The sequence below is a fragment of the Diadema antillarum genome, unplaced genomic scaffold, assembly GCF_040938485.1.
Source record: "Diadema antillarum isolate AM-2024a unplaced genomic scaffold, OU_Dant_1.0 scf00000148, whole genome shotgun sequence".
Lineage (NCBI taxonomy): Eukaryota > Metazoa > Echinodermata > Echinoidea > Diadematoida > Diadematidae > Diadema > Diadema antillarum.
Window position 1 is genome coordinate 813,109 of NW_027271037.1, and position 60,948 is coordinate 874,056.

A 60,948-nucleotide genomic window follows, 5' to 3' on the forward strand; every position below is an offset into this window, starting at 1 on the left:
CATGTCTACCTGAAGTTATGTATGTCATGACTTGATGCTAAAATTAAAATTTGTGAATTCATTTTCATTCAGGGGTTTCGGATTGGTGACAACGAATCTAAATAACATGCTCTTCAATGAAATACATTTTCAATTCAATTCCATTCAATTCAATTCAATTTAATTCAATTCAATTCAATTCAATTCAAATCTGCAACAGAATATCAAAAAGACTATGAGAAACCAGAACATTATAGCACACATGCTTTTTCATTCATGAGTACTGTACGACAAGCACCTAGACTTTTGATATTTTAATGGACCTTGAAAACTTCCCCTTTTGATGCACATTGATAGTGTTTAAATATTCATATATGGATTATGTTGTATTGTATTTCATACGTTCTTCACATTTTCTTTAATACTACGAGGAAACGTTTCACATGAATTTTTTATATGGAATATCATTACTAACGATTACCAGTTACATTTACCGTCCAACCTTGTTCTCGTCCAACTTATGGGGCCGCTTACCTATACATACACACACACACACACCTATACACACACGCATATTAAATAAATAAATAAATAAATATATATATATATATATATATACATAATATATATATATATATATACACATAATATATATATAATATTATACAAACATAATTATGAAGTCTAATGTAATATAGATGTTATTCATGTAAGAAATAAAATATCATGTGAATTCATACCCCTATGCGTTACGATGTATGTATATATGTATATATGTGTGTGTGTGTGTGTGTCTGTTTGTGTTTGCGTATGTTGTTGTTGTTGTTGTTGTTGTTGTTGTTGTTGTTGTTGTTCATTTTCCATCTGTGAAGATGGCTGGATAGCCCATATTCAGCTACACTAAGCTGGTCTTCCATGGGGTCCAGTTGTATGTGGGGTGGGACCACTTCACCGGGTTAGACACCCTGCTCTTTGCGATGAATGAATGAAGCGGGATCTTTTACGTGCATGAGCTGTGACTCTCTCATACACGGGACCTCCATTTTATGTCCTATCCGAGGGACAGAGTGTTTTGCCTCTTGCTAGAGGGAACGGTATGTTTACACACAACATTGCTCAGTCAAGACTCGGGTTCGAACCCGGGCCGCGTGATCGTGAGGCAGACGCGCTACCGACTGAGCCAACTCACCGCCCTCACTCACTTTCGTGTGCCTGAGAATTTGCGGTGCATTAGAGATTCGTGATTATCATCGAAATATTTAATGTAGGCTATTTGAAATGAATGAATCATCATCAGTGGATCGACCACATGAAAACAAAATATGAAAGTGATCAACTCTGCTAAATATTGACACTTCTCACACGAAATATCTTTGGGGTAATTTGCTTTAATTGTCAACAGTCGTGAGTAACATTTGCACAGCGGTGGTGGACATTTCCCTTACTTCAAACAGATCTCAGAGCCTATACATCTTTGTAAGTTATAAACCTTGAGACCATTGTATAGCACCATGATGGGGAAATTAAGTGGATCTGCATAATTACCGTCTCCTATTAGTATTCCCTCGAACTGCGCAAGACATTTCATGCATTGCGGATTTACATAAAGACGATTGAAATGGGGAAAACGCTCATAGGGTTAAGATCTGAATTGATTTATAGCGTTTGTTTGAGGGTTTTGGCAACATTCAAGCGAAAAACTATGAGACGGAATATTCTTAAGTGAAATAAGATTGGAGAATATAATGACACAACAGTTGGCGCAACTACTAACGCAACATCTGACGCAATAAAAGATACACTATGACGTCACAGGTTACTGCAGATCAAAAGGTCAATTTGCAGATGTAGTCTTCGCGAACTCCACATCCGCCATCATCCCAGTCTCTGGCAGTATCCGAGCCAGCCCCGGTATACCATACTTTGCCGCAGTCTTGGCTCCCTCGATAGTTGTCCGGCTGACCTTGGCGCCAATTGGTATACGGAGCGCTCGAAAAAGAATTATCGCTCCAGACCCACCTACCTTCAGTCCTGATGTCGTTGTAACCAATCCAGAACCCCTATATGAAAAGTGTGTTCACAAACAAATTCTGTATAGTTGACTGGCAAACGAATGCTCAGCAAGGTCGAAACAATGTGTTGGATGCAACACATTAGGTACTATAAACAAGTGAAACAATACCTAGTAACCTCACTATACGATTTACGCTTGTCAAGACAGGGTATTTAAAGCCAGTGTTTGAAAACTCGACTCGGATGTTCGCCGAGAGTTCTCTGAAAACCAAGCACAGAGTAACATTCCGCAACAATTAGATTTACACAGAACCAGCTTAACTTTAACCTGTATAATGATGGAGTACTGTATAATCTTCCCCGAAAAATCTCGGGAGATTACCCTGAGTTCTATGGTCTGTCGTATTAAATCGTTCGCGTGCTCAGTGAAATCAACCCTTTCAACCACAGAACTCGGGGTATCCTCTAGAAGAGGTAAATCCTTTAAAATATCAAACTTGATGTTCTTTTGATGCTACCCGGAAGATGATTGTCTACCGTGTTGTGTCTAACAGATTTATGACCTAACCAAACTTCATTCATTTCCTGGAATTCCCTTTAGACAGCAAGAGTTGAGATGTGTGTCAGCTCTAAATATAATAAGAACGCAAAATGTTATAATCGAGTAAACCCTATACTGTTAATGTAATACATTTTAACCCTAAATGTTGATACCGGAGACAACCTTTAATGTAATACACTTTAAACCTTAATGTGATATCCACCTTGCTAATCAAATCACTTATATTTAGGGGTGATATAGAAGACGATTAGGTCGGAAGAACTCAAGAAAAGTCTATTTCACTTGTACACTAAAGAACACCTGACATGCATAGCTCCTCCAGAAGGCATGGAAAATTGTACTTTATTGTATTACAGAACAGAACAAAGAAGGTGCACTTGCTACTAGGATTAAGATAAGGGTTTGTGAAGTTCCTTTTATCTTCATCTAAGGATCTAAGGATCGTTGAATTTTAATCTAAAAAATCCTCAAGCCCCCTCAAGTAGGAGAGGGTATATCTCATCCTTGTGCTCATCCCAGTAGTCTTATTGCAAAGTAACGATTAACTGAAGATCGAGGTAAAAAGGAAAAGAGGAAAAGAGGTGATAGATACGTGTACCACAATTTAGAGATCCATACTCCCTGAATATTCACTTTTCTTCCTCAGATTCACGATTTTCCATTCATTCCAATAAAAATAAGCACCAGATCACTGAATTTCAATTCTAAAAATGTAAGCGCTCCGCATCATTCCCCGTTGGTCCAGCACCATAGACTTTTAGTACACTATAATGGAGAGACAGACGCGGAGAAAAATTATGACAGATACCATAATTAGGCATTCGCAATGTCTTTTAATATTGAGCTTTCTGACTTTCGATTGAAAAATTGTCACATATCCCCCCCCCCCCCCGATTGCGCATCAGTTTTCTAACTTTTGGTTCTACAATTGCGAAATCTCCTATATAGTGTTGAGAGGGGCAAACGCCTTCCCACCATTTCCCACCTTTAACACAAGCTACTGCTTACCTGTGCAGGAGTTGAAACAGTATTTCGCCAGTAATTGTAGAGGAAAGTATTTTCCGCTTCACTCAGCACCGATGTCAAATGACCACCAAGACGGACGCAGTGGTTCTCCGCTTCCTGCCAGTTTTTCCTCGCTAAGAAGAGCCGATAGCAGGAGCCTTGGAACCCAGTCCAGTACTCCGGACAGCAGCAACACGCCTGGCCGCCAACGGCCATGTAGGACGCCAGGACCACGAGAAAAGCAATTGTCAGCTTCATGGTTTCAGGATTCGAGAAGCTAATTAGCTTTTTTCTGTGCGATCAACGATAAAAAAAAAGGAAAATTTGAAACAATTATCAACCTCTAATTTTATTGAAGACAGGTTTATAGGATATTGCCTATGTGTTCCGGCATGTGGTTGGCGAAACTCTTCTCCTAGAAGAAACAAAAAAGACGATTAATATACAGCCAGAGCTCCACTTGTCAACCAATGACACCTCTGAGGGTATGACAAAAGCAATTAGGTAATAATGAAGGGAGCAACACTTTTTTTTTCTTTCATCTCTTTGTCTTACAATACTTTTACTGGTCAATAATGACAGGATCACGGAATAGTTCATGATATAAGGCGCCTTGGCAGATTACATTGTGCAGGAAAACAGCGGCGCCGCCGTTCAGCGGTCCTTTGAGCGGCGCTTTGAAAAGCCCGTTAATACGCCGGGGTACTCAAGCGTATTCCCGCAGTGGCCCGCTCTCCGGCTTTTCCTTTCAAAACGCCGCTAGGGTTTTGCAAACCCTTTTATGAATAACAAACTCCTTGTTGTGACGAACAACTTTTTTAGAACAACGCCCTCTCGTGGCAGCGTCTAATAGTGTCTTTGAACAGTATGCTGGAGCACAGAACTCTACACACAGTGTTTAGTAGTGAAGTTTAGAGTTCTGAACCCTGTAGGTAGCACAAAACAGAAAATGATAAAACGCTGTCACCTCATAGGTTCGTCTCACCTCTGCAATTTGCATACTGAATGCAGGTTCAAATGGCCCATATCAGGAAGATGAAACATGCATGTGATTTAACAATATGCTTTCAATGTTTGTATAGTGTATCTTATCTTCTAAATAATAACGATGTATATTTTCGATCTTTATTTCTACAAACATGGAATATATTTCAATCAGGGCTTTTTATGATGGTTTGACAGTCGAAATTTTAATCAATTTGTCGTAACATGTGTGTATGTGTGTGTGTTGGTTTGTCACTTTATTTTTATTTTTATTCCTTTTGCTGTTATCGGTGATTTATGTATTACAACACATGCAACCAGTAGTGACAGTAATGACGCATAGAAGTCAGGGAGTTTGGGCCAGCACGGGTAAGAGTGTTGTTGTTGTTGTTGTTGTTGTTGTTGTTGTGTTTTTGGTTTTTTTTTTTTTTTTTTTTGCTATTAGGCACATTCATGGTGTACAATAACACGTCAATTAATGAAACTAAAGTTTCCAAACTACACGAATGTCTATTTTCCATGTTCATTAAATCTGTTTAAAATGTATTAAATACAGATTTTGATTTGTGTCAAAATAATTATAATTTTGTTACTGGACCCCATCAAAATAAGCCCTGCTTACACGTGTCCATGACCTTTCATTGCTATACTGTTTTCGATATAATTGCGTGCATATTTTTGTTTGCTTGTCTAAACGGACGTTTCTTTTTTGATGAACGGATGCATACAATTGAATTGAATGTGCATTGCAAATGCATGCAGGCCTGTGGATATGTTGTGTGTGTATTGTGTTCACTTGTCTGTCATTTTTTGCTATTTAAGACAAATCAGTTGAATGTCCTTCTATAATTGTTCTCCAGCATAGCGATGCTGAGGAGGCTCGGCAGTTGATGTGCATACTGCTATCTTGATGACGTCTAGCTGTTTTTGTAACATTATATATATATATATGTGTGTGTGTGTGTGTGTGTGTGTGTGTGTGTGTGTGTGTGTGTGTATTTACTCGCGGTTTGTCTCTCATTAGGTATGCCGGTATTGTTGCCCTGTGTATAGTTTTGTATGATCTTAGATTCCACGATTTATTTTTTTCCTCCATGATCGCGCTATGACTTTTTATAATCAGTATCTCTCGAAATCCTCCCAATCTGTCTAACTCCTTTTTTTTCACCATCGTAATTCTATTATCATAAACTCTTAAGACTCCAAACTACAAGTATCATATCGCGGAAATTATTTCAATCAATATTTCCTTTGAACATTAAAACGTCAATCTTGTGCTGTTAAAACACCCAATGTCAGAAGATAATTTCAAATCCATACCAGCTGTCGAACTATCATTCGACTTTGAATATCAACACGGCAGTTTAATATCAAACATCCAGATCCTCGTCACGCACGTGTGTATGGATACACACTATAGAATGGCGTTACCAGTCGTTTTCTTTTTATCGTTTTTATGGCAAAGCGGTTGTATTTTGTGTACTTAATGTATGTACGAAATTATTACAAGAGGATGAAAATATACTGCGGATGTAGAAAATGAACAACAACATCAAACATACCTGCACTGGACGTGACGGATGCAGGCACTAACTTCGCCTTGCAAACATTTAGACATTTAAACCAGCATGTCTCAGCGAAGTCATAATACCGGTATACAGTTTGTACATTTTATGCTGCATGCTTAGCATCTACCGACATTTGAATCCGACTCTCTCGGTCAGCTAACGAACAGATGTATATAGCGTGACTATTATAGAATGTTAAAATGTACATGTCAAGTATCTGTCAATTCATGAATCTATGTGCTTATTTATTTATTTGTTTGTTTATCTATTTGTTCATCTATTTATTTATCTATTTATCTATTCATTTAGTTATTCATTCAAACGCTAATCCAGGAAGAAAGAAAATATTAGCAGTTGCTTTCATCGAAGTCCTATGTGAACATGATATTTCGGGCAGTCAGAGGCTGCAGCCAAAAGATAGTGATAGAGAAGGCTGCAACTAAACGATTGGGAAAGCATGATCTAAAGAGAGCAAAGGGCTGCTGCAAAATGATCAAAAGGGCTGCGAGATTATGACTGAAAAGGCCGCAGCCAAACCCACCAAAGGGCCGCGGGAAGAGCGTAATAGGGTATAGAATGTAATGCCAACCAAATGCCTATAGAATTCGGCATATACAAAATAGGTGGTACAGGTACAATAGATTTCAGACACCCCGACCTGTCCATAGTGAGATCTCCGATCCCATTGTTATGTCCGGAGAAGATGGACACTTCCGCGATGGGCACCGTGAGTCGATCATTGCTCATTGTCTTTCCAAAAACAAACTTTTGTTGTGATAGCAACGGAGGCTGAAACTGCGTGATTGATGGTCAGCTCCGTGTTGCATTTCCAGCAATATGCAGATTAGTTCACAACCTCTATAGAGAAGTAAGTTCAATAAATGAGTTAAAGTTTCATACACTGATATTGTATTTGGATCGATTCCCTGTCCTTTATCGTTGCGGAAGGTGACGTTGTATTTTTTGTTTGGGGGAGGGGGGGGGGGGGCTTCGGTTTGTAATCTATTATTGATACTGCCGCCATCCAAACGACTGAAAGAATTAACGCTGGATGAGCTTTAATAGGTTGCCTTTAAATAGTATCATACTGTACTTGTTATTAACATAACATAACATAACATAACATAACATGTTTTTCATTATAACTTGTTACAATGCGTGCGTGTGTGTGTGTGTGTGTGTGTGTGTGTGTGTGTTTGGGGCACATGGGGCTATATCCCTGAAAACCTCACACAAAATAATGAAACCAAAAAGATTTATCAATTTGCAGTTACCCAAGCGCGCGGGCACACACACAAACACACACACACACACACATACACACATCTAAAGTAATAAAGTATCTTGTTGTAAAGTATCTAGAGTGCAAAAGTCTAACCGGATACTTTATCAGTCGACACAATCGCAATTCCTTCAGTCTTCAATAGATTACCACGCCCTCTACACAAGAGTGTCTTTAACTATTATTAAACTAATACAACACTAACATTCTTCCGGTGAAAACGCAGAGTCATCTCACTGATGACTTCATCCCCCTTCCAAGCCGGCCACACATCCCACAAAAGGCCGAAGCAATTCATTGCTCTCCTCTACACCCTCTCTAGCTCGTCCAGAACAAAGGCAAAAACGCAATTATTTTCGTATCCCAATAGCCAATTCTAATTTGTTGTCCTAGATCTCGAGAGATTTGTAGCTTTCTTTGTAACTGTCCTGAATAACTCAACGAAATAGAAATGTGACCACCTCAAACTGGTAGAAAAGCAGACAAGTAATAACTTTAATTCTTATACTCTAAACAGAAAATGACGTTCTGTAAATTCATGTTGCTGCCTTCAATGCAGTCATAAATATCCAACTTCATCCATTCTGCAGCTGTTGATTTGGTGACCTGCTAAATTGCATTAAATTTTTGTTTTTTATATGGTCCCATGGAATGTCAATCCGTCAGTTCATTCCAGCCGTTCCTCCAAAATTTGTACTCCAGCTATTACAGACACCATGGTTACCTATGACTGCAGTGACTGCAGAAAAGCAGACCATTTTTAAAGCTTGAGAAAAAGCGAACAATTCGTTCAAAAGTTATCCATTTTCAACAGAAAATAATGGTTGACATAAAGATAAATGTGCTGATCAAGAATATTGTTTTGACTCAATAGGGGAAAGATGTCACGAACACGAAAAGGCAGAGGATTGAGGGAACGTCACTATTTGTTACTCTGCTAACAAAACGAAAAAGAGCATATGCACTCACACACACACGCACACACGCACAAACAAACACACACACACACACAAACAAACATAAGCAAACAAGAAATAGAATCGCCTCTTCCTGGAAAGAGGTCGACACAACGTAGGTCAGTTACAAAGGAATGGACGAATGAATATTTTGAAGAAAATCATTGGAATCTTGTGAATTACACTTTTATCATAATTCCCTTCCCCAGGCCAAATACAACCTCGTCTGCACTTGTCAGATTGTGTGATTATGTGGGGAGTATTTAAGTGACCAGATAATCGTTAAGACGTGTTTATTGCTTGTGATTCTTTGATATATCGTTACACTCTCGAAGTATAATTTGTTTCATGTTTACTTGCATTTGTTAAAGTTTCTGTATTGTCCTGACATTCCTTCATTTCATTTTTTATCCTGTAAATACTTAGGATAAATTTTGCTACAAATCCACATTGACTTGTACATTGTACTTTCTTTGTGACATATTTCTCAACGGTTAAAAAGTGATGACGCATTAGAAGATACTGCCCATGGAATGCATATTATTTTTCATTTGTTTTGAACTCAACTGAAAACCAACCATTATATTGACATCCAGCTTTCGTAATTTCTCTTGTTTGGCGAAGTTGTGTAGTTCATTATGGGCACGTCGTTGATCTCAGAGAAACATGTCCGCAATACAGACAATTTTTTCCTTGAAGCCCTTTCTCCTGGCTTTGAAAATGGCGTACCCTTCAGCTCATTATCTGCTACTGATTTCAAACTATGCTATTAAACTTTGCAAAGATACATCCGCCTATTCAACAGGGAGTTTTCGCAAGCACGACGCGGCCGGGATTTGAGCATACCATGTGCAAATTTGCATCTGCGCATGATCAAATCAGAGAAACGTCCCGTGGGGAACACTGGTGCGCGAGATTCAGCCAAAATAGCGTTCGGTCCCGACGCTGGGCATGAGTGAGCCAGTCAGCCAGCCAGCCAATCAGCGATCTTGTCCCCACGCCTCGTCCTGTACAGGAAAGCGAAACTGCTATGGTGACGGGAGTCCGAGTACGGGTACTTTCACAGTTGATTGCTTCCGCGTACCCTCGGTCTGTCCTTCGTGTAGCGAAAACTTGATCAACGCCTTTCAAATCAGCAACAACACGTAATCTTCCATCAATACCTTTTGTCTCGATACGGAACAATACGCCATGGCAAGCGATTGGGTACATAAGTGTCAATGTATTGAAAGCACCAAGATTACCACTCACGCAACCTCTTGGTAGACCTCGTCATTACATCATTACAGTGACGAGAGGGAGAGAAAAAAAAATCGATTTTGGTAGAACTGAATATATCACATCTCGTCATTTAGATCCATGGTGGTGGAAATTAGCGTAACAATTAAGGTGATAAAATGCTACTTTAAATCTGTTTTCAATATAAAACAGCAGAGAAGTGGTTCACGCATGATGGCGTGAACAAAACGGCTTAGGAACAGCATGTCACACTGCACGGCTTCTAATACAATCTTTTCATACTAATTTTAATAGCTGTACGTCGTGTCAATCATGACTTCGTGAAAATGAATTATGGCTATTACAAATGAAGACAGTATGTAATCATACGGTGCTTCAGCAATTCAGGAGAAGTAACAATTAAGATGAAAGATTGTAATACCTTTATATGTAATACATAATACCACTCGAAGGCCTACTTCAATTTGTACCATCATTTACAAGTGCTACCTCTACATGCATGTTTTAGTACTTATCGTCTTTCAGTGTACAGAACAAGGCAGATTTTTCTTTTGTTTTCAATTACAGGCAGGATTTTGTCTCTGTGTGTGTTCTCGTCAGTGTATGTTTGTTTGTTTGTTTGTTTGGACGAGGTTAGAGTGGACATCATTAGCTTATTCGACCCCTGTTGAGTCTCGCATAAACTATAGTTAGCTATTCTTTCTCAATTAAAATTCATGCGCATTGGTGGGAACTATAATTGTATGCATGTAATTCTTACTTTCAAAGAAAATCAATGGAAAGGAACCGCGTAAAAGATATTCCTCATAGCTGCGATTCACCTTTCTCTGTGTCATTTACACCTACAAATTGCAATACATGTTCTCATCTCTTCTTCACGACTACTTTGTACTTTAAGTTTCCTGGTGTATCCTGTCGCTGCTACGCAGATGACACACATATGTATTTGTCGTTCACACCTGACGCACATGCTCAGCAGCAAAGCGTCACTCACATGGAAATATGTGTCAATTATGTACGTGAATGGATGCTGCTAAACAAACTCACGCTAAATGACAGTAAGACTGAACTGTCATTGATTTGCACATCAAAGCAAATATCCAAACTTTCTTTTGATGGGATATGGGTTAGAAGTTCTGTCATAAAGTCATCTTCCATTGTTAGGAATCTTGGAGTGTGTTTTGACACGCATCTGAACAGGGAAGCACACGTCACAAATGTGTGTAAATCATCATACCATATGATTTATAACCTTAGACGTATCAGGAAATATTTTGATGAGAACAGTATGAAAATGATTGTCCAAGCATGTATTGTTAGTAAAATGGATTATTGTAATGGGTTATTATAATGGACTCCCTGATTCTCAAGTTGGGAGCCTGCAGCGAGTCCAAAACTCCTGTGCAAGGCTTATCTGTGACAAACCTAGGTTTTCAAGGATTACTCCTCTTCTGAAAGATTTACACTGGATTCCGATTCGTAAACGAATATTGTTTAAAATCTTGTTGATTGTGTATAAGCCACTTATCGGTCAAGCCCCCAGTTACATATCCGAATTATTAGTGTTTAAATCTCATCGACATACTCATGATTTGCGCAGTTCTAAGGACACTCTCCTTTTACAGATTCCAACATGTAAAACAAAAGTAACATTGGGAGACAGAGCATTTGCCTGTGCAGCTCCCAAACTCTGGAATGATCTACCATTAGAAGTCCGGAAATCCCCAACAGTAGCAGTCTTTAAATCACGACTCAAAACACATCTTTTCATTTAACTGCTCTTTATTATCAAGCACATCAGAAGCTTTTGCAGCGCAGAAGAATATATGTCTATAGGTTTTGCGCTTTCTAAATTGATATAATTTTATTATTATTATCATCATTATTATGCAACACATACTGCTTTGGCCTATACTGTTATAACAACTACTACCACTATCTATCACTACTTTTTTTTTTATTACTATCTTTTCCATACCGTAATTGCTATATATGAAACAACAAATAACAAACGTCTCGTGAATGAGTAAACAAAGTAAGACCGATTGATAAATTGATATATTATAGTTATATAGAAAGTAGAGACATAGCTAGACAGCTTGATATATATACATGATGACCACAGTTTTTAGAGATGAGATCGCTGAAAGGGATTAATGTTGATCATCGAAGTGGATCTTAAGAGCCTTTGATACCAACAAAGTTATATGAGTATTCGTAATCAGAATTTAATGAATATACATTGAACTCAGATGCAGAATACAGTGCACACTTGTATACCACTTCTCACTCTCTCTCACTATTAAGACTCTGTTATCTTTTTTTATGTGATGTGCTGTTTGTTTTAGTATGTGCTGTTTTTTAGTTGCGTGTTGCATGTTTACATACTATGTACTATATGTATATACACATACATATGGAATCAATATATGTTTTTGCGTGGGGGTGCGTCTATATATACATAACATGTGTGAGAGCGTTCTATGTGCATTCTATTTGCACTTGTTACATATAGGACTATTATTCTTTCTTGATCATATGATGGCTCTGAAAAGAGCCGTTTGGGTTCGATAGAGAAGGGCGAATTCACGCCGTTGAAATCCTCCTCTTTCGACGGATTTTACGACATTTGCCGTTCACCGTGTCTCGCAAAATGCGGATTTCGTGAGGACCGTCATATCTGGGATATGACTTTGCCACTTGGCTGCTGATAGCCTTGAAACGCTGGTCATCGATGAGGGCAGAAAGCGGTGGGTCAACAGTGCGATCACCGTTGAAGCTGAAACCGGCCAACTCATCGCCTTCGTAGACCAAGCTCATTGTCTTCAACAGAAGAGATTGACCGCACTTTACTCTTGCAAGCACATGCAGGAATCTCTTTCTGTTGACCACAATGCCGTGCTCATCATCACCGATCCTCACGCTCGTGTTGTTGCCCTGCAATTCTTCTACGACGTTTCTCTGCGCCGTTCGGGACTTTGCGATGACTACAGCGTGAAGTTCTTTGAGGAGTCGTTGCTGTGAGTCCACTTGTTGACGGAGTGCTTTGATTTCAGCAGCCAGGGAAGACACCGTCGCTCGATGACCATCTTCTTCGTCTTCAACTTGATATCGGCTTCGATCTTCTGTAAAACTGTCAGCCTCACTGGAAAGGTCTTCTTCTGCACAGAATCCAGAGTCATGCCGTTCCCGACCTTGAACGAGTCCCGACTGCTCGTCATCCGATGATGCTTCAGAATCGCTTAGATGCAGATGAAAACTATCGCTGTCGCTTGAAGTATTGCTATCCATGATGATATGTTAAACTACAGAGGAGAAGAAAATTTTTCGGGTATTTATTGAGCTTTAATACTTCTAAATAGAGGTTGTGAACTAATCTGCATGTTGCTGGAAATGCACCACGGAGCTGACCAATCACGCAGTGCTTCAGCCTCCGTTGCTATCACAACAAAGGTTTGTTTTGAGAAAGACAATGGCTAATGATCGATTCACGGTGCCCATCGCGGAAGTGTCCATCTGCTCCGGACATAACAATGGGATCGGAGATCTCACTATGGACAGGTCAGGGTGTCTGAAATCTATTGTACCTGTACCACCTATTTTGCATATGCCGAATTCTATAGGCATTTGGTTGGCATTACATTCTATACCCCATTGCGCTCTTCCCGCGGTCCTTTGGTGGGTTTGGCTGCGGCCTTTTCAGTCATAATCTCGCAGCCCTTTTGATCATTTTGCAGCAGCCCTGTCCACTCTTTGATCGAGCTTTCCCAATCGTTTGGCTCTAGCCTTCTCGATCACTATCTTTTGGCTGCAGTCTCTGGCTGCCCAAACTTCATACAGGACTTCGATGAAAACAGCTGCTAATATATTCGTTCTTCCTGGATTTAAAGAAAATACAGATTGAAATCATTTCCGCGACATTACACATGTAGTTTGGAAACCTGGGAGTTTATCACATCGAAGCATGACGGTGAATAAAAAACTTAGACAGTGGGAAAGATTTCGAGAGATACTTATTATAAAAAGTCATAGAGCGATCATGGAGGAGAAAAAATAATCACGGAATCGTAGATCATACAAAACTATACACGGGGCTACAATGCATACCTAATGAGAGACAAACCGCCAGTAAACACACATACACACACACACACACACACACACATGATATATATATATATATATATATATATATATATATATATATGTATATATATATATATATATACATATTATATATTTAACAAAAACAGCTTGATGTCATTGAGATTGCAGTATGCATATCAATATCAATACATATGGACGTTCAACTAATTACTTTTTAATAGTATAAATGACAAACAAGTCAACTCTTACACAAACACACACACAACACGCACACACACACACACACACACACAAACAAACAAACACACACATGCAACATATCCACAGACGAAAGATATTTTGGAAAGTTTGTATTCTTCTCCCATCATTCTTTCCGCGACCATTTTGGTGTTTGTGTTCTTCACATGCAATGCATGCGTGTTTATTCTGTCTTTTTTCTTTTTAATATATCAGAAACGTCATATCTTCCGGCATTTCGTAGGACTGTAATTATCAAATATACCTGCGAAGAATTTGATCTTCGGGACTACCTAGAGTTTATACCTGTCATTCGGAGGTTTAATTTCTATGTATCCTCTATATAATTGTTTATAGTAATTAATCCCATACTGATACATCAAACGAGATTTAAAAAAAATACGAGCAACAAAGGGAGTCAGTGGCGAAATACAAACGGATGCGTGTGATGATTTTACAAGTCCAGTGCTCTTGAACGAAATCGAGACGTGTTTTTGTTTTAATACATGAGGAGTACGTGATGTAGTACTACCCCCTCCCCGTAGGGTTATGTTCGTATAATACGGGATTGTTTTATAGGGGATAAAAAGGTTTAAAGACAGGAAGGGGGACGTAGGGAGAGACAGACAGAAATGCACAGACAGACAGAAAGAGAAATGTAGTATCTGTTTTATCGTAAATACAATGTGGATCAAAACGACATTTACCGTTGAAATGGAGATGATTTCTTTAAAACTTTTTTTTTTCAAAGTCTAATGATAATTATCACAGATCGAGAAAGATATGAATGATCGCCGTATCAATGAATTAAATTTTCTTAAAGGAGAAAGTTTTGTTCTGTCGAAAAAAAGAAACAAAAATGAATTTTGTATGCGTAATCGAAGAAAAAAAGTATGTTATTGTGCTATTCTTTTCGTCTAAAAGCAATGAAAGAATTTCACGATCAAATATTGATTTGGAATGACAATTTCATGTTTAGATAATGTTTCATGCTTGTTATTTTACATACCGTTATCATCATGTGTCATTCTTAACTCTCTTTGCTATAAAAGCGGATTGGAAAGACAGCTGCCCGTATAGAGGTGAACCACTACAAAAATAAATGATAAAACAGGTAACGATAATGATACTGCAAGTGTAAAGTAGATATTAAAAACCTATAGCTACACCTCTACCGACAGCAACGTCATGCACTTTTCCCTGTGTGTCTAACGTGAATGTTGAAAAGCAGACCAGTTTATGGAGCTTGAGAAAAAGCGAACAATTCATTGAAAAGTTATCCATTTGTAATAGAAAATGATGGTTGTTAAAAATCAACATCCTGATGAAGACCATTGTTTTGACTATTAAAATTGGGGAAAGATGTCACGAACACGAAAATGCAGAGGACTGAGGAAACTTCACTTAAAAAATTGTTACTCAGCTAGCAAAACTACAAAGAACACACGCACTCACACACACACACACACATACACACACACACACACACACACACACACACACACAAGAAGTAGAATCGCCTCTTCCTGGAAAGAGGTCGATATAATGTCAGTTATTAAGGAATGAACGAATGAATACCTTGAAGAAAAAAGTTGGAATCTTGTGGAATACACTTCTATCATACACACCCTTCCCGATCCAGGGCAAATACAACCTCGTATGCCCTTGTCAGGTTTTGTGATAATTTGGGGTGTGTAAAACTGACAAGATAATCGTTAAGACATGTTCAATGCTTGTGATTCTTTGATATATCATTACACTCTCGAAGTATAATTTGTTTCATGTTTACTTGCCTTCGATAAGGTTTCTGTATTGTCCTGACATTCCTTCATTTCATTTTGATTTTCTTTATCCTTTCTATCGCCGCAAATACTTTGGATAAATTTTGCTACAAATTCACATTTTCGTCTTGACTTCGCGGTATATTGTACTTTCTTTGTGACATAGTTCTCAAAGAATAAACAGTGATGACGCATATTTCACACATAAGAAGTTACTGCCCAAGTTATGCATATTATCTTTCATTTGTTTGGAATTCAGCTGAAAACCAAGCATAATTATATTGACACCCAGCTTTTGTAATTTTTCCTTTCTTGACGAAGTTGTGTAGTTCATTATGGGCACGTCGTTGATCCCAGAGAAACAGTCCCATATACAGGCATTTTTTTCCTTGAAGCCTTTCCTCCTATCTTTACGAAAGGCGTAGCCTCAGTTTATTATCTGCTACTGATTTCTAAGTATGCTATTAAACTTTGCAAAAGACGCGTGCAGCCTATTCAATAGCTGATTCATGCCTTGCAAATCAGCAACAGCACCTGATCATCCATCACTACCTTTTGTCTCGATACGGAACAGTACGGGATGGCAAGCAATTGGGTACAAACGTGTCAATGTATTGAAAGCACCGAGATTACCACTCACCCAACTTTTTGGTAGAACTCGTCATTACATCATTACAGTGACGAGAAAGAGAGAGAGAGAGAGAGAGAGAGAGAGAGAGAGGGAGGGAGGGGGGACTGAAATTGATTTTTGGTAGACCTGAATATATTACATGTTGTCATTTTAGATCCAAGGTGGTGGATAGCGTATTAAGTTGATAAAATGCTACTTTCAATCTGTTTTCAATAGAAACAGCAGAGAAGGCGTTCACGCGTGATGGCGTGAGCAAGTATTCAAAACGGCCTTTACAGCATGTCACACCGCACGTCGACTAAACACATACAATCTTTTCCTACTATAGCTACATTGTGCAAATCATGACTTCGTGAAATGAATTAGGGCTATTACAAATGATGACGGTATGTAATTATACGGCGCTTCAGCACTTCAGGAGAAATAACAATTGAGCTGAAAGATTGTAATAGTTTTACATGCAATACATAATACAGTACAGATGTACCACTCGAAGGCCTACTTCAATTTGTACCATGATTAACAAGTGCTAACTGTACATGCATGTTTTATTATCGTTCGTCTTTCAATGTACAGAACAAGGCAGATTTTTCTTTTTTTTTCAATTACAGGCAGAATTTTGTCTGTGTGTGTGTTCTCGTCAGTGTATATGTCTGTTTGCTTGTTTGTTTGGACGAGGTTAGAGTGGATAGCATTAGCTTATTCGACCCCTGTTGAATCTCGCATAACTATAGTTAGCTTTTCTTTCTCAATTAAAATTCATGCGCAATGGTGCGAACTATAATTGTTTACATGTTCTTACTTTCAAACATTCACCTTTCTCTGTGTCATTTACACCTACACACACACACACACACACACACACACACACACACACACACACACACACACACATATATATATATATATATATATATATATATATATATATATATACAATATATATATATATATATATATATATATATATATATATACGTGTATTTATATATAGAACTATTGGAACAAGTTCACTCGGTTGACAGCAGGTTCATCCGTATAAGTATGTCTAAAGCTCTTCCTTTCAGGATATCGAGCACTCTTCATAGAAGGATAGAATCACCAAGTATATATATATATATATATATATATATATATATATATATATACGCATGTGACATAGATAACTTTTAGCATACTCAATTGGAAACGAACCAGTGGTCTTAATTACTGTATTCATTGAGAGATCACAACCATTCATTGCGTCATTCATTGACTTCACTGTATTATTACAGGTAATGTATTACCTCAATAATTCTTTCAGTCGTTTGCAAAAACATGCTGTCTCAATGCATACAGGCAAGTACGAACAATGACACGAAAAGAAATAAAGTACTTCGGCTTATATGTCTCACTGTGAAGTGCGAAGGAATCGATGGACAGTGACAAACGGTTCTAATGTAAATATTATTAATATTCACATTTGTAAGACAAATTGAAACTTGCACTTTCAGTCGTCTGACAATCAGTCCGTGGATTACATGTGGCTTGTACTGATAATGCGATTATCAGTGGGAAACATGAATTAAGGTGTCATTCCTTTTAAACGTTTAATTCTTGCATTAAGCCTGAATGAGCACAGAAAAAGTAATAGAAAGGGTAAGAATTATAGGGTAAGATATTCTAATATAGCACATGCACCTGGTTATCGCATATAAATCTATGCTTGAATATGTGTGCATGTGTATGATCTCCATTTATGCATCGGTGCAGAGAGGTGACTCCTCCCTGATTTGTGCGAGTTCTCTGCAGTGTCTGTGCAATGCGTAGTTTGTTTGTTTGTTTGTTTGTGTGTGTTTTTTTTGGCATTCCACTGGAGCAACTTCTTGTATGGCATGGTGTATGCAAGTCTCATTACGCCATGTCATCGCCAATTTCAGAGTTACAGGCTGCTGTGCTACCACTTGGTACAGCCTGTCTTTTTCGTGGACTTTCAAATCCATGCCGTTGTTAAATACAAAGCTAAAATCTCACGAGACTGGACGACTTGCTTCTAATTATTTCCAAAAGCGTGCGTAGGACCCTCGTCGGCACTGCACCACTCATTCACTCATAGGGAGATATGGATGCGTACAGTTCTTTTTTTTTACCATCCCCGTACAATACAATACACATAATCATGAGAAATAAATCGAAGCGGAGAAATGCTCGCAATCACATGAAGACGAACTTATCCAAGCAAATTCAGCAAATACGCACACTGTGCAGCACTTGCATTTTTGCTTATTACAGCAAAATAGACAAAACTGGACCAATGAGACTCATACATGTACATTGATTATTGATTATAGCCATTATAAAATCTACCATGAACACTTCTCAACTGTTGTTCTCCCCCCCCCCCCCACCCATGTTGTCTGCCGATGAAACCTATCAATTGATAGAGAGCAATTCGGCATTTGCTTATAAATGGACAAGGCTGTAGCTCGATATGGAAGTGGTATTGAATACGTTGAGTCATGCGAAAAAGATAAACAAAATAGAGCAACCTTCGGCGCTCTGCTGTCAGAGTCTAGGAAGTCTTCATGGTATGATAAGGGTGGTTTTTCCCTGAACTGTTATGATACTATCAGACGATGGTCAGTTACCCTCAAGAATAGCCATCAAAATATCATTTTACCTGAGATCAACAAAGTTCGACCGTATGTCTCCCCCCAGAAAAAGAAATACAATCGAACCTTCCGCAATAATTGTGTAAAAGTAGTGAATCAATCCAAAACCAATTTTAAGGAACAAAACTATAACTATTACCCCCATCTTTATACACGATACAGGAAATATCATCCAATTGGACTTTGTGGTAATGAAGAGAAAGGGGATCTTTGTATGAGAGCATGTCAGGAATACCTTCCTTCCAAGTTGTATGCAATGACTGTGTTCATAATTCCAAGATCAGCCATCTTCTCCGGACATAACAATGGGATCGGAGATCTCACTATGGACAGGTTGGGTGTCTGAAATCTATTGTACCTGTACCACCCACTTTGTATTATGCCGAATTCTATAGGCGTTTGGTTGGGATTACATTCTATACCCCATGGCGCTCTTCCCGTGGCCTTTTGGTGGGTTTGGCTGCGGCCTTCTCAGTCATAATCTCGCAGCCCTTTTGATCATTTTGCAGCAGCCCTTTCCACTCTTGGATCGAGCTTTCCCAATCGTTTGGCTCTAGCCTTCTCGATCACTATCTATTTGCTACAGTCTCTGACTGTCCAAAATTCATACAGAACTTCAATGAAAACAGCTGCTAATATTCTTTCTTCCTGGATTTAAAGAAAACACTGATTGAAATCATTTCCGCGACATTACACCTGTCGTTTGGAAACTTGGGAGTTTATCACATCGAAGCATGACGGGGAATAAAAAACTTAGACAGTGGGAAAGATTTCGAGAGATACTAATTATAAAAAGTCATAGAGCGATCATGGAGGAGAAAAAAAATAATCATGGAATCTTAGATCATACAAAACTATACACAGGGCTACAATGCATACCTAATGAGAGACAAACCGCCAGTAAATACACACACACACACACACACACACACACACACACACACACACACATGGTACATATATGTATGTATATATATATATATATATATATATATATATATATATATGTATATATTTAACAAAAACAGCTTGATCTCATTGAGATTGCAGTATGCATATCAATATCAATGCATATGGACGTTCAACTAATTACTTTTTAATAATATAAATGACAAACAAGTCAGCTCTGACACAAACAAACACACACACGCAACATATCCACAGACCTGTCCCTCAAGAAGAAAGATGTTTTGGAAAGTTTGTATTCTATTCCCGTCATTCTTTCCGCGACCATTTTGGTGTATGTGTTCTTCACATGCAATGCATGCGTGTTTGTTCTGTTGTTTTGTTTTGTTTTTTGTTTTTTTTTGTTTTTTTTTTGTTTTACATTTTAATACATCAGCGACGTAATATTTTCCGGCCTTTCGCAGGCCTGTGATTATCAAATATACCTGCAACAAATTTGATTTTCGGGACTATCTAGAGTTTATGCCTGTCATTCGTCATTCCGAGGAGAAGAAACTTTTTTCGGGTATTTATTGAGCTTACTTCTATAATAAATAGTGGTTGTGAACTAATATGCATGTTGCTGGAAATGCACCACGGAGCTGACCAATCACGCAGTTTCAGCCTCCGTTGCTATCACAACAAAGGTTTGCTTTGGGAAAGATAATGGGTGATGATCGATTCACGGTGCCCATCGCGGAAATGTCCATCTTCTCCGGACATAACAATGGGATCGGAGATCTCACTATGGACAGGTCGGGGTGTCTGAAATCTATTCCCTGTACCACCAACTTTGTATACGCCGAATTCTATAGGCGTTTGGTTGGCATTACATTCTCTTCCCCTTGGCGCTCTTCCCGTGGCCCTTTGGTGGGTTTGGCTGCGGCCTTTTCAGTCATAATCTCGCAGCCCTTTTGATCATTTTGCAGCAGCCCTTTGTACTCTTGGATCGAGCTTTCCCAATCGTTTGGCGGCAGACTTCTCTATCACTATCTTTTGGCTGTAGTCTCTGACTGCCCAAAATATGTTCACATAGGACTTCGATGAAAACAGCTGCTAATATATTCTTTCTTCCTAGATAAACGTTTGAATGACTAACTAACTAAATGAATATGTTAATGAATAGTTTAATAAATAAGCAGATAAATGAATGAATAAATGAATAAATATATAAGTACATTGAATAAATGAGTGAATAAATAAAGAGATTAATAAATTATTTAATACTTGACATGTCCAATTTAACAGTCTTTAATAGTCACACAATATACATCAGTTCGCTAGCTGACCGAAAGAGTCGGATTCAAATTTTAGGAGATACCATGCATGCAGCAGCAGCAAAAACAAACAAACAAACAAACAAACAAAACAATATATATATATATATATATATATATATATATATATATATATATATATATATATACTATATACTATATACCGGTAGTATAACCTGGTTTCCATGTGTAAATGTTTACAAGGTGAAATTTGCGCTTCATCCATCACGTCCCATGCATGTATGTTGTTGTTGTTGTTCATTTTCTACACCAGTAGTATATCTTTATACTTTTGTAATGATTTCGTACATAATTTTACACAAAGTACAGCCGCTTTGCCATATAACAGTATAAAAGAGCGATAAAAAGAAAACGACAGGTAACCGCGTTCTATGGTGTGTATCAATACATGCGTGCGTGATGTGGCTGTGGATGTTTAAACTGCCGTGTTGATATTCAAAGTCGAATGATAGTTCGACAGCTGGTATGGACTTGAAATTGCTTTTTGACATTGGGTGTTTTAAAACGCGTATGATTGACTTTGGTGTTGTTCAAAGGAAATACTGATTGAAATAATTTCAGCGTCATGATACTGTAGCTTGGAGTCTTGAGAATTATTGATGTAGAAGCATGACGGTGGGAAAAATACGATGTGGATCAAGACGACATTTATTTCACTATTCATAGTCTATATAGATTCACTGCAAGGTTGCAGGAGAAGAGGAGAGATTTTTGTTTTTGGAATGACTCACTCCAAAGAGAAAAAGGCACACACACACACACACACAAAACACACAAAAAAACTTGCAACTCCATAGATCAAGATGATGGGGAAGAATGTACAAACCTGTATATGACACAACACAGTAACTAAAAGTCACGAAAATGTTGGATAGAATGCGTATGTTTTGTGTATATTTTGCTTTTATAAAGTTGTTGAGTTTCCCGGTTGTCAGAGTGGACTGAAGTCGTAGAATAGGTGGACACCATGAGATTATTAAACAGGTTTTCTGTTCCGAGGTGTTATTCATATTCTAACGGAGAGGGCGCTATATTGCTAAAACGAAACGTACGCACTCTGACGCTCAGATTTTGTGAATGGTCGGCTCCTTAAAAAAAGCGCCGCACGGGCCAAGTGCTAAAAGCGCCGCGCAGCGGGCTTTTGAATGGGAGGATTTAAAAGAACGCGGCGAAACAATAGAAGACCGCTGAGCGGGAGCGCCGCTGTTTTCCTGGAGCGTGTAATCTGCCAAGGCGCCTTATGTGAGGCAGCCGCGCGAGGTAGCTGCCATTTCCCGTTGTGGGAGCCGCCATTGCACGGATCCTGGCAGCGCACTGTTTAATGCGCTCGACTTGAATATTCGGCGCAGTGACCTTGCGTTATTTTATTGTGACGTCACAATGGTCATGTTTAAGCGTCATAATGGTGCTGAGGTTGTTTGATTTTATGGCTTGAGTGGGAATGTACGCGAAACAAACGTCATAATGCTCAAGTACTGTTTAGTCTACACCCAAGTTCCCACTCTTTATTTTGCGAACAACAAAAAGGTCTGGACTCTACCAAATGGTTCAAATGATATGATACCATCGTAGAAACTAATATTCAAACAATTAACCACATTGTGATTCTGAAAATGAAAAGTGTAATGAAGAATAACATATCATTCCAGATATGATATGAGAAGATATGACTTGAACGTAGACTTAGATCCAGTGCCAGGAGCTGAGTGTGCGCTCCCTCTTCAATTTTGGACGCACTATTTGTACGCACGCGTATGGCGACTACTTACTCTATAGGTATAATCTCTTTGTCCTATACCGGCTCGTCAGAAGAAACGCCCGGGGTCTCTCCAGTGTGAACAGCGAAAAAACATGGGATTGTGCTAGCTTGAAGCTGCCTAAAACTATGCTAAATTGCCATGAAATTATGTCACATCATATCAGCCAATTGTGGTGCCTCATCAGCTGACAAGAAAAAACAAAAGACACACAAATAACAGGTCCTCACATTTCTTTTTTGCTACGCCAATTTATGGTGCGCCCGCGATCAGCTGACAAGAGAAGAACCATGCAATTAAAAAGAAACTTTAATTAATGGTCCAATCGCATTATGGTTCCCAATCGCATTGTGGTACCCATACATTACCAACAAAATCACGTCTTTTCAACCTTTTATTGTCAATTTCATCCAAAATTCAGCTCACAAATTAACAACCCAACCAAAAAGATGTTCCACCCGCCAGTACGGTACACATGGCTGGAGATTTCCTTTCTGTAGGCCTAGCAATTTATATGCTAGAATATATGCTATATTTGAAAAACAGCCCAAATCAATGCCTGTACTGCTTGCGAAACCTCGTAAAATTATGCCAGAAAGTGGTACTAGATATGTATTATGCCAAGTCTGGCAACATAGAGTCTCTCCGTGAATCGGAAGGCATGCTTCATGACGTACTAGATTATAGGTGTTACAGAAAACATTTCCCACTTTTGATCCTTAATAGTTCAAAAACTATACATTAGATAACACTGACATTGATATGAGCATGCAATAGCTGAATAGTGTAATCAATTGGTGGAGGCAATAATGTTTATAGACAACATAATTCAGTTTTATAGAATTAGGCTTAAACATTAATTTTTCAGTTAGGTTTCTGATTTCATTAAGTTTCAGATTTTGCTCTATTTTCAACCCTCTGTACAAAACTTTAACTTTGCACAAAAGTCAATTAGTGTGTATATCCACATAGGAGTGTGTAGTTGACACCCAGACAATGGTCCTGGCCAGGATTGGAATGTGCCATTATTCATTCATGAGAAATTCCACTGTCACAGCTAGTCATATAGGCGTTTTCACATCAGCCCGATAAAAAATCCAAGCTCGAGATATTTTTAACTTACCAAGTCAGAAAATAGCGCGCTATTTCGAAACATCGGGCTGATGTGAAAACGCCTATTAGGCGTTTTCACATCAGCCCGATAAAAATCCAAGCTCGAGATATTTTTTAATTTCCCCAGTCAGAAAATAGCGCACTATTTCGAAACATCGGGCTGATGTGAAAACGCCTTTTATTCATTCTGAAATGTAGTGTATGCAAGCACATGGAAACATGCGCTTACTTTTTCATGTGCATGCATTTCACCCTTTGCCACGAATTCAGACATAGCAGTGCCCAGGGCAATCCATCATGAATAAAATTAATAAAGCATCCATATGCCCTTGGTGCAGAGCTCTGAACAGGTGGTATCCAGGTCCATTGTTCAGGGTCATTGTCTGTACGACACACTCACATACACGTCATCAGGGATCAGGCCTATAGTTCCTGTGTAAAGTTCAGGTTTTGTACAGAGGATTAAAATTTGACCAAAATCTGGAACCTAACTTTGAAATTAATCATAGATTTCATGAACTTATAAAGCTTTTCATATTTAAATCACCTCCAACTAAATTGTACACTTTTCAGCTGTTACTCATATCAATTACAGTTCTATCTGATATAATTATTTAGTTTTCGAACTATATATCAAAAGTGGGAAATGTTTTTTGTAACACCTATATGTAGGTACAGAACCGCGTACTGTATTTTGTCAGATATATTTTTCTGATCATCTGTCGTAATAAGCTACTGAAATTCATGCATCTGATTGGCTGAGAGCAAATTTGTCGGAATAAAATATCCCTTCGAATGAAAATTACCCTAATGCCCCCAGCTCTCCAAAGTGTTATGAAAGACTTTTCGCTCATGAGACACACTTAAGACTTCATGAAATAGATTTCATTTCTCTCTGATAGTCTCTCGGATATGTGAGCGACTTTGGCATACTTCATGAAAAGGACCCCTGTTTCATTTCATTGTGTATCATAATTATAAATATTGCATGTTTAGTTACTATACGACTATTCTGGGACCTATAGTTTACATTTCTGGTGCCAGATCCGGGTTTCTCTCTATAACATAGGACGTCCAAAAAACAAAAAAAAAAAGGCCTTTGAACAGCGTAATTTTTAGGTGTCGCTAAAGAGCAATTAATGATAATTGCTTAATGATGACAATAATAATAACGATAATGATGATGATAATAATAATGATAATCATAATAATAATCATAATAATAATAGTAATAACAATAATAATCATAATAATGATAATCATAATAATGATAATGATAAAAGGTATTCCCGCACTTCTATCAGCTTTCATTGGCTAATAAGAAAAAAAAAAAAAACCTCTGGCACAACTTCAACAAGCAAAACAAAAAAGCTCAACCACATGTTTGTTTCTGGTGACTGTCACTTCCGGACCCCATGTGGTTAAGTTTAGACCCCATACATACATTCCGGTTGCGCCGGCGTGGACACTGATTCCACGAGCCCAGTAAATCACAGTATTAGATGCTCTGCTGTATGATACACATTGCTTAATTTTAGTTGATTCCGTCGATTTTATAGGATGGATAGGTCTACACGAATGCCGTTCCGCACTGAGATAGTAACCCCCTCCCCCCCCCCCCCCCCCCACACACACACACACCTCAGGTGGTCATCGGTTGTACCGCATGCGCGCTCCCGAGAGTTTCGGAAAACTGAGGGGTATATTATTTTGGAGCTCAGTTCGGGAATAAAATCCCGAAAACTAATTGAAATATTCTTTATTGTATTTTTTCCCAAGGTATATTTTTTCAGATAGGGTTTTCGTTTTCAAATCTTTTTTAACACTCCTGAAATATATAGGGTCCCAAATAAGATTAATTTCAACCCCCCCCCCTTCCCTTCAGATTAAAAACAAAAATAAAAACAACAACAACAGAGTGCTTGATCGCGGGTGAATCGCCTATTACACTGAAAAAAAACCCAACAAAATAGAACAAAACAAATACAAATACAAAAGCAACGGACTGGACAAACCCAAATTGGTACCATTTGAACTTTCTTAAACCGGCGCAAAAATCGCCACTAAAATGCCCGGTCCGATCAAAATTAGATACAGGGGTGGCGCAGCCGTGGGGGCCGTGGGGGCTCGGGCCCCACACTTTTTGTGCACCAAAAGGAATACATAAGGTGTCATCACTTTGGGCCCCCACACTTTTTTCAACCCGGAAGTACGTAAGTGGCACTAAAATAGGAGGGGAGAGAGTGAGCTGAGGACCTTTTTTTTTTTTTTTTTTTTTTTTTTTTTTCAAACCCGAGAGTGGGCCCCCACACTTTTGGAAACACTGCGCCGGCCCTGAAATATACCGCAGTTATAATGATCTGTGATGAAAAGGATGAAATCACAGTTTCATCCTCTGCAGACCAGGTAAATGATGAGACAAACAGCAAACATTGCTATACCTATCAACCATCATTCATTGTCTTGTTGAATCGCCAGAGATAGGCCAGATAAAGTGGGCCCCGTTTACAGTTTAGAATATTATGTGCTCGACTGTCGCCAATCACTGCAGGACCAACCTGCACACCGCCGTAGATGGCGTCTACTCAAATGCACCTCTATGGTCTTCGCCGAGAACATCATTGCATACAGTAAAGTTATAGTACTTATGGAGGTGAGCGCGCTGGTGGCTTGATCGCATCGTTGTTGTCATGGAAACTCGCACAAGGAACACTGACCGACCATCATGTATTATCGAGGAGGTTCAAGAGAATGGAGTCACAACTGTCGTATTTCAAGCTATTCGCGTGCCCTCGAAAACGAACACCGAATACCCGAATAGTATACTTCTATGTGAAAAAGAAAAAAAAAATACAGAGATTCTAAATGATATATCAAAATGGATTATAATCACACATTAAGTTGTAGCGCTAAGAAGAATGAGATTTACTAATTGATGTTGAAAATAAAGGGGAAGCTAAAAGCCAATGTTTGCAACTCTACATCTCGACGCCATTTGCAACTCTACATCTCGACGCCATTTGCAACACTTGGAATTTACATACGAGACTTATTGACATCCCTTACATAATCAATTGTACCTTCCCGACATATCATTTATACTACACATAAAGCATTGTGAGTAAAGATTCCAGCAAACGTTTCGTTTGGGTTTAATACGGGCTATAGATATTAAGTGTCCTGAAAGTGAAGGAGGTCAAAGAAATTATTGGTATTATGACTGTTACATCACGTGACATTTTCTCTACCCCCTCCCTTGCCGAAATTCTGTCATTAATTCAAACATACTTAAAAAAGACACATTATATTGCTCCCCTGAGTACAAGTTGTAATGCTAGCAGAAGAAAAAAATGTTGAATGAAAGGAGAATGGAATCCTCTACACACACCGATTAAGTGAATGCGACATCGTATTAAAGTAGAACACAGTATAGGAAAATCGGACCAAAAAGAAGTGGTAGGTGAATTTCACAAAATGTACTTTCTATCAAAATACACATTCCCCGCATTAAATAACAAAGGGAAGGGTGATGATTAATCCTCATGCTTCCTGAAAGAGGTACTTACGTGCTTTTTCACTATGCTAAAAGTGAAAATGTGTTGAATTTTCTTTATATTTTCTTTATTCCGTTGTCCATATTATAACGTCACAAAGCGTTTTACTCTTTTAAATTCAAAGAAGCCTGTACCAAACTTTACCAATTCATAATTTTTGAACGAATTATCATATTTTCCTCAAACGTCGCTGATGTGTTCAACTAATATTGCTGCATTTCCTCAGTTGACATACATGAACGTATTATGTAATTACGCATAAAGTTTTTGGTTTCATTTTCATTTAAAGCTACACCACATAATTGTGGAATTAAGTCCCGGAAAAACAACAACAACAATAACAACAAACTGGGTATTATGATGTATCATACCAGTATAAGATTCACTTCACCTTTTCCTCTTTCCCATCTCCGAAGTCTTGTCTCCACAAAATCAAACCTTCCTTTCGTGAGGAACTACGTTCGGATTCCCGAAGATACATTGTACATGTATGTCATTTTAAAGCTATTGAAGACTTAGTCTCCTAAAGCTTACATCCGTAAATCAAAATAATTTTTTGCGACTTGTGATTTATCATGGCATTGATAACCATATACGCAAAGTGATTCTGTGAAGTATTTAATGCGAAAATCAGGTCTAAGTAAAAAGATCACATATCCATATGAGAAATGTTGTCTTCACTTCTCTCCATTGCCGAATGTTCTCTAGGAACAAACAAAAACATAGGCTAGTATCATTGAGTGGTCGATCAGTGATGTGGGGTGGGGCGAAGTAGTTGTTATGTTAATAAGCTGATGCCATACTTTGGGGCATCCGAAGATCGAGAGAAGAAAATTAAATTTCTAGATGTACTAATAGGTCCCTAATAAAATCTCAGTCTCCTGATCATTTGCTCATGATTTAAAGCATCAGAAAGCTTGTCAAAATACATCTAGGGACCTACGTGGCATTGGATGAACGGTGGCCTTTTATGAACAATGCCTCAAACAACAAACGACCTCTTCCATATTATATACAGTGCGTATGAAAAAAAGCAACAAAATTTGATTTCAAATTTGTGAAGATTGTGTTAACTTTACACCAAAGTGAGTAGCAACATCTTAAAACCACATATCTTCTCTTTCCAATGATATCTTATTTATTCATACACGGTCATGGACGGCTGGGTAATCATTCTTTTTGGACAATGGGTCAAAGCTTGACTTGGGACCAAGTTTAGACACTGCAAGAATCAATGAACCTTTTTAGAAATTAACTTAACAAATGGAATAATCAAATTAATAATCGCAACTTACCATTGTCTTCTTTCGTATATCTCTTTTTAACATTACATCCCATGCCCCTCAACATTGCCACCATTCCTTTCCACACAGAGGTTAGCTCTTTTCTTCATCTCACGCACAGCCCTGCGAATCATTGGGGCTTGGTGGCGTAGAGATTCAAACTCATCAGTGATTCTTCGTCTCAGAGTTGCAATGTCAGGTGGAGGGGTAATGAACACTTTACTCTTGAAATAACCCCAAAGAAAAAAGTCACAAGAAGTCAGATCAGGAGATCGTGGTGGCCACTCCACATCATGATACGTACAAGGCAATCACCCGATTTCCAAATACCTTAGCCAATCTGTTTCTTACTGCAACTACAGTCGATGGGCTGGTGCGCTATCCTGTGCCCACCATAGGCGTCTGAACACACCCCTTTGCTGCACAGGAAAATTTTCCATCAATTCAGGAATCACAATCATGTTCATTTGAAATTTGTAAGAATCCATTTCCGTTCATTTTTCTCACCTGTCTGAACATTCCCCCCTCCAAAAAAAATTTTAAAAAATGGACCATCCAGATATTATGGTATGTCTCACCTGTCTGAACATTTGAAAAAAAGGAGAATTGAAAAGGATTTATGCTGGTCTTACTAACTGAATATATATATATATATATTATACTGAAAGAAATTAGACTGATTTCTTTCAGTATATGCTACCCACAATTAGGCACCGCGCACGTTTGGGAAGGGAACTATCTCTCGCACTATATGAATATATATATATATATATATACATGTATATATATATATATATATATATATATATATATATATATATATATATTATATATATATATGAATTGCAATCATAAGAAATCAAAAGCTCCCTCGAAACTCCCCCATCCACATTCTTTCTCAGCTTGGTTCCTTCCACAGACTTCACAATTTTCTACTACAAATTTCCAAATATTTTACCGAAAGTATCCCCCCAACACACACACACACGCACACACACATACACACATACTTTTATAGATTTTCTTTTTTTGCTAGTATATATTGCTGGCGATAACTTCTTTATTTGACATACATCCAACCACTCTTCTTTCCACTATTGAATCTCCTGTGAATACCGCATGCAGCCTGTCGAATTTGAGGAATTCCCATAAATTAACACAAGAGGTGTAACACTGTGCAGAGTTAATCATAATACCAAGGAGGTTTAAAAGATGGGGTTCCAACTGGCTGTAATTATTCAAAAAGTTGTCACTTTTATATTGATGTACAAAAGAATTTCGCAGGTGCATCTGTACCGTTGATGACAGGTTTTGATGCCGCCGTCTTGCTGAGCAATCTGAAGATCATTTTGAACGCTAACTTTAAATGTTGGCTATATTTTACTTGTTTATCTATTAAATGAAACGAAATCTCACTTTATGATAAAGCATATCAAACGAAGGTCAATCCCTTCCAGAAATATGTGCTAAAGTGTAAATCAGAGCTGTGTCATGTGGAAGTGTTTAAAACTGTACACTCCAGGAAAGCTGGTTTTATCACTTTTCCACTTAATTCCGACAAACGATATGGAATAATCTTCAAGTATAATTTTTCATTAATAGATATATCAGATTAGTGTCCGGGCATTGCCAGTCGAGTAATTTTCATTTTCATTACATCATTTTTTGGGCAATTTCTACTCGCGCATCCTCGCATTTTTACCATTATACAATAGAACGTACTATAGGTGTTACAAAATTTTTTTTTCCAACTTTTGATCATCAAAATGTTCAAAAACTATACATCAGAAAACACTTGCATTGATATGAGTAATAGCTGAATAGTGTGCAATTTAGTTGGAGGTGATTTGAATATGAGAGCATAACTTAGTTTCATTAAATCCATGATTAGTTTTAAAGTTAAGTTCCAGATTTTGGTCAAATTTGAACCCTCTGTACAAAATTGAACCAAGGAGGTTTCTTGGAGTTCCAACTGGCTGTAATTATTCAAACAGTTGTCAGATTTCTATTGATGTACAAAAGAATTTCACAGGTGCATTACAATTTTGTGCCATTGATGATCGATGTTCGAAGCCGCCGTCTTGCTGAGCAATCTGAAGATTAATTTTGAACGTTAACATAATATTGGCCATATTTTGCTTATTTATTTATTAAATTAAATGAAATTTCACTTAATGATAAAGCATGTAAAACAAAAATCAATCCCGTGCAGAAATTTGTGCAGAAGTGTAAATCAGAGCTGTATCATGTGAAAATGTTTAAAACTGTACCATCCTGGAAAGCCGGTTTTATCACTTTTCCGCTTAATTCCGACAAATAAAACTGACCTGGGCCCTGTTGCATAAAACCCTTACCGCTGGACTTACCGCTCCTTTCTAGCGGTAAGTCTTCAAATTAGCGGTAAATTTTATAATCCTTCATGCTGATTGGCTGTGACGCCTAATTTTGACAGTACTTACCATTGAAATTCAACGGTAAGTTTTATGCAACGGACCCCTGGAATAATCTTCAAATATAATTCTTTATTGATAGATATCAGATTAGTGCCCGGGTATGCCCAGTCGAGTAATTTTCATCTTTATTTCAGCATTTTTTGCGCAATTTCTATTCGCACATCCTCGTGTCTGTACCACCTAATAACCTTGTATTAAAAGGGATAGCGAAAAGTAATTACCATCACAAAGACATATCTTCCTTAGAAAGTGGCTGGTGATTAGGCGTTTTCACATCAGCCGGATGTTTCGAAATAGCGCGCTATTTTCTAACATGGGAAGTTAAAAATATCTCGAGCTTGGATTTTTATCGGGCTGATGTGAAAACGCCTACTGAGACACGAGTCAATAGGCGTTTTCACATCAGCCCGATAAAAATCCAAGCTCGAGATATTTTCCAATTTCCCAAGTCAGAAAATAGCGCGCTATTTCGAAACATCGGGCTGATGTGAAAACGCCTAATTAGATTGTCTTCCTATCTGCGTGGCAGATCCTGTTTGGCACATGCTTCAAATATTTCTGAGCGGCGGCATCGAACATCTAGCAAAGGAAATAAGACAGCTGTGACTCCATTCTCTTGAACCTCCTTGATTGAACTTTACACAGGATCCAATGGTGTGTATGTGCAAGTGAGTTCATGTGTGCTTACAATGACCCTGAACAATAAACATGAATATCAAGAATACCACCTTTTCACAGCTCTGCTGACTAGGCTTCTGGTCTCTTGCTTTAGGCTGCGTTACATCAAGTTTAAAAAAATCCTTCAGGCACTGCATAAATATAAGGAAAGTAGTGATATTTTGAAGAGTTGACCTTGACCTTTGACCCATGACCTTTGACCCATGACCCCCAACTTCCCTAGATAATCACTGCCCATCGGTACATGCATATATACTAAGTTCCATGAAGATACCTTGAACCATTTGCAAGATATGGAGAAAAACATGAAATTTCAACCTTTTTTCACAAAATAACCTGTGACCTTTGACCCTTTGACCCCGTGACCCTAAAATCTAAACAAAGTATTATCCCCCCAGGTTATACCCTCATACCAAGTTTGATGTAAAACCACCACACGGTTCTTGAGATATCCACAAAAACAAAACGGGACGGACGTACGGACGGACGGACGGACGACCCGAGAACATAATGCCTCCGGCCACTTCGTTGGCGGAGGCATAAAAATATCCCATATTTTCTTATGATTTAAATTTCTTTTGTTTTTAGCAGCTCTAGCCACAAATATCTCAACAAAGGGGAGTTAACTCGTTTCGCGATGAAACTTTATACTGGTACATCTTTTTACAGCAATAGGGTAATTGTTATAGAGAAAAAAAAATGTCTTGTAATGACAGGGCTCTGGCCCTCTCTCTCCATACGCCATAACCCAATTAACTTTCCATTTCGTTTTAAACTCTTTCCACAACTCATTTTATGCATGTTTTCATGAACAAAGGTCCCAGAAAATAATACCAGGCATGCCATTTTAAGCCTTATACTGTACATCACCTAATAGGCTAAACCAAAGGGGTTCATTTGATAATACACAGGGTATCTGCATGCCTACAATATATTAGCTGTATTAAACATCCACCACTGCAATATTTAGTACAAGTGTACTTCATTTCTGACATCAATTCAATTCAATTCAATTTTTATTTCCAATATCATATACAGTAGATTCTCTAAAATATGATAATCATTGAAAAATAAATGTAATACATGTATAAAATACATTGTATACAATGTATATGAACATACATTTGCAAGTGGAAAAGTTTGCTAGTCTGATTGTGTCACAGTACTAAACCAATCAGAGACATTTTTGCTGCTGTTTTCTTAAATTTTCTCTCATATATGAAGTATTCATGCCCAATGAGAACATGATGCGGAGTTTTGTCAAAAGGACCAATAGCAAACTGTACTTCTCCTCATGATGGTCCAATTTGTTGAATCTGATGGAAATACACAAACAACATTAACTCCTTGCTCCCAATGTTTAGTGCATAGTTCCTCATAGGATACAGTACTTTGCATATCTGTTGGCAGTAAACACTATTTTACTCATTCGACATACATGTAAAAATTTTGTCAGTCATTTAAAACTGTTGAAAAAACTATCTAAGCACAGTGGTGTGAGAGCACTCCCGTTAAAACAAACACGGTTATTAGGAAATAAAATATTAGACCATAACATTATCCACTCTATGGTTTTTGTTGTTTATATGTTCGGTTGTAACGAAATTTTGAAATAACGCAAGAAAACTGCTGGTCCTGGAAGCTTCATTGTAATGGGAGTCCACTGTACAGTAATTTTCCAGTCTGCCTTTGAACTAAGAGTTTTGTAGCATGTCTTGTGGCAATACTGTACATGTATGTACAAGTATTGGATATGCAGAAAAAAATCATTTTCTATTGTCTCAATTTATTAGTATGTTGTGACATTCACATTCTATGGTGACTATGCGTAAACATGAGTACTCTCGAAGTCATAGCATGTTCTATTACAGCCCCTACTCTTATTTCTACATATCCCTTCTATGGTAGGAACATTATAAGACTCTTCATTACATAAGTATGCGTTCATTTACAATGTACAGTACATCAAAAACAAATACTGCACATTGATAAAAACATTTCATGTCAACATTAAAATCTTCTACAGTATTTCATTAATTTTGGCACTATCATAAAAGTAAGGGTAAAGAAATATTACCTCTTGACATCAGGTTATTTTCAGCCGCTTACTGCCTCTGACGAGGTAGCTCTCCTAGATTTTATACATTGGTACATCAAAATTCCCTTTATCAACAACTTCAGTAAAAAAATACAATGTATCTTGCACTGCGTTTCAAGTCTGTAGTCTATCATGTGGATATGATTAACAGTTCTGAAGAGAACCGAGTACTACACGTATGTAGAACATGTAAGAGAGAAATCAAGTAAGAGAAGAGGAAGGTATACAAGGGTCATACGAGGAGAAACTTGTACAGGAAATGAAGGGAGTGCAGAGGTATTAAAGGTTGTGATAGAGTGAGGCAAAAATAGGGCAAGAAATGACAGCTTACAACAGGAAGCACGTAAACTGTACGAGATGAATTTAGGCTAGAGTTGACCTGCCAATCAATTTGAAATGTCAATTACATTATTACACACTCGCCTCACCTCCTACTCACCATAAAATTCGTGCAACCTTTGTCTCCAGCACACATTTACACTAAAACTAAGACATGTGAAAAGGCAAGCACTGGACTATGATTGTCGCGATGGCATAGTAAAATCATGTAACCCAATTATTACCTCTGTGTCAAAGATAACAGGACGTAAATTACATGACACGCAATATTGAGCTTTCATTTATCTCTGTATTACCAAATCCTGGGAAAGAGTACCCAGCAAACACATAATGTTTTCAGAATGTTTCCTCAATGTTTCTTTGAGATTCTGTACGTCTCTGTATAAAAGGGATGATTTTACAAAACATTTCACAAAACAAGAGCACCACGGCTGAACTTTATTGTGCTGAAGACAATTCCATGATGGGAGGGGAGCAAGTGCTAACAAACTTGTCTGCAGTCACTCCTATGAAGGTCCCAAAGCATAATGCTTAATTTGCATCATAAAACTTCTTTTTTATTGCTTTTTATCTTTTGTTTCAACAGACTAGTGCAAAACTTACTTGAAACACTAATCATTGTCCATAATTTCAGGCACAAAGAGGATTTACAAAGATCAACATTTCCCTGATGAAACAAGCATACCCAGCTAATATACTGACGTGGTCTACTTCTGAAGAGCTGTTTTGATTTGGTAGAATGCAATGGCATTCTCCCCAAAAATACCCTCCTGTTCCTCTTGAGTGGTACAGTCTAGCAGGCACTCCATGAGAGCATCATACACTTGCTGGTAGGTGGCCCCTACCATTTTGAAAACGGGGTAGTCACTACCAAATACACACCTCTGGGCTCCAAAAACTTTGACACAATGCTGCAAGGAAAGAGACAATTAAAGACATACACTATAAAGTTTTATGAAACTTGTCAATCAATTAGTAAAAGTGTGGTCTTCTGGTACATGAAAGAAAGGATACCCTTGTGGATGAATGAACAGATAAAAAATGTTGACATCAATCAAGTAAACATTCTACATTCCACTAGAGAAGTGTAAGAATATCATTTCAATACATTATAACAAAGCATGTCATCCTTTTTATCATTCAAAAGCAACATTATCAATGTCATCTTCTAGTGCATATATGATTGTTCAGTATTTTCTTTCTTAATTTTAGAGTAAAACCGTGGAAGAAAACCATGCCAAATTTGGAGAAGACTACAAGGTAGAATTATCTTACATGCACATATGGTTTCAGATCGCTTGGTTTCCAGTTCTCGGGATCTGCTTCAGTAACCATTCCAGACCTGGAGAACATTAGCAGGAGGAAAAAAAAAACAACAATGTTGGATTATACCAGAAGACAAGGCAAGTGCCAAAATGTGTCCCGCCCATTCGCGTAGCAGAAATTAATGTTTTTCTAAATCCCGAAAGTTCATTGACCCCACCTATGACCTTTGACCTTCAACTCCCCAAGGGACATTTACCAGCCAAGTTTGATCACAAACGGACATATGGATCAAAAGTTATGAGCCATAATCGAAACATGCTGTAAAAACTTAACATTGGGGGCTAAAAGTTTGTTGACACCTGTCTGTGACCTTTAACCTTGTGATGAACTTCATCTCCTCAATGGACATCTACCATCCAAGTTTGGTCACAAACGGACATAAGGATCAAAAGTTATGAGCTATAATCGAAACGCGCCATAAAAACTTAACTATTGGGCCCTAAAAGTTTGTTAGACCCCTGTCTGTGACCTTTGACCTTGTGGTGACCTTCAAATCCCCAAGGAACATCTACCATCCAAGTTTAGTCACAAACAGGCATAGGGATCAAAAGTTATGAGCCATAATCGAAACATGCCGTAAAAACTTAAAGGAAATGTACAGTACTGGTTGAGGTGGGGATTCAAGTTTATAACATTCCTATGTGAGATAATGAGAAACCTCTTATGAAATATGAAAGAGCAAGTAATTGTAAGAATGATTTAACGTTTATTTTATGAAAATTGGTTTTCAAATGGCTGAGATATAAAAAAAGTGATAATAATAAAAGGCAACAGGCCACGCCTTTTATTAGGATCTTTTTGTTTCACCTTGTTTGGGGATATCTCAGCCATTTCAAAATCAATTTTTATCAAATAAACTTTATCACATATTGTGAAACATTGGGCCCTAAAAGTTCGTTTGACCCCTGTCTGTGACCTTTGACCTTGTGGTGACCTTTAACTCCCCAAGGGACATCTACCATCCAAGTTTGGTCACAAACAGACACATGGATCAAAAGTTTTGAGCTATAATCAAAACGTGATGTAAAAACTTAACATTTCAAAGCAGTAGCATGTCCTTTCATAAATTATTAGACCTGAAAAGTGAAGAGTGTGCAAAGGATTTCAAGAAATGAAAAGGGGCCTCTAACACATACCTATTCATTCTACTCTCCCCCCAAAAAGGGTTGTAGAAAATCTGCTGAAAAAAACACTTTCCCATTCATGTTATGATTTCACACTAAAGAATAAGGTAGAAGGATAGTTCTTGCAGAAATGTGAGAAACTCAAGATTGACTCAGTTGACCCATTTCACCCTTTTTGATTCCTCACATATAAGGGGTGCGACCTTTTGTTGGTTTTATGATGCATGGTCACTGTTCATGTCTGAAAGATCACATTTAAAATGTATTTTGGTCACATGTGCAAAATATCAAGTTAAATGCTAAGAAACTAAAGTTCAATCCATAATACAGCTATATTTTGTATGTTATTGTTTTAATATGTATCTGTCAATAACTTACTCTTACCACATCAGCACACAGTTTCATAATGATGAAAGATGCATCATGCACAATTTTAAATCATCTAGGTCATAAGGACAACTTTTTAGTAAAATACATTATACTAAAAAAATGATGGAGAGTTAGCTTAATCCAAAATATTCAATTTTCTTTTTCAAAAAGCTATTTCCATAGCAATACCATTAACAAAAAATGTAACTTGCACATAAACATACTCATACTATAGTGGTCACATGCACCAACTTTCAAGTAACATGGTTAGAAATTGAGAGAGTAAACCTATAAACACTTCTATGCTGTTTTATTTCAGAAAGTCATTACCATAGCAACACATTGTCAGATTATGATAAATTTCAAAAAGTGTCCTGACATCTACATATTAATGCCCATTGTCAAGTCTATCTCTCTAAAGTTTAAAAAGTAGTTTGATACCCAACATTTGGAACAGACCAACTGATCATTCAACCCCACAAATGCTCACCTGCCCCACCTACACGGTTACACTCCGATTCCTAGATAGAACTCCTTCAACCTTCGTTTGGCGGGGATATAAAGAGGCAAAGAAGGACAGACAATCCAGAAGAAATAAAGACTCACAGTTTTACAAATACATTTGGATTTTCGGCAGCCCTGCTCATTTCTTCGGCCCAGCTGTCAAACTCTCTGTCCCTGATTTTCGGTTTTGCAAGATGGTTGATGATCAGGCGCAGCTTGGGAAACTCCGTGGCAATTTCATTGGCATAGTGCAGAGTGTGGGGTCTGAGGAGCAGAAAAAAAAAACAACATTTAATCCAGTATTGCATTTAAAGTGTATTTCTTCTTCATAAACATCACCGAAGCTTTCATAGGATACTTTATAATAAAGGATTAAATAATTGACATATTATAAACCAGCTGGGCTTACAACCAGCTTTTCAGACATGACACACAAAAGGGTGATTTCACAGCATTGTGCTTCCAAGACAAAAGAGAGAAATGTCTCCAGCTGTCAAGAATGAATAACGTACTTTCATATTTTTCAGTTGACATCTAAAATACAGTATGTCCCAAAAAAATTACAACAGGGCCCTCCACAATGATATCTTTAAAAATGGTGAATCAATCTAAATACAAATTCAGGGTATGAAACTATAAATCATTGCCCATATCTTACAGAAAACCCCATTCGATTTGCTTCAGTGGTCAAAGAGAAATGAGGAATTTTGTAGATGATGTCAGGAATCTCTTCTGTCCAAGTTCTGTCTATTATTCACACACAAGAGCATTGAATTGCTTAAATTGGAAGAATCAGACTCATGACATGCTTTACAACAATCCATATTTCTCTGCGACCGCTTAACCACATTGAATGGGGTTTTCTGCAAAATAGAGCTAAGATGTTATACATGTATTTCAACACCCTGAAGTAGCACTTAATAGACAGGTTGATCATATTGGGTGTTATCAATTTGAAAATCTGATTGTAATTTTTAGGGCGACTAACTGCAGTATGTCCCCCCAAAAAATTACAATCAGATTTTCGCATTGATAACGCCCAATATGATTACATTTTTTAAATGCTACTTCAGGATCTTAAACTACAAATGTATAACATTTATAGCTCTATTTTGCAGAAATCCCCATTCGATTTGGTTAAGCGGTCACAGAGAAATGTGGATTGCTGTAAAGCATGTCATGAATCCGATTTTTCGAGTCTAGCATTTCGATGATCTTGTGTGTGAATAATAGACAGAACGTGGACAGAAGAGATTCCTGACATCTACAAAATTCCGTATTTCTCTTTGACCACTGAAACAAATCGAGTGGGGTTTTCTGTAAGATGTGGGCAATGAGTTATAGTTTCATACCCTGAATTTGTATTTAGATTGATTCACTATTTTTAAAGATATCATTGCAGAGGACCCCGTTGTAATTTTTTGGGGGACATACTGTATTATTTCAACAATATGAACGGACTAAAATTTTGTCACTCTTTCATCCAGAAATTGGCAGTAATTTCTGTGTCTAGTTCTTGACTCAGCTACAATAAATGGTAAATGGTAATTTTAAAAAAAAAGTTAATTAAAAATCAAATATGTAATACCAGAGCAATTCAAGTGAATGTAAACACATCAAACTGAAGGAGATGCAGTGCCTTTACTTTCAACGTATGAATGGAATCTCCAAACATAAACCATCTCAGTTTAAACTTTAGTTCAACACTTCAGTATCATTCAATTAGATTTGAAGCATCCACAACTAGAACTATCACTCAATGTGATTAACCCGTTGAGGACGGATTGATTTTGCTACAACACACATTTCCCATAGACACCTGCCCGAGTATACTCGGGACTCGTCCTCAACGGGTTAATACTCCCACCTAACACTGAGGGAGTTAGCTCAACCAGCAATTACTTTGTATGCCTTTTACTGAAAAAAAAAAAATAGAAACCATGGCAAGGCATTGTTCAACAATGAATAAATGTATATTTTGCTCACTGATAGTCACATGTGCCATATCTCACGTCAAGTGCAAGTAAATCGGCAATTTCTATGATTTTCATTTAAAAATGTTGTTACCATGGCAACATGTTTGACATTAACTAAAAATGAAGTTTACAAACTATATCACAGCCCTTACATGTGCCAAATTTCAAGTCAAATGCTCAAAAGCTGAGCAAGTTAAATGAATTCATATTATCGCATAATTTTCATTCAAAATATGCGGTTACCATGGCAACACATTTTTCAAGGACAAAAGATAAACTTGGCACATCTAGGTAATACAGTGGTCACATGTGCCAAATTTGAAGCCAAATGATCAAAAACTGAAAGAGTTAGCTGAACCCAAATTTTTGAATGATTTTCTTTCAAAATATACTATTACCATGCACAAAGTGGAATTACAAACTGGTCTATTTGTCAATCAGTTGCAAAGAAATGTACTAGTTTTCACTCTTCACAAAGATAGGATTTTAATTTTTGAAAGATGGTAAGCTTTTTTGTAAACTTGTAGATAGGGTTTGATACTTTTATGTTTTACTTTAAAAAGACTTTCAACATATTTCATCTTTACACTCTGAAAATTACAATGTATTTATACACCTGAATCATCTGGGTATATATTCAAACATATTCAAGGTCTCTATGAGGAGTGAAGCTCTTATTAGTCTTAAACACATTCTTCTCTATCAATTGGGTTTAATAGTAAAATATTTGTTTAACATTTATTCATTTTACTATCTACAAAAATAAGCACCTCTCAAAATATTCAACACAAGATTCAGTGCCATCAGAACAGTTGTATGTCATCAATTTGTGTCACCCTGTGTTAGTGAACATAATGTAACGCGAGTTACCGATATAAAGGCTTCCTACATTTTACCAAGTCCTTGTTACTCAACTTTGATAGTGTTAATTCATGAGTCCTAACCCACTATCAATTCAAGGTAGGAAAACTTTTATCAAGATTTTCTAGTATGAGGAGACTTTCCAAAAAGAGGCCTTTATAGGATTGACCATGTCCTTTTTGTGTAACGCGAGTTACCAAAGTTAAATGATTCAAGAATCCCAACATGTTTGTCCTTTATTTTTATTTTGGGATTCATTTACTTGGTGTATGTCTACTTAACCCATGATGAAAAAAGTAACTTGTAGATCCTACCAATTACAAAGATGTTGGCACATTATCCCATAAATGTACCCATTATTTGTAACGCGAGTTACCATGGAATTGCCCTCAACCACAAATGTCAAAACTCACTGCTTGCATTAAAATAATGAAAACTAGTGATAAACATTTTGTCTGTCCAGGGAGGTAGGAAGAGTCTCTTCCCACCATTCTGGTCTGTCTGTCCATCTGTCTGTTAAATGGGATGAAACTTGGTTGGTTGATGAAGGTTGATCCCAGAACTACCCGCAAATGTCATAACGCATCAACCACAAATGTCAAAACTCAATGATTGCATTATAATAGTATACATGTACATAGTACACATAATACATGTGATTACACCAAAATTTTCTGAGTTCACTCACATCATATATTACAGTTGACTTAATAAATTTTGTGGTAGCTCTTCTTTTGTTTTGCCCAGTTCAGGGGTGTACCGTGGGTCAACGGATATGGGTCACCCCCCCCCCCCCCCAACATATGTGTTGGGTCCCTGTGCTTTTTAAGCAATCAGATGGGGGGGGGGGGGGGGGGACATGCCCCATGCCTCCCCCCCCCCCCCCAGAAAATTTGTGGTTAATCAGATTTTGATATTTGTGGTTAACATGTTATGACATTTGTGGTAATATTGACATCAGTGACTGAGCAGAAACTTCAAAAATTCATAACTTTCGAACGGATTGTGCGATTTTCCCCAAACTCTCACTGATGTGTTCTACAATAATTGCTGCATTCACTCAACCCACATGTCTATGAAGGTGGACATCAGTGGACGATTTTGACATTTGTGGGCTCTACAGTACATCCTCCCCCTTTATTGTATGGAAAGTACCATCTAATGGATAATTAAACATATTCACAAAATCAATGCAAATATGTCAACATGTGCACTTACTACTTGTTCAGCTTGAAAACTGGTCCTACTGTTCCAAACCTCTTGCTACCCGGCAGAGGGTAATACTATCTTCCAACCAATCCAGCCCCCATTGAGAGAATTCTAAAGAGTGCAAAGTGTTTGTATCCTAAATGTATTCTTCAATGGCACTCATGATGTGTACATGGTGTATCTCGACATTTGACAAATAAGACGATACTAGCTGAACTGGACTTCATTTCCAATGACTTCACATCATCATCATCACTGAGCTACCAAGTCTCACGCATTCTGCGTGAGACTCACGCATTTAGGTTCCGTCTCACGATCTCACCCATAGCACCCATTTTTCTCACGCATTTGGTGCATCTGCAACTTGGGCCAATTAACAATGAGCATAGCTCAAAGGATTAAAGTGCTACTTGCAATTGAAGGTATATTTCCCTTATTTGTCTTTCACAATAAGTAAAAAATATGCACCTGATAGCACCATTAAGAGGTAAAAATTGAAAAAGCTCCCTACAAAACCCCTCCCACACCCTCTCTCGCGCGCACATGCGAGCGATGAGACATTGAATCATGAAAAGACACTCATAAAAATTTGTTGAACTTGACATCCCTGTCATTATCGTGTCTACTATTTTGTACAGTAATTCTTGCCTACTCAAGACCATGTTTACCAACCAGAAGAAAATTACAATCATATGAGACTTCCCCTCGCCCGGTGGCCCAGGGTATGCCCACATGGGTTCCATCATGGGCATGCTACCTGGGCAAACATCAATTTCCTGAGATGGGCACTTTCACATTCTCCAGTCTCACTGCTTTCCAGTGATATATTATAATTCATCTGACTTATTTCCATCATTTCCAAAATCCTGTCATGGTCTGAAAGAGGGCCAGGCACTGGACAAACAGGACAGACTGAATTGCTTGGATCTGGAAAGATATGCAGTGAAGCATGCAGGAGATTTGTCAAATAAACCACAGGGTGATTTGAAACCTTCACTGTACTTTTTTTTTCATAGCTTGGCGCGCATGATGAAATGCTTTCTTTGCCAACTGGAATGAATGTAGTGAAACCAATTGGCTATGAAAAGAGGTTCATCTATCAAATCCTGTAATCGCTGTCAAGTCACAATGGCCCGAGGCACAATTCTACACCTACATTGTAAGTGGGCTTGCTAATCTTTAAATAGGGTAATTTCGGATGGATTCCTGAATGCTGACAATAGAGAGTGTCAAGTTGAGCTAATTGCCTGATTGGCACATTAACAGCTTTAAACACTTTGCCATGATAACAGGATCGATGTACAACCCTTTGTACATACGATCTCAAAGTCCCAAATTCACAAAGGAAGTTTGAATTCGGTCCATACATGCAAATTTTGGTTGTAAGTTGAGGACGCCAACAGGCATGCAATGCTCTTTTCTTTTATGGACCAGACATCCACCATGGATTTGATATACGTGACCGTGCATCACGAAACCAACAAAAAGTTGCAAGAAATGGATTTTTAATTAAGAGCATATTCTGAAAGAGCAGACTCTAAGCTTTAAAATGATGTATTTCATTTCAAATGGACTCTCCTAACCTATCTAAATATTGCAAAGAAAGCACACACTCAAGAAAAGTGTGAACTGAGAAAAGAGGCTCTGAAGAACAGGGTCTATTCAAGCGCTCAATCTTTACCAAGCTGTGCTAGCTGTGCGACGACTTGGACAAAAAAACAAGATATAAACCACCAGAGTAACAACAATAAAGGGATTATCGGATTAAGCTGAAAGTGAAGAAGCTTTACTAGCACAGTCTGTCCATGATAAATGCTAACTTTCAAAGCAGTAGCATTGTCCTTTCTGTAAGTTATTAGAGTTGAAAGTGAAGAGTGTGTCCAGGGTTTTTAAAAATGAAAAGGGTACTGAGTCACACCTAATCACACTATTCTATTCGGTTAAAAATAAAGTGTTGAAAAAAAAAAAACACACACTTTCCTGCTGTTTTATGATCCCAAATTATAGCACAGTGTGCAAGAAGGCTTGCTCTTTCAGAAAATTTGAAAAAGCAAAGACTGGCTAGGCTGACCCATTTCACATATTTTCAGCCCTCACACAAAATCAGTGCATGTGACTTTTTGTTCATTTTGTGATGCACGGTCACATATGTGACCGTGCACCTCAAAACGAACATAAAGTCGCACACACTGATTTTGCGTGAGGACTGAAAATAAGTGAAGTGGGTCAACCTAGCCGAACTTGACTTTTTCATATTTTCTGAAAGAGAGGGTCTTCTTTTACATTATGCTAAAATTTGGTATCATAAAACAGGCAGGAAAATGTGGTTTTTTTAGCAGTTTATCTCGAACATTTTTGGTAGAATAGTGTGATTAGGTGTGTCTTTAGAATCTCTTTTTCATTTCTGTAAAACTTCGTCCACTCTTCACTTTCAACTCTAATAACTTTTGAAAGGATAACGCTACTGCTTTGAAAGTTGGCATTAATTATGGACAAAATGTGTTAATGAGGCATGCTTAATTTCAGTTTAATCTGATAATTCCTTCATTGTTGTTACTCTGGTGGTTTACTTCTTCTTTTTTGTCCCATTCATCGCACAGCCAGCATGGTTTGGTAAAGATTAAGCGCTTGAATAGACACTGTACTTCAGAGCCTCTTTTCTCAGTTCACACTTTTCCTGAGTTTGTGCTTTCTTTCCACTAGTTAGATAGGTTAGGAGAGTCCATTTGATTTGAGTTCTACATCATTTTAAAGCTTAAAGTCTGCTCTTTCAGAATATGGTCTTAACTACAAATTCATGTCTGGCGACTTTTTGTTTGTTTTGAGGTGCAGGGTCACATATGCTACCATGGTGAATTCAGGACAAAATTACAAAATCTTGTACAATTCTCAGTGAAATGGTCTTATTTTACAGCGCCTATGATCATTTGTTTTGCTCTTCTGCAAATGTCAGTTAATCACCATAACATTGGTGACATGTTACATGTATTTTGAATGGAAGGGATTGTGCAAATTGGATCCTTACCGGGACCTCGTACCTGAGCAAGAGGTCAAAGGTTAAGTTCAACTTCTCCAGTTTACCCAGGGTGCATCGCACATCTTTTCGCTCTATCCAGCCAGGCTCTTCAAGATCCAGGATATGTCTCAGGCCCAGGAAGAGGGGATTTCTAGACAGTCTCTCCAGTTCAGCATCAACCTGCATTTCAATCCCATGCCAATCTCCATTTAAAGAAGCATTCATAATTTCACATCATGTACTACAATATCGATAGCAGAGCTACCAAGTCTCACGCATTCTGAGTGAGACTCAAGCATTTAGGGTCTGTCTCACGATCTCACACATGACACCCATTTTTCTCATGCATCAGGCAAAGTCTGCAACTTGGGCCTACAATAAGGAGCATAGCTCCAAAGATTAAAGTGATAGTTGCAACTGAAGGTATATTTTCCTTCTGTCTTTCAAAATAAGTAAAAAATAGTCACTTAAGTATGCACCTGATCACACCATTAAGAGCTAACAATTGAAAAAGCTCCCTACCGTGGGAGGCCACAGGGGGAAAACCCTTCCCACACCCTCGCTCGCGCGCACATTCCCTCGCCGAGATGCCGAATCATAAAAATCTCACTCATAAAAATTTTTTGAACTTGGCATCCCTGCGATAGTGCCATGTAGGACCAGGGAGGTGGGACCACCTCTCTGTAGGACTACAGATTTGTGGATTTTATTGTGGTCCTTGCCAAGATACATGTACATCAATACTCTGGGAAAAAAACAAACACACACACCCACAAATATAATACACTGAACACAGATGATTACATAGGAGACTCACAATGTAGAAATGTAATTCCATTACAATACAAACTGCTTTACGAGATACAGTCCAGATGAGTTTTTTTATTTATTTTAATTTATTTATTGACACGTATATATATTTATATTTATATAATCTGACATCATGTAGTGCCATGCATATATTTGTAGAATTTGTTGTGGTCCTAAAGCAGATTATAAACAAGTACTCTGAACAAAAAACAAAACAAAAAACTAATACAATAATACATACTACACTGAACAAGGATGATAATATAATGCTCACATATTCCATTAATGTAGCAATCTAATTCCATTAAATAGCCCTTGCTTAAAAAGTTAGTCTGTGATGAACTCATGTAGGCTTTCTTCTTTTGTTCTGGCTATTACCGGTAGTATATAAACAAGCACTGATTGAAACTCTGTGTGCTGGGGAGTTATAATCCTACACATAAATCAACACAATCTAAGCACATGCTCTATATTGATTTTGTAAAAGAAAAGTATTAAAGCATTCTTATCTAACTTCATCTAACTACATCACTCTCAGCTCCAGAAAGTTACAGATATTTCTCTAAAATGATTTCCACGCACTATCATAAAAACATTCTGTCTATCATGCTCACACTATTACAAAGAGTTGCCATTTCCAGCCATGATGTCAAAGAAAAGAAATCTTGATGTAGCAGTTAGTCTTGATTATTTTTTATTTTTTATTTTATCTATTTATTTATTTATTTTATTTTATTTATTTATTTATTTATTCATTATCTTATTATTATTATTTTTTTTTTTTTGGGGGGGGGGGGGGAATCTACAGCTCATACTCTCACTTCAGCACTGGCTGTCAGGCGAGCGCTCGGTAGTCTAGGATACAGGTTGTAGGATAGTGGATGCAACACCTGTCTGTGTAGGAGTTCTACCCTAAATACTAGGTGTTACAAAAAAAAATTTCCCACTTTTGATCCTTAATAGTTCAAAAACTATATATCAGATAACACTGAAATTGATATGAGCAATAATCTATACAATTTTGTTCTGGGTAATTAAAAAATGATAGCATAAACCAGCTTCATTAAATTCAAAAATTAGGTTTCAGATTTTGCTCTGTTTTCAAACCTCTGTACAAAATTTTAATTTTGCACAGAGGTAAAACGCATACTTGCCAACTCTACCGCTTTGGGCGGTAGACTACCGCTTTTTAGAGGTTTTGACCGGCTACCGATTTTTTTTTTTTTTGATCTACCGATTTTGTAGCAAACCTACCATAAAATGAAATGGAAGTTATACTTTCCCTTCATTGTGCGTTGATTCCCTAAAATAAGCTAGTAATACTAATAATTTCAAGGAACTCGTTCCTCAAAAATGCCGTATTCAGCCAGGTTAAAAGGTTAAAAAGCATGCACCAAATCTCATATTTTGATATTGAAAAACAAAAAAGGTCCACACCGTGGGAGGGGGGAAACCCCCATTCCACACCCTTCTTTCTTACACACTCACGTACAACTGTATACACATCATTGGTTCTTGTGTAAAGTTCAATTTTGTACAGAGGGTTCAAACTACACCAAAATCTGGAACTTAACTTCACAATTTACCATGGATTAAAACGAAATTGATTTATGCTCTCATATTCAAATAACATCCAACTAAATTGTACAATATTCAGGTATTAGGCCCTACAATGGCAGTGTTATCTGGGGGCATTTCATGAAGGAACTTGTCGGATAAAATATCTGACAAGTCTCTTTTATCCGACAAGTTTTGAGAAATTCTTTAGTCTGATCGGCTGATTTCTCGGAACTTGTCGGATATAATTGACTTGTCGGACAATTTATCCGAAAAGTTCCTTCATAAAATGCCCCCCAGTGTATAGTTTTCTAACTATTAAGGATCGAAAGTGGGAAATGTTTTTTGTAACATCTAGTATATTCTATTGTGCATGAATTTGCATTCTGATTATATCCATGGTTTTTATCACGTCTTCCAGTGAAACACTGAATAATTGTTGCTTATTGTAGGGCGGTTTGTTAATCAGTTGCAAATCCCATATGTTATTCAGGTTCTACAATATACTTGTACTAGGTGTTACAAAAAAAAGAAAAAGAAATACAAGTCGAGTGTTCTGTCATTCAATCTTGCGTTCAGTATCTTGCAGTATCAAACCAGGATCCAAATCTTTGGATGTAAAATATGATCTTGATCCCAGTGGATTGTGAACCTTTTTTTTTTTTTTTTTTTTTTTGGGGGGGGGGGGGGGGGTGTTGGAATGTGTACAATGTTTATTATCATTTCCTTCTTTTTCTAGAATATTACATGCAAGAAAATTTTCTCACCTCACTACCTGGTGCTGTCATATCAATCCAGCCGACGACGCCCACAATGCACTGGTGACGAGTGGCCATATCTAGCACCCAGTCTGTATGCAAGATGAAAGAGAACTACATCAAGAAGGACTACTGTAACAAAAGGAATGTTCGCGTGCATTTTTATTTCACAAAATTCGCGAGCGCCGATATTCTCAAAATTAAAATGCACGCGAAAGTTCCTGTCTACACTACATGCATTGAAAGCCAGTGGCAATTCACAAAAATTTCATGCCACGCAAAAAGGCTGTCAATTTGCAAAATTTCATGCCACAAATACACTTGTGTATCATGTTTTTCAGTATGAACTGCAAACTTGGAGCACAGTGCTCACTTATTGTGGAGTTGTCTTCTCTTCGAAGTGATGGCAAAATATTTAGCTGACACAAAATAGAAGTGGGGTACTGAAGGCACATCACTCCGCAGCCTTGAAGTCTCCAAAATCATAACATTGATTAATTGATTAGTTTGATTGGTTGATTGATTTGAAAGGAATTGACTTGACAATCTATTAAAGTCCATGTTAGGCAAAAAATTCCTGAAACCTGTGATGGCAATTAAATGGGGATGAATAATGACAGACATCTACAACTCTGCCATACAATGATACTGAAATATTCAATGAGGGTATATTATAATCAAACATAGATAAACTGTTGTGAAATTTATACTAAAATAATCATCAACATCACGATAAACACTACCTCATAATTGTCTCATAGACTAAAAGGCAGAGCATTGTTTAGTGTAAATATAGCTCTGCAGGGTTCAGTCAATGTTATCATTAATTATTATCCCAGAATGTCAGGTACAGCCTACGGGTACGTACAAATTTGTATCCATCCTTATACCTGGGCTACCATAGAAGAACTCTGAGAGTAGGGCATTTTGTCAACACATATTATGAACCAGGCAGAATTATTACTCAAAATTTCCTCTTTTGGGCAATTCCATGGTATGTAGGACACAGATGCCGAAAATTCAAAATGATATTTGTTTCAAACACCATACATTTTCAAACAATACTTGAGTTGAAGTTTTAAGAATCATTATGTTTTTCAATAAAAGCGGCCATTTTGATTTTCAAAATGGCTGCCAAAATATGCCTATAACTCAATGGTAAGAAAGAGTGTATTGTCACATAATTTACCCTCTGTATATCCACTTTACTAGTACTCTAAACAACAATCTTTTATATGCATGCAGTTACCAGACAAGTCTTTTACCACATGATAGAAAGAAAAAGCTGCTTGCTTTAAAGAATTTTATAAAAACTTTTAATTACTTTGACAATGATGGATGTAACGTCAGTTACCAAAAACAAGGAATTTTTAACTTTATTCATCAAAGAAAGTTAGCTATATGATGTAACTTAGGATTTCTAATGTATGCCCATATGCTTTCCTTTCAATAACAGAAAATAAGGATACTTGGCATACTGGAGAGTCAAATGAACACATCAAAATGTGTAACGTCAGTTACTGAAACATCATATACCAATATATGTAACGTCAGTTACCATGACAGTAATAACAACTTATGCAAATTTTTTTACTTTAGGCCATTTCAATACATCTGGGAAGTCAAAGGTTATCAACAAAGAGCAGCAATCCCTTTGATAGGGAATGATGTCATCACCATGGTACACTGTATGTCCATGGATACATTTTTTTTTTCACTTTATCTTATTTATTTATTTATCATATTTTTTTTTTTGGTGGGGGGCTTGAGCTTTTGATTTTCGGTTCAGCACAAGTTTAAGGTTAAATCATCTGGAAGTTTAGGTTTACCACATGCAATATCTAATGCACTCAAATTACTATACAGTACTCACTGTCCTACGGGATGATAAAGCTACCAAATTCTGTAGGCCTAATCAATGACGTGGTTGCATGGTAACCACCTTTTTCTCTTAAAAAGCTTGTGTACAGCTGTATACCAACAGTTTTATAATCTTTACTAATGACTACTTTTGCAAGCATTTTTATTTTTTTTTCTGGAAGCTTAGTGGAGTTTCTACCTCAAGGCAAATGTAAGAGCAGATATATTTCTTTGCTTGCACTTAAGTGTGTGGTTTAGTTAATATGGCACATCTTGAAATGGTACATCAGCAGGCCTGACATAAGGCATATAGTACTGTCATTACTGTTTGAAACTAACACTGATGTTGCTCAAAGTGAGAGGTGATTCTAGGGTAAAATAAAAAAAAAAACTGTTCATATTTGTTGATTACTTTATTTCATTCATGCAGGGACATTTTTGTAATACATGATAATTATGAACAGGAAGATTTGTTTATATTGATCTTAGAATTCTTTCGGTGCAAAGTCCTATTTCTTGGTATCTGGGATGTATTTGCAAGCCTTGATATACCAGTGAAAAGGAAAAGAAAAACAATTACATTCCTTCAAGCAAGGAATAAACAAATAATGCCCTTTTGACCAAAAAAGCATGTTTCTTCTTCACAGAAAAAATATCATAAGTGTAACACTATTCAAATCATTATTGATAATGGAGATCATTTTTTTTTATTTGCGGCCCTAACAATGCCTTGAGGGAGGAGTAAAATAAAGAAAAGAAGAAAGAATATATCACAGTAGATTTCATACATATTTATGAACATTTTTATTTGTATGTGTTTTTTCCCCATGACCTGAAAGATTTTTTTTTTCCACACACAAAAACATCTGTGTTTTGTGTAGTACTGCAGGGCATTATGGGTGGGGTACTCTAGATAGAAACTTTCCTGTTCATCAAAAAAAAAACAACAACAACAACAACCAAAAAACCCCCCCTTAGTTATGTCAATATTTATACTTTGAACTGCAGAATCTAAATGGCTCTGTGTAAGGCGCCTTGGCAGATTACATTGTGCAGGAAAACAGCGGCGCCGCCGTTCAGCGGTCCTTTGAGCGGCGCTTTGAAAAGCCCGTTAATACGCCGGGGTACTCAAGCGTATTCCCGCAGTGGCCCGCTCTCCGGCTTTTCCTTTCAAAACGCCGCTAGGGTTTTGCAAACCCTTTTATGAATAACAAACTCCTTGTTGTGACGAACAACTTTTTTAGAACAACGCCCTCTCGTGGCAGCGTCTAATAGTGTCTTTGAACAGTATGCTGGAGCACAGAACTCTACACACAGTGTTTAGTAGTGAAGTTTAGAGTTCTGAACCCTGTAGGTAGCACAAAACAGAAAATGATAAAACGCTGTCACCTCATAGGTTCGTCTCACCTCTGCAATTTGCATACTGAATGCAGGTTCAAATGGCCCATATCAGGAAGATGAAACATGCATGTGATTTAACAATATGCTTTCAATGTTTGTATAGTGTATCTTATCTTCTAAATAATAACGATGTATATTTTCGATCTTTATTTCTACAAACATGGAATATATTTCAATCAGGGCTTTTTATGATGGTTTGACAGTCGAAATTTTAATCAATTTGTCGTAACATGTGTGTATGTGTGTGTGTTGGTTTGTCACTTTATTTTTATTTTTATTCCTTTTGCTGTTATCGGTGATTTATGTATTACAACACATGCAACCAGTAGTGACAGTAATGACGCATAGAAGTCAGGGAGTTTGGGCCAGCACGGGTAAGAGTGTTGTTGTTGTTGTTGTTGTTGTTGTTGTTGTGTTTTTGGTTTTTTTTTTTTTTTTTTTTGCTATTAGGCACATTCATGGTGTACAATAACACGTCAATTAATGAAACTAAAGTTTCCAAACTACACGAATGTCTATTTTCCATGTTCATTAAATCTGTTTAAAATGTATTAAATACAGATTTTGATTTGTGTCAAAATAATTATAATTTTGTTACTGGACCCCATCAAAATAAGCCCTGCTTACACGTGTCCATGACCTTTCATTGCTATACTGTTTTCGATATAATTGCGTGCATATTTTTGTTTGCTTGTCTAAACGGACGTTTCTTTTTTGATGAACGGATGCATACAATTGAATTGAATGTGCATTGCAAATGCATGCAGGCCTGTGGATATGTTGTGTGTGTATTGTGTTCACTTGTCTGTCATTTTTTGCTATTTAAGACAAATCAGTTGAATGTCCTTCTATAATTGTTCTCCAGCATAGCGATGCTGAGGAGGCTCGGCAGTTGATGTGCATACTGCTATCTTGATGACGTCTAGCTGTTTTTGTAACATTATATATATATATATGTGTGTGTGTGTGTGTGTGTGTGTGTGTGTGTGTGTGTGTGTGTGTATTTACTCGCGGTTTGTCTCTCATTAGGTATGCCGGTATTGTTGCCCTGTGTATAGTTTTGTATGATCTTAGATTCCACGATTTATTTTTTTCCTCCATGATCGCGCTATGACTTTTTATAATCAGTATCTCTCGAAATCCTCCCAATCTGTCTAACTCCTTTTTTTTCACCATCGTAATTCTATTATCATAAACTCTTAAGACTCCAAACTACAAGTATCATATCGCGGAAATTATTTCAATCAATATTTCCTTTGAACATTAAAACGTCAATCTTGTGCTGTTAAAACACCCAATGTCAGAAGATAATTTCAAATCCATACCAGCTGTCGAACTATCATTCGACTTTGAATATCAACACGGCAGTTTAATATCAAACATCCAGATCCTCGTCACGCACGTGTGTATGGATACACACTATAGAATGGCGTTACCAGTCGTTTTCTTTTTATCGTTTTTATGGCAAAGCGGTTGTATTTTGTGTACTTAATGTATGTACGAAATTATTACAAGAGGATGAAAATATACTGCGGATGTAGAAAATGAACAACAACATCAAACATACCTGCACTGGACGTGACGGATGCAGGCACTAACTTCGCCTTGCAAACATTTAGACATTTAAACCAGCATGTCTCAGCGAAGTCATAATACCGGTATACAGTTTGTACATTTTATGCTGCATGCTTAGCATCTACCGACATTTGAATCCGACTCTCTCGGTCAGCTAACGAACAGATGTATATAGCGTGACTATTATAGAATGTTAAAATGTACATGTCAAGTATCTGTCAATTCATGAATCTATGTGCTTATTTATTTATTTGTTTGTTTATCTATTTGTTCATCTATTTATTTATCTATTTATCTATTCATTTAGTTATTCATTCAAACGCTAATCCAGGAAGAAAGAAAATATTAGCAGTTGCTTTCATCGAAGTCCTATGTGAACATGATATTTCGGGCAGTCAGAGGCTGCAGCCAAAAGATAGTGATAGAGAAGGCTGCAACTAAACGATTGGGAAAGCATGATCTAAAGAGAGCAAAGGGCTGCTGCAAAATGATCAAAAGGGCTGCGAGATTATGACTGAAAAGGCCGCAGCCAAACCCACCAAAGGGCCGCGGGAAGAGCGTAATAGGGTATAGAATGTAATGCCAACCAAATGCCTATAGAATTCGGCATATACAAAATAGGTGGTACAGGTACAATAGATTTCAGACACCCCGACCTGTCCATAGTGAGATCTCCGATCCCATTGTTATGTCCGGAGAAGATGGACACTTCCGCGATGGGCACCGTGAGTCGATCATTGCTCATTGTCTTTCCAAAAACAAACTTTTGTTGTGATAGCAACGGAGGCTGAAACTGCGTGATTGATGGTCAGCTCCGTGTTGCATTTCCAGCAATATGCAGATTAGTTCACAACCTCTATAGAGAAGTAAGTTCAATAAATGAGTTAAAGTTTCATACACTGATATTGTATTTGGATCGATTCCCTGTCCTTTATCGTTGCGGAAGGTGACGTTGTATTTTTTGTTTGGGGGAGGGGGGGGGGGGGCTTCGGTTTGTAATCTATTATTGATACTGCCGCCATCCAAACGACTGAAAGAATTAACGCTGGATGAGCTTTAATAGGTTGCCTTTAAATAGTATCATACTGTACTTGTTATTAACATAACATAACATAACATAACATAACATGTTTTTCATTATAACTTGTTACAATGCGTGCGTGTGTGTGTGTGTGTGTGTGTGTGTGTGTGTGTTTGGGGCACATGGGGCTATATCCCTGAAAACCTCACACAAAATAATGAAACCAAAAAGATTTATCAATTTGCAGTTACCCAAGCGCGCGGGCACACACACAAACACACACACACACACACATACACACATCTAAAGTAATAAAGTATCTTGTTGTAAAGTATCTAGAGTGCAAAAGTCTAACCGGATACTTTATCAGTCGACACAATCGCAATTCCTTCAGTCTTCAATAGATTACCACGCCCTCTACACAAGAGTGTCTTTAACTATTATTAAACTAATACAACACTAACATTCTTCCGGTGAAAACGCAGAGTCATCTCACTGATGACTTCATCCCCCTTCCAAGCCGGCCACACATCCCACAAAAGGCCGAAGCAATTCATTGCTCTCCTCTACACCCTCTCTAGCTCGTCCAGAACAAAGGCAAAAACGCAATTATTTTCGTATCCCAATAGCCAATTCTAATTTGTTGTCCTAGATCTCGAGAGATTTGTAGCTTTCTTTGTAACTGTCCTGAATAACTCAACGAAATAGAAATGTGACCACCTCAAACTGGTAGAAAAGCAGACAAGTAATAACTTTAATTCTTATACTCTAAACAGAAAATGACGTTCTGTAAATTCATGTTGCTGCCTTCAATGCAGTCATAAATATCCAACTTCATCCATTCTGCAGCTGTTGATTTGGTGACCTGCTAAATTGCATTAAATTTTTGTTTTTTATATGGTCCCATGGAATGTCAATCCGTCAGTTCATTCCAGCCGTTCCTCCAAAATTTGTACTCCAGCTATTACAGACACCATGGTTACCTATGACTGCAGTGACTGCAGAAAAGCAGACCATTTTTAAAGCTTGAGAAAAAGCGAACAATTCGTTCAAAAGTTATCCATTTTCAACAGAAAATAATGGTTGACATAAAGATAAATGTGCTGATCAAGAATATTGTTTTGACTCAATAGGGGAAAGATGTCACGAACACGAAAAGGCAGAGGATTGAGGGAACGTCACTATTTGTTACTCTGCTAACAAAACGAAAAAGAGCATATGCACTCACACACACACGCACACACGCACAAACAAACACACACACACACACAAACAAACATAAGCAAACAAGAAATAGAATCGCCTCTTCCTGGAAAGAGGTCGACACAACGTAGGTCAGTTACAAAGGAATGGACGAATGAATATTTTGAAGAAAATCATTGGAATCTTGTGAATTACACTTTTATCATAATTCCCTTCCCCAGGCCAAATACAACCTCGTCTGCACTTGTCAGATTGTGTGATTATGTGGGGAGTATTTAAGTGACCAGATAATCGTTAAGACGTGTTTATTGCTTGTGATTCTTTGATATATCGTTACACTCTCGAAGTATAATTTGTTTCATGTTTACTTGCATTTGTTAAAGTTTCTGTATTGTCCTGACATTCCTTCATTTCATTTTTTATCCTGTAAATACTTAGGATAAATTTTGCTACAAATCCACATTGACTTGTACATTGTACTTTCTTTGTGACATATTTCTCAACGGTTAAAAAGTGATGACGCATTAGAAGATACTGCCCATGGAATGCATATTATTTTTCATTTGTTTTGAACTCAACTGAAAACCAACCATTATATTGACATCCAGCTTTCGTAATTTCTCTTGTTTGGCGAAGTTGTGTAGTTCATTATGGGCACGTCGTTGATCTCAGAGAAACATGTCCGCAATACAGACAATTTTTTCCTTGAAGCCCTTTCTCCTGGCTTTGAAAATGGCGTACCCTTCAGCTCATTATCTGCTACTGATTTCAAACTATGCTATTAAACTTTGCAAAGATACATCCGCCTATTCAACAGGGAGTTTTCGCAAGCACGACGCGGCCGGGATTTGAGCATACCATGTGCAAATTTGCATCTGCGCATGATCAAATCAGAGAAACGTCCCGTGGGGAACACTGGTGCGCGAGATTCAGCCAAAATAGCGTTCGGTCCCGACGCTGGGCATGAGTGAGCCAGTCAGCCAGCCAGCCAATCAGCGATCTTGTCCCCACGCCTCGTCCTGTACAGGAAAGCGAAACTGCTATGGTGACGGGAGTCCGAGTACGGGTACTTTCACAGTTGATTGCTTCCGCGTACCCTCGGTCTGTCCTTCGTGTAGCGAAAACTTGATCAACGCCTTTCAAATCAGCAACAACACGTAATCTTCCATCAATACCTTTTGTCTCGATACGGAACAATACGCCATGGCAAGCGATTGGGTACATAAGTGTCAATGTATTGAAAGCACCAAGATTACCACTCACGCAACCTCTTGGTAGACCTCGTCATTACATCATTACAGTGACGAGAGGGAGAGAAAAAAAAATCGATTTTGGTAGAACTGAATATATCACATCTCGTCATTTAGATCCATGGTGGTGGAAATTAGCGTAACAATTAAGGTGATAAAATGCTACTTTAAATCTGTTTTCAATATAAAACAGCAGAGAAGTGGTTCACGCATGATGGCGTGAACAAAACGGCTTAGGAACAGCATGTCACACTGCACGGCTTCTAATACAATCTTTTCATACTAATTTTAATAGCTGTACGTCGTGTCAATCATGACTTCGTGAAAATGAATTATGGCTATTACAAATGAAGACAGTATGTAATCATACGGTGCTTCAGCAATTCAGGAGAAGTAACAATTAAGATGAAAGATTGTAATACCTTTATATGTAATACATAATACCACTCGAAGGCCTACTTCAATTTGTACCATCATTTACAAGTGCTACCTCTACATGCATGTTTTAGTACTTATCGTCTTTCAGTGTACAGAACAAGGCAGATTTTTCTTTTGTTTTCAATTACAGGCAGGATTTTGTCTCTGTGTGTGTTCTCGTCAGTGTATGTTTGTTTGTTTGTTTGTTTGGACGAGGTTAGAGTGGACATCATTAGCTTATTCGACCCCTGTTGAGTCTCGCATAAACTATAGTTAGCTATTCTTTCTCAATTAAAATTCATGCGCATTGGTGGGAACTATAATTGTATGCATGTAATTCTTACTTTCAAAGAAAATCAATGGAAAGGAACCGCGTAAAAGATATTCCTCATAGCTGCGATTCACCTTTCTCTGTGTCATTTACACCTACAAATTGCAATACATGTTCTCATCTCTTCTTCACGACTACTTTGTACTTTAAGTTTCCTGGTGTATCCTGTCGCTGCTACGCAGATGACACACATATGTATTTGTCGTTCACACCTGACGCACATGCTCAGCAGCAAAGCGTCACTCACATGGAAATATGTGTCAATTATGTACGTGAATGGATGCTGCTAAACAAACTCACGCTAAATGACAGTAAGACTGAACTGTCATTGATTTGCACATCAAAGCAAATATCCAAACTTTCTTTTGATGGGATATGGGTTAGAAGTTCTGTCATAAAGTCATCTTCCATTGTTAGGAATCTTGGAGTGTGTTTTGACACGCATCTGAACAGGGAAGCACACGTCACAAATGTGTGTAAATCATCATACCATATGATTTATAACCTTAGACGTATCAGGAAATATTTTGATGAGAACAGTATGAAAATGATTGTCCAAGCATGTATTGTTAGTAAAATGGATTATTGTAATGGGTTATTATAATGGACTCCCTGATTCTCAAGTTGGGAGCCTGCAGCGAGTCCAAAACTCCTGTGCAAGGCTTATCTGTGACAAACCTAGGTTTTCAAGGATTACTCCTCTTCTGAAAGATTTACACTGGATTCCGATTCGTAAACGAATATTGTTTAAAATCTTGTTGATTGTGTATAAGCCACTTATCGGTCAAGCCCCCAGTTACATATCCGAATTATTAGTGTTTAAATCTCATCGACATACTCATGATTTGCGCAGTTCTAAGGACACTCTCCTTTTACAGATTCCAACATGTAAAACAAAAGTAACATTGGGAGACAGAGCATTTGCCTGTGCAGCTCCCAAACTCTGGAATGATCTACCATTAGAAGTCCGGAAATCCCCAACAGTAGCAGTCTTTAAATCACGACTCAAAACACATCTTTTCATTTAACTGCTCTTTATTATCAAGCACATCAGAAGCTTTTGCAGCGCAGAAGAATATATGTCTATAGGTTTTGCGCTTTCTAAATTGATATAATTTTATTATTATTATCATCATTATTATGCAACACATACTGCTTTGGCCTATACTGTTATAACAACTACTACCACTATCTATCACTACTTTTTTTTTTATTACTATCTTTTCCATACCGTAATTGCTATATATGAAACAACAAATAACAAACGTCTCGTGAATGAGTAAACAAAGTAAGACCGATTGATAAATTGATATATTATAGTTATATAGAAAGTAGAGACATAGCTAGACAGCTTGATATATATACATGATGACCACAGTTTTTAGAGATGAGATCGCTGAAAGGGATTAATGTTGATCATCGAAGTGGATCTTAAGAGCCTTTGATACCAACAAAGTTATATGAGTATTCGTAATCAGAATTTAATGAATATACATTGAACTCAGATGCAGAATACAGTGCACACTTGTATACCACTTCTCACTCTCTCTCACTATTAAGACTCTGTTATCTTTTTTTATGTGATGTGCTGTTTGTTTTAGTATGTGCTGTTTTTTAGTTGCGTGTTGCATGTTTACATACTATGTACTATATGTATATACACATACATATGGAATCAATATATGTTTTTGCGTGGGGGTGCGTCTATATATACATAACATGTGTGAGAGCGTTCTATGTGCATTCTATTTGCACTTGTTACATATAGGACTATTATTCTTTCTTGATCATATGATGGCTCTGAAAAGAGCCGTTTGGGTTCGATAGAGAAGGGCGAATTCACGCCGTTGAAATCCTCCTCTTTCGACGGATTTTACGACATTTGCCGTTCACCGTGTCTCGCAAAATGCGGATTTCGTGAGGACCGTCATATCTGGGATATGACTTTGCCACTTGGCTGCTGATAGCCTTGAAACGCTGGTCATCGATGAGGGCAGAAAGCGGTGGGTCAACAGTGCGATCACCGTTGAAGCTGAAACCGGCCAACTCATCGCCTTCGTAGACCAAGCTCATTGTCTTCAACAGAAGAGATTGACCGCACTTTACTCTTGCAAGCACATGCAGGAATCTCTTTCTGTTGACCACAATGCCGTGCTCATCATCACCGATCCTCACGCTCGTGTTGTTGCCCTGCAATTCTTCTACGACGTTTCTCTGCGCCGTTCGGGACTTTGCGATGACTACAGCGTGAAGTTCTTTGAGGAGTCGTTGCTGTGAGTCCACTTGTTGACGGAGTGCTTTGATTTCAGCAGCCAGGGAAGACACCGTCGCTCGATGACCATCTTCTTCGTCTTCAACTTGATATCGGCTTCGATCTTCTGTAAAACTGTCAGCCTCACTGGAAAGGTCTTCTTCTGCACAGAATCCAGAGTCATGCCGTTCCCGACCTTGAACGAGTCCCGACTGCTCGTCATCCGATGATGCTTCAGAATCGCTTAGATGCAGATGAAAACTATCGCTGTCGCTTGAAGTATTGCTATCCATGATGATATGTTAAACTACAGAGGAGAAGAAAATTTTTCGGGTATTTATTGAGCTTTAATACTTCTAAATAGAGGTTGTGAACTAATCTGCATGTTGCTGGAAATGCACCACGGAGCTGACCAATCACGCAGTGCTTCAGCCTCCGTTGCTATCACAACAAAGGTTTGTTTTGAGAAAGACAATGGCTAATGATCGATTCACGGTGCCCATCGCGGAAGTGTCCATCTGCTCCGGACATAACAATGGGATCGGAGATCTCACTATGGACAGGTCAGGGTGTCTGAAATCTATTGTACCTGTACCACCTATTTTGCATATGCCGAATTCTATAGGCATTTGGTTGGCATTACATTCTATACCCCATTGCGCTCTTCCCGCGGTCCTTTGGTGGGTTTGGCTGCGGCCTTTTCAGTCATAATCTCGCAGCCCTTTTGATCATTTTGCAGCAGCCCTGTCCACTCTTTGATCGAGCTTTCCCAATCGTTTGGCTCTAGCCTTCTCGATCACTATCTTTTGGCTGCAGTCTCTGGCTGCCCAAACTTCATACAGGACTTCGATGAAAACAGCTGCTAATATATTCGTTCTTCCTGGATTTAAAGAAAATACAGATTGAAATCATTTCCGCGACATTACACATGTAGTTTGGAAACCTGGGAGTTTATCACATCGAAGCATGACGGTGAATAAAAAACTTAGACAGTGGGAAAGATTTCGAGAGATACTTATTATAAAAAGTCATAGAGCGATCATGGAGGAGAAAAAAATAATCACGGAATCGTAGATCATACAAAACTATACACGGGGCTACAATGCATACCTAATGAGAGACAAACCGCCAGTAAACACACATACACACACACACACACACACACACATGATATATATATATATATATATATATATATATATATATATATATATGTATATATATATATATATATACATATTATATATTTAACAAAAACAGCTTGATGTCATTGAGATTGCAGTATGCATATCAATATCAATACATATGGACGTTCAACTAATTACTTTTTAATAGTATAAATGACAAACAAGTCAACTCTTACACAAACACACACACAACACGCACACACACACACACACACACACAAACAAACAAACACACACATGCAACATATCCACAGACGAAAGATATTTTGGAAAGTTTGTATTCTTCTCCCATCATTCTTTCCGCGACCATTTTGGTGTTTGTGTTCTTCACATGCAATGCATGCGTGTTTATTCTGTCTTTTTTCTTTTTAATATATCAGAAAACGTCATATCTTCCGGCATTTCGTAGGACTGTAATTATCAAATATA

The 60,948-nt window shown here is 37.7% G+C and overlaps 1 protein-coding gene across 1 annotated transcript; it reads right to left on the bottom strand.

Moving 5' to 3' along the window:
- Window positions 1–34,904: 34,904 nt before the first annotated feature.
- On the bottom strand, window positions 34,905–59,625 carry LOC139721716 (uncharacterized). The gene is made up of 6 exons (XM_071633041.1): window positions 58,959–59,625; window positions 48,033–48,115; window positions 44,921–45,078; window positions 37,939–38,100; window positions 35,789–35,855; window positions 34,905–35,424 (listed from the first exon to the last, which is right to left on the bottom strand). Exons 1-6 carry the CDS (start codon window positions 59,623–59,625, stop codon window positions 35,221–35,223), a joined length of 1,341 nt encoding a protein of 446 aa, XP_071489142.1. The 3' UTR covers window positions 34,905–35,220.
- Between the last annotated feature and the right edge of the window lie 1,323 nt (window positions 59,626–60,948).

Excerpts from the sequence above, each read along its gene's own strand:
- LOC139721716 (XM_071633041.1), bottom strand. The coding sequence starts at position 59,625 with ATGGATAGCAATACTTCAAGCGACAGCGATAGTTTTCATCTGCATCTA. Across the intron at positions 48,116-58,958 it reads CACGGTGAACGGCAAATGTC|ACTGGGTGCTAGATATGGCC; the intron begins GTAAAATCCGTC and ends TCTTGCATACAG. Across the intron at positions 35,856-37,938 it reads CCAAATGTATTTGTAAAACT|GTCTGGAATGGTTACTGAAG; the intron begins GTGAGTCTTTAT and ends AATGTTCTCCAG.